Source organism: Myodes glareolus, chromosome 15 (assembly GCF_982192425.1).
Source record: "Myodes glareolus chromosome 15, mMyoGla1.1, whole genome shotgun sequence".
Taxonomy (NCBI): Eukaryota; Metazoa; Chordata; class Mammalia; order Rodentia; family Cricetidae; genus Myodes; species Myodes glareolus.
The window spans coordinates 27681376-27753286 of NC_142040.1; the positions used below are offsets into that span (position 1 = coordinate 27681376).

The 71911-nt window shown below is 44.5% G+C and overlaps 1 protein-coding gene across 3 annotated transcripts; it reads left to right on the forward strand.

The window, feature by feature from the left end:
• The first annotated feature begins 7926 nt into the window (after nucleotides 1-7926).
• On the forward strand, nucleotides 7927-42909 carry Naip (baculoviral IAP repeat-containing protein 1e). Of its 3 annotated transcripts, none has more exons than XM_087896827.1 (15): nucleotides 7927-8052; nucleotides 9393-9960; nucleotides 10558-10657; nucleotides 13916-13997; nucleotides 14604-14655; nucleotides 18631-18750; nucleotides 19928-20027; nucleotides 23154-23235; nucleotides 24288-24345; nucleotides 24824-26932; nucleotides 30571-30738; nucleotides 32648-32800; nucleotides 33096-33182; nucleotides 37154-37318; nucleotides 40919-42909. In XM_087896827.1, exons 1-15 carry the CDS (start codon nucleotides 8038-8040, stop codon nucleotides 41281-41283), a joined length of 4224 nt encoding a protein of 1407 aa, XP_087752953.1. In that variant the 5' UTR covers nucleotides 7927-8037; the 3' UTR covers nucleotides 41284-42909. The 3 variants fall into 3 exon arrangements, with proteins under 3 accessions (XP_087752953.1, XP_087752955.1, XP_087752954.1); XM_087896828.1 differs by having other exon boundaries at nucleotides 7942-8115; XM_087896829.1 differs by lacking the exon at nucleotides 24824-26932.
• The last annotated feature ends 29002 nt before the right edge of the window (nucleotides 42910-71911 follow it).

Genomic DNA, 71911 nt, shown 5'->3' on the forward strand with positions numbered 1-71911 from the left:
TCTTTAACAAATGGTGCTGGCATAACTGGATGTCAACCTGTAGAAGAATGAAAATAGATCCGTATCTATCACCATGCACAAAACTCAAGTCCAAATGGATTAAAGACCTCAACATTAATCTGACCACTTTGAACCTGATAGAAGAGAAAGTGGAAAGTAGTCTACAAGACATAGGCACAGTAGACCACTTCCTTGGTAGAACCCCAGTAGCACAGACAATAAGAGAAACAATGAATAAATGGGACCTCCTGAAACTGAGAAGCTTCTGTAAAGCAAAGGACACTGTCAATAAGACAAAAAGGCTACCTTCCAACTGGGAGAAGATCTTCACCAACCCCTCATCAGACAAAGGTCTGATCTCCAAAATATACAAAGAACTCAAGAAACTAGATACTAAAACTCTAATTAACCCAATTAAAAAATGGGGTACTGATCTGAACAGAGAATTCTCAACAGAAGAACTTCGAATGGCCAAAAGACACTTAAGGTCATGCTCAACATCCTTAGCGATCAGGGAAATGCAAATCAAAACAACTTTGAGATACCATCTTACACCTGTCAGATTAGCTAAAGTCAAAAACACCAATGATAGCCCATGCTGGAGAGGATGTGGAGTGAGGGGAACACTCATCCATTGTTGGTGGGAATGCAAACTTGTGCAGCCACTGTGGAAATCAGTGTGGTGGTTTCTCAGGAAACTGGGAGTCAACCTCCCTCAGGACCCAGCAATTCCACTCTTGGAAATATACCCAAGAGATGCCCTAACATACTACAAAAGCATTTGTTCTACTATGTTCATAGCAGCACTATTTGTAATAGCCAGAACCTGGAAACAACCTAGGTGCCCCTCAATAGAAGAATGGCTAAAGAAGGTATGGAACATATACACATTAGAGTTTTACTCAGTGGTAAAAAACAATGACATCTTGAATTTTGCATGCAAATGGATGGAAATAGAAAATGCTTTACTGAGTGAGATAACCCAGACACAAAAAGAACATGGTATGTACTCACTCATAAGTGGATTCTAGCCATAATTAAAGGTCTTTGAGCCTATTATTCGTGATCCTAGAGAAGCTAAATAAGAAGGTGAACCTGAAGAAAATCATATAGTTATCCTCCTGGATATTGGAAGTAGACAAGATTGCCAGGCAAACTTTGGTGCACGGCGGGTGGGGGGTGGAAGTAAGGGGAGATCGTTAGAGAGAAGGGAGAAGGGGAGGATGGCGGAAAGCTTGGGGGAATGGGATGGGGGGAGGGAGGAAAGATGGATATGGGAGCAGGGAAGTATATATCTCAACTAAGGGAGCCATTTTAGGGTGTGCAAGAGACTTGATTCTAGAGGGGTTCCCAGGTCCAAGGAGAGGTCCCCAGATTGTTCCCTGGGCAGCAGAGGAGAGGGTGCCTGAACTGGCCTTGGCCCATAACCATACTGATGAATATTTTGCATATCACCACAGAACCTTCATCTGGCGATGGTTGGAGATAGAAAGAGAGACCCACACTGGAACACAGGACTTAACTCCGTAGGTCCAAATGAGAAGCAGAAGGAGGGAGAATGTGAGCAAGGAAGTCAGGATCAGAGGGAACCTTCATCTGACAATAGATGGAAATTGAGACAGAGACCCACATTGGAGCACTGGACTGAGCCCCCAAGGCCCAAATGAGGAGCAGTAGGAGGGAGAACATGAACAAGGAAGTCAGAACTGCGATGGGTGCGTTCACCCACTGATACAAGGGGACTGATCTAATGAGAGCTCACCAAGGCCAGCTGGACTGGGACTGAACGTGCATGTGATCAAACCGGATTCTCTGGATGTGGCTGACATGGAGGCTGTCTGAGAAGCCGTTGATGATGGCACTGGGACTTGTTTCGTCTGCATGTACTGGCTTTTTGGAATCCTAGTCTGTTTGGATGCTCACCTTCCTAGACCTGGAGGGAGGGGGGAGGAACTTGAACGTCCCATAGGGCAGGAAAACCTGACTGCTCTTAGGACTGGAGAGGGAGGAGGAGAGGGAGTGGGGAGAGTGGGAGGGTATTGAGAGGAGGGGAGGAAGTGGAAATTTTTATAAATTAATAATAATAATTAAAAAAGTTTTCTAAATAAATCAAGAGATTTAAAAAAAGAAATAAATTTTAGACATATTAAAAGTTTATGATTACAATGATAGAATGAAAGATGGGGGAAAGAAGTAGGAAATTATTGAAAAGGATAGCTATTAGACCCTTTAATGTTTTACCTGAAGTAAATCTTAAATCACTTGTTTTCCTTTTGCATCATGGTATTACCTGAACATCCTTGAGACATTGCTGCAGTCAGTGATAAACCTGGTATGTTAAAGTCTGTTTCGTGAGTTTCTTTGGAGTTTGGGGCTGCAAACTCATTATTGTTTCTTACCGCATGGGCTTTTGACAGTCCTTGTACCTGTGGCTCTATGTAATAACAGCTGAGTGGTTAAGTGAAAATTTAGAATGACATTAGAGATATGGAGAAGTTGGTAAAGCATATGGAAGAAAGAGGAAGAGGGAGAGTGTATGGAGTTTTGGCACAGGAAGGTTGAGTAAGGATGAGACTGTTATGTTTCTGGAACTAGAGAAAGAATGGCTGGTCTTGGTGCCCTCTGGATCTTAAGGGAACAGGGCCCTGTTTGAGTTGCCATATACACGGACAGGACAGATTGGGTGATCTATCACCTCGGCCATTCAGGAGGCCGTGCTCAGCATGTGACAGTGATTTTGGGCTTTGTCATTCCTCACATGGTACACCTTGAAAGCCAGCTCTAAGACTTCTGTCAAGGGGTCTTTCTCCAAAGTCTAAGATTAGCCCTAATGTCAGAGCAGCACTGAATAAAAAAAAAGAGTCATGAATAACTGCCTTCTTGGATTCTGGATCTAAGTTAGTATACTATAACAGAGCTTTTGTGAGGCGTTCCAAAAATGCAGAAGGATTTTCCTTCATATCTTGAATGAACTCTAGGAGCTTAGTATAGTTTACTGGCTTGAGGGCAGCCTTACAGAGACCTGCCAGGAGGCAAGTCAAAAACTGGTCCCTAGCTAAAATCCTACCCGGAGATTTATAATCCCATGAGGCTCTTGCTCTGGGACTGCCTCTTCCCCCGGAGGGTGGGTTGCAAGAGTTTGGTAAATCTCATCTGCGTGTAGTCTGGCCTGCTCCCAAACTCACCTGTGCTGTTCAAAAAGTAGGTTGTTAGATAAGATCATATAGATATCATGATAGGTGAGATTATGAGACTGGGTAATATATTAGAATGGTTTTATGAAAGTGGTAGAATTAGATGTATAGGATCCCAGTTTTTGTTTTTTTATGGGAGAGTTCTAAGAGTGAGAAAGAAACGTGTACTGTGATCAAACCATCTATGCCAGCCACCTCTCAAGATGGAAGAACTGTATTGGGCTTGGCTTGGTTAGGGTTGGGTTCCATCGCAAAATTCGGGTGTTTAAGAGGTGGGGCAAAGGTGGGTGCCATTGTTGGGTGACTGCTGCGGCCAGGCACCTGATAGGAAGAAGGATTCAGCTGCTGGAGCAGCTAGTGGGGGTCGGGGAGAGACCTGAAGAGCAAGCAGAGGAGGTAGCAAGGCAGCGGGAAGTAAAGGAGCAGAAGTATCTGCCTGTTGAGGTCGCGAAGATGTGGATTCCTTAGTGGGGTTTGGAACAGTAGCTAAAGGAACTGGCATATGAACAGGAGTAGGAGCTAAAGAGACAGGGGTAGAAGCTGGGGCTCAAAGAGCAGTGATAGGGGCTAAAGGGACAGGAGCAGGAACTGGGGTTGAAGGAGCAGCTGCCGGAGCTAAAGGGACAGGAGTAGGATCTGGAAGGATGGGGGTAGCTGCCTGCTGAGGTTGAAAAGGCGGGGGTTCATTAGCTGGGTACAGAGTGGAAATGGAGGGTTCTTCAGGTGCAGATGGCATAGCCAGGAACATTTGAGCAGGCAAACAACTTGCAAGGACAGAGGGTTTAGGTTTAGAGCCTAAATAGTAAAAGGCTTGGATGTAAGGAACTTTCTTGTGTTTGCCTGTATGCTGACAGTAGTTAGAAAGATCCCATAAAATATAGGGATCAAGGGTGTTGTTAGGTGGCCACTTTAGATTGCCATCTAAAGTGTAACAAGGCCATTTTTTTGAAAAAAGGTGGACAAGTGTGGGAATCTGTAGGTAGGCAATTAAAGCCTGGGGTTTCAGGGATTCTAAAAGGCATCCCAGGGGGGATGCTGGATTGATGGGTTTAGATGGCTTGATACCCATAGCTGAAACCATGAAAACCCATGAATGGCAACACCACAAGACACAGTGAGACATCTCTCAACTGTGGGCAGGGTGTGAATCAGCATGTGACCATCTCAAGAGCTGTGGGAAGGCATCCCCTGGCTACGAGTGGGATGGTAGGGCCTGGCTGAATGTGGTCAGGGAGACTCGGGACCCAGAGACCCAGAGGCCGCTCCAAGTGGCCTTTTATGGTGAGGGGGAAAAAAGCAAAGAAAAGAACAGGAAAAAAAAGAGAAAGAAGAATCTGAAGGACCCTGGGACCCCAGTAATTGATGGATTGGCCCCGGGCCATTCTAAACACAATTTCAGCTAAAGGAAGCAATGCAGAGATGAATGTCAGCAAAGGGCCCAACCATAGCCTTAAAGATGTGGTTGGGGCCATTTTCCCTGTTTCTAGAAATACAGAAGATTGCTGGAGCTCAAAGGCCAATTCCTCAGGTTCAAAGAAATGTTTAAGCTGACCAGAATGGAGAAACTCAACAATTGAAGCTGGTGTTGTGGGGAGAAATCGTGATCAGGCATATGGAACTCGTGGTTGTTGTGAAGAAAATCCATGGTTCTGAATCCTGACCCCGGGAGAGGGCTCAGGGCAGGACAGTCACCAAAGTCTCATGGTACCAATGAAATTCCAAGGGCATGAGTGAGAAGAAAACACGTAACACAAAACAAACCTGCTTAAGAGTTTATTAGATGGGGTGCATACCGGCCTGAGGAATTGGTGTGCAAAAAGAGAAAGAAGATGGAGTGTCCAGCTTTTAAAAGCAGCCTAGCCCCTGCGCCCAGGGAGTTGGTGTGACTACGTATACACAGATGACAGGCTCATGCATGCTGCAAGGGTTTAGCTGAGTCATACATGGATGGAACCACACATGCACAAGCATGGGTCATGCGGGGCACTGTAATATTCAGGCATCTCCGTGCTGGAGGGCCTGTCTGTATGTACTTGCCTTCAGACACGGAAGTGCATCCTTATTTGTGGCTGAATAAGGAGACTACATATGTGTTGCCAGGACTCACGCAAATGCTTACCTAGCCCCAGGGCACTGTGACTACACATGTGTTGCCAGTCTCCAGGCAAATGCCTAGCCAACCCCAGGGTCCTGTGACAGTGTATGTGTTGACAGTGCACAGGCAAACGCCTAGCCAGCTCCAGGGTCCTGTGGCTGTCCTTGTGTTGTCAGTCTTCAGGCAAATGCTTAGCCAACCAGAGGGTCCTATAGCTGTGCAGGTGTTGTAAGTGTTCAGGCAAATGCCTAGCCAGCTTCAGGGTCCAGTGGTTATATATGTGTTGTCAGTGTTCAGGCAAAAGCCTAACCAGCCCCCAGGGTCCTTGGCTGTGCATGTGTTGTCAGTGTTCAAGCAAATGCCTAGCCAGCTCCGGGTTCTGTGACTGTGCAGGTGTTGTCATTCTTCAGGCAAATGCCTAGCCAGCCCCAGGGTCCTAAAGCTGTGCATGTGTTGTCAGTTCTCAGGCAAGGGCCTAACCAGCCCCAGGGTCCTCTGGCTGTGCGTGTGTTGTCAGTATCAGGCAAATGTCTAGCCAGCCTCAGGGTCCAGTGGTTGTACATGTGTTTTGAGTGTCCAGGCAAATGCCTAGCCAGCCCTAGGGTCCTTGAGCTGTGCATGTGTTGTCAGTGATCTGGCAAATGCTTAGCCAGCCCTTGGGTCTTTTGGATGGGCATGTGTTGTCAGTGTCCAGGAAAATGCCTAGCCAGCCCCAGGGTCCTATAGCTGTGCATGTGTTGTCAATGTTCAGGCAAATGCCTAGCCAGCCCCAGGGTCCTTTGGCTCTGAATGTGCTGTCAGTGTTCAGGCAAATGCCTAGCCAGCCCCAGGGTCTATGGCTGTGCATGCGTTGTCAGTTCTCAGGCAAGTGCCTAGCCAGCCCCAGGGTCTTCTGGCTGTGCATGTGTTGTCAGTGTCAGACAAATGACAAGGCAGCCCCAGGGTCCCATAGCTGTGCATGTGTTGTCAGTGTTCAGGCAAAGGCCTAGCCAGCCCCAGGGTCCTAGACCTGTGCATGTGTTGTCAGTGTTCAGGCAAATGCCTAGCCAGCTCCAGGGTCCTATGGCTATTTATGTGTTCTCAGTGCTCAGGCAAATGCCTAGCCAGCAGCAGGGTCCTGTGGCTGTGCATGTGTTGTCAGGTACTTAGGCAAATGCCTAGCTATTCCCAGGGTCCTGTAGCTCGGAATGTGTTGTCAGTGTAATGCAAATGCGTAACCAGCCCCAGGGTCCTATAGCTGTGCATGTGTTGTCAATGTTCAGGCAAATGCCTAGCCAGCCCCAGGGTCCTTTGGCTCTGAATGTGCTGTCAGTGTTCAGGCAAATGCCTAGCCAGCCAAGGGTCCTATGTCTGTGAATGGGTTGTCAGTGTTCAGGCAAATGCCTAGCCAGCCCCACGGTCCTATGACTGTGAATGTGCTGTCAGAGTTCAGGCAAATGCCTAGCCAGCCCCAGGGTCCTGTGGCTGTGCATGTGTTGTCAGTGTTCAGGCAAATGCCTAGCCAGCCAAAGGGTCTTATGTCTGTGTATGTGTTGTCAGTGTTCATGTAAATGCCTCTCCAGATCCAGGGTCCTGTGGCTCTGCATGTGTTTTGAGTCTTCAGGCAAATGCCTAGCCAGGCCTAGGGTCCTTTAGCTGTGCATATGTTGTCAGTGTTCAGGCAAATGCCTAGCCAGCCCCAGGGTCCCGTGGCTGGGCTTGTGTTGTCAGTATTCGGGCAAATGCCTAGCCAGCCCTAGTGTCCTTTAGCCTACCCAGCCCTATGGTCCTCTAGCTGTGTATATGTTGTCAGTTCTCAGGCAAATGGCTAGCCAGCCTCAGGGTCCTGTGGCTATGCATGTGTTTTCAGTTCTCATGCAAATGCCTTATCAGCTCCAGGGTCCTGTATCTGCACATGTGTTGTCAGTACTCAGTCAAATCCCTTACTAGCCCAGGACCCTAAGGCTGTAGGTACTATGTAGTCTATGCTCATGCACTACATGACTTCAGAAGTCTCTTTCTGCTTGCAGCAAGGCCTCTTTAAAAGCAGGCTGTGCGCACTCCCTGCTCTCACTACACCACTTGCTTTTCCCATGCAAGCCTCCCATGGACCCATCTTTTCACCCCCTACCAACAAAACACCACGTGCGTTTGTTATACACTGTGGTTCATTCTCACAGATTCTAAACTGCATCACCCACCCTCACTGCTTTTGATGATGATATACAGGGAACTGTGAGAGAAAGAAACCCTTTCCTCCCCAAGTTGCTTTTCTCATGGTCTTTCATCAGAGCAATAGTAGCTCTCATTAAGACAGGTACATACACACACACACGCACACACAGACACACATGCAGACACACACACAGACAGACAGACAGACAGACACACACACATATACACGCACCGAGATTTATAAGTATTTTTCAGGAGAGAAAGAAGATGAGCAGGAGGAGAGTGTGGAGGAGGTATCCACACACAGATGTTAGGGGAGGACGCTGTGTCTGGTGATGCTGTGGTCTGAATGTGAAAAGTCTTAGAGCAGCTCGTGTGTTTGAGCATTTGGCTTCCTGCTGGGCTGCTATTTGGTAAGATTTTGGAACCTTTAAGAGGCGGAGCCTGGTGGAGGAAGTGGATCACTAGGAACAGGCCTTGAGACTTTATAGCCTGGTACCACTTCCCATTCATTTTCTCTGCTTCCTTGCTGTTGATATCCGTGTTCGGCTGGCTTCCTGCTTCTAACACCAAGTCTCCTCTGCCACGGTGGAAATGTATCTTCAAACTGTAAGCCAGAATAAACCATATTTTCTGTGAGCTTCTTTATCACGGAGTTTTATCCCAGCAACAGTAAGTACAGGTTGTGCCAGTGAAAATGAAAGCAGCTAAGCAAAGCCGTGGGCTGCCAAGTCTTGGCCAGTTCCTTCTGAAGAGACCAACAGGATGCTAGAGTTGGGCAATTGTGTCTATAGATAAGAACGTGACCTTTGTCTCATGACCGCTAAGGAGACTGTAAGGGGGTAGAGTGCTATCCAGAGATAACAGTAAAAATCCCTAGCCATAGAGCCGAGTGTGCTGAAGACTGCCAGAACTCCAGAGGCACCATTGCCAGGGTGGGTCTCACACAGTCGTGTGAAGAGCTCTTTAGGGTGTATTGGGTGTTGTCAAATGTGTGACAGCTGCAAGACGGAAACCTCTGCTAGGTGTCAGACAAAACAGCATGCTTCTTTGAAAGACCCATCTTAGTTAGGAACACACATGCCTGCTGAAACAGCCATTGCTGCCCTCAGAATTGGATTGTGGGCAGTATGTGGGGGGTTTTCTTGGTATTAACTGATGTGGGAGGGCTTGGTGCCAGCCCTGGGCATGTGGTCCCATGTCCTATAATAAAATAATCCAATCCCAGCAGAGACAGGCAGATCTCTGATTCAAGGCCAGTTTGGTCTAAAATGCAAGTTTTAGGGCATCCAGGGCTTCACAGAGAAACTCTGTCTAGGAAAACAAACAAGTAAATAAATAAACAAATATAATAATAAAAAAGGGTAAAGAAAGGAAGACATTAAGCTAAGAAAGCTATGGAAAGTAAAATTGTAAGCAGCATTCTTTTGCAATCCCTGCTTCAGGTTTTGCCTCCAGTTTTCTGCCATTAGTTCCTTCCCTGGCTTTCCTGATGATGAACCATGCTGTGGGATATTTGTTTACATACTATGAAGATGCGGCATTGTGATTGGCCTCAAAAAGAGCTGAATGGCCAATAGCTAGGCAGGAAAGAATAGTTGGGACTTCTGGGGAGAGAGAGGAACGTGGGATGACTCTAGGCCCTGTAGAGAGGCCAGTGAGACCTGGGGAGGGTTGGACGTAGAGAATGAATGAGAAGTCAATAGCCACGTGGCAGAACATATATGAATAGAAAGAGTAATTTAAGTTATAAGAGCGAGTTGGGAACAAGCCTAAGTCAAAGGTCAAGCTTTCCTGATTAATAATAAGTCTCTGTGTCATTATTGGGAGCTGGCGGTCCAACAAGAAAGTTCAAGTACAGAACCACAGCTATAAGCTGGTCAAGGTGCTCAGCACAACAAAATAAAGCTACCCGGAACACCAATCATCTGCTTTCCTTTTCCTTGTAGAAAATGGCCGCTCACCGGGAGGCCTCTGAGGAGCAAGTTTCCCAGCTTGATTATGATTTTCTCCCTGAGCTCTCTGTTCTTCTCGGTGTGGATGCGGTTCAGCTCGCAAAGAGTCAAGAGGAAGAAGAGCATAAATTACGAATGAAAATGAAGAAAGGTTTTAACCCACAGATGCGCAGTGAAGCCAAACGATTAAAGACCTTCGTGACCTATGACACCTTCAGATCATGGACGCCACAGGAGATGGCAGCCGCTGGGTTTTACCATACTGGGGTGAAACATGGGGTTCAGTGCTTCTGCTGTAGCTTAATCCTCTTTGGTACCAGCCTAAGGAAAACTCCCATAGAAAACCACAAGAGATTGCGTCCAGAATGTGCATTCCTTTTGGGCAAAGATGTTGGGAACATTGGCAAGTATGACATAAGGGTGAGGAGTCCAGAGAAGCTGAGGGGCGGCAAAGCAAGGTACCGAGAAGAGGAGACCAGACTGGAGTCCTTTGAGAACTGGCCGTTCTATGCCCATGGGACATCGCCACGTGTACTCTCAGCAGCTGGCTTCGTCTTTACGGGTAAATGGATTCCATTGTGTGAGGTGTTTCTGTGGAGTTTAAAATTTAGGTTTCATTGTGAGCAATATTTTCTTACTCAGACTCAGTGGTGAACTATAGACATAAAGATTGTTTTATAAACTTTCAACTTTAACAGATTTGCTTCTGCTTTAATATATATTCAGTGAAGTATTATTAGTTTGCCATATATGTGTATATATACATATACACATGCATACATATATGTGTGTATGCTTAAATTAAAGTGTTACTTTTCTTTTAATATAGACTTTCAGAGTACAAGCAGTGGGCTGAGGATAGAGCTTAGTGCTCAGACACTTGCATAGCACACACAGGCCCTGGGATGTGTGTTTGGAGGAAGGCCATGATGGGGGATGGAGGTCCAGAGCTCAGAAGAAGTCACTTAAGGCGGTGTATATGGAGGAAGGCCATGCTGGGGGACGGAGGTCCAGAGCTCAGAAGGGGTCATTTAAGGCAGTGAGGCTGTAGACAGGGATCCAGCCAGAGAGGTCATGGAAGAACAGGCATGCTGGGGTCTGTTCCAAGGTCACACTTGGTGCCATTGCTGGCCAGTCAGAACACGTCACTGCATTGTAGGTAAAAGGGACACCGTGCAATGTTTCTCCTGTGCTGGATGCTTGGGAAACTGGGAAGAAGGAGACGATCCTTGGAAGGAGCATGCCAAGTGGTTCCCCAAGTAAGCAGACAAATCCTTTATTCGTAAAAATTTTCAGTTTTGAACTATCCACAGGGCAGGAAACCTTGACTGCTCTTAGGGATGGAGAGGGAAGAGGAGAGGGAGTGGGGGGAGTGGGAGGGTGTTGGGAGGAGGGGCAAAAATGGAAACTTTTATATTTTAATTAAAAAAAATTTTTTTTCAGTTTAAAAAAAAGTTTTAAAGGATTTATTCCCTTTTATATTTTATGTATATACCCATATCTATGTGTGTATACATACCCACATATATGTTTGTACATATATACTTATACGTGTATATGTGTCTGTGTGTATATGTGCCTTGTGCCCTTGGGGGCCAGAAGAGGGCACAGAGCTCCTGGAAATGGAGTTAGAGATGATTGTGAGCAGTCACGTGGGTTCTGGGATCCCAAATCAGGTCCTCTGGCAGAGCAGCAATTGCTCTTAATCGCTGAGTCATCTCTCCAACCCGGCTTTTAGCCAGTTTCAGGTTTTTTGTTTGTTTGTTTTAAATTTTATTTTATATTCATTGGTGTATTTCCTGCTTGTGTGTCTGTGTGGGGTTGCCAGGTACCCTGGAACTGGAGTTACAGACAGGTGTGAGCTGCCATGTGGGTGCTGGGAATTGAACCTGGGATCATTGGAAGAGCAACCAGGGCTCTTAACCACTGAGACATTTCCCCAGTTCCAGTTTCAGCTTTTTAAAGACAAAATAAAACTGGAGACAAAGGTGTTACGTTGTTGGAGCTTTCTTCTGAGCTTTATATCTTTCTTATCCAAATTAGGGTAACTCGAGAATTTTTCAAACAAAAACACTCTGTCATACCGTGAAAAGTTTGAATCACTTGAATTTAAACAGTCCCCTCCCTTTCATTAACATCTTGTGTAGATTTTGTGTGTGTGTGTGAAGAATGTAGTGTGTGTTTGTATATATGGTATATGTGTATGCACATGCATGGACATAGGAACCACAGGTTGACTTAGGGTATTTTCCCTCTCGCTCTCCACCATATCTTTTTTTCAGCTTTAATCATTTTATTTTATTGATACATGAACACAGTACTCTTTCCTATATGACCCTCCCTACACACACACACACAAACATGTGCACACCCACGCACACACACATTCGAGTGCACACACACAGGCATACTTGCACACGCTCATGCACTTACACACACACACACCCTCCAGACGTCTCTTCCTTCCTTTAATTTTCAAACAGTGCCTCTTAGTCTTTGTAACACTGCACTCCTTCAATACCATTCCTCATGTTGTGATGACCCCTAACCACAAAATTGTTTCATTGCTACTTCATCTGTAATGTTGCTACTGTTATGAATTACAGTGTAAAAATTTGTGTTTTACAATGATCTTAGGTGACCCCGGTGAAAGGGTCCTTTGAGCCCTTTGTGGCATAGATTTTATGGCGACCACTGCCACTTGTCGCAGTCCCGCAGTTTGACTTGGGGGGTCACAATTCTCTAGCACCCTTTCACTTTCATTTTTAATGACTTCCCCTGTTTGTTGTGGGAGTTCCCTCTTCCTTTGGGAAATATGTGTGGGCTGTGGTGAGAGATGAAAATGTTGACAATGGCAGTCTCTTGAAACAAAATAATTCTTTAGAAAAAAATCCCCCACCACTGTGGAAGTCTGTAGTGTGATAACTCTGCCTACTGCGCACATAGGACCCCTCACTGCCATCCCCCCACCCCACCCTGCCCTGCATTACACACAGAATGAACAGTTAAAGGTTTACTAACTGGGTATCTGGTCCCAGGGAGGAAACAGTGGACCCAGATCCAGAGCCCGAGGCCATTTAGGACAAGAGTTTAGTTAAGAAGTATAGAATAGTACCATGATTAAAGGCTTACTGGATGTATGGCAAGATCTCGGATGCCCCATGGAGAGAAGATTCTGTTGAGAAGTCAGACTGGCTTGATCGCCTTCTGCTGTATATAGAAACATACATTGAAGAAATGAGAATGGTGTAGTATAATGGAAAAAGAGTAAGATATCAGGACCTTCCCTTTGGCAGCATATGAGGGAACAGGCCCATATCGTAAGACTAAGGTCTTGCGATGAGGAAACAGCTCAATGCTTGTTGTGCTAATGGTACAATACTGTATCATTCCCCTTGAAGGATGAAACTCGCTCTTAGGGGTTTGTCTCGCAGGACTCAGTGTCTGACACCCTCTGACTACAAGGGCTGAGACCATGCGGGAAAGTGTAAGAGAGCCCCTGGCAGGGTGACTGAACCTTGGGGAACAGTAGACATTTAGATTCTTGTTAAACGTACTGCGTTTGCTTCAAGAAAAATGCTGTAATGACCACTTTCATCCTGGAATCATTAAGTCTGCTTTCAATATTGCTTGTGATAAACATCATGCAATTATACACATACTTAGCCTGTTTTCAGCAATGGCCGGCCATCCCGATTCACCCTCAGATCATGACCGTCTCCTTCTCTCTCTGACTCCAAACCCTGTTGGACCTGGACTTGGGTATTCTAGAACCAACGGTTCTAGAAAGGATATTTCGTGAACACAGTAAAGGGTGACCTCTTCTACAGTTCATCCACCCCTAGACCCTGTGGAGCAGGAACGAATGGGAACCTTTCTGGAGAAGCAGTCAGTGCTACGGTTGGCCAACCAGAGGCATCTGGTCCCCAAGATCAGATTCCCCACAAATCTAAGGCTCTGAATTTGTTATTCTTCCTCTCTACTTTTGACACTAGGAAAGAGAACTTGGGGCCTGAAGTTGTGGGGGTGGGGAATGAAAAATACGATTAAAACACATTCTCTATGTCTTCGGTAGGGTTTTCTATTGCTGTCAAGAGACACCATGACTACAATAACTCATATATTTCATTGGTGACTGACAGTTTCAGAGGTTTAGTCCATTGTTATTGTGGTGCAACATGGCGTGCAGGCGGACATGGTGCTAGAGAATGAACTGAGAGTTCTTACATCTTGACCCACAGACAACAGGGAGTGGTTTGGACTGGGCATAGCTTAAACATAGGAGACCTCAAAACCTGCTCCCACAGTGACACACTTTCTCTAACAATGTCACACCTCCTAATAGTGCCACTCCCTATGAGCTTATGGGGACAATTACATTCAAACTATCACAATATAAAATAAAAAAATTAAATAAAAATGCTCAAAAATCATCAGTACATTAAAAATATGCATTGTGATACCAGACATATCTCTCACAGTATTGTGAAAGTGATCAGTTATATTTTTCATTATAGATGTGAATTTCTTCAAAAGAAGAAATCCTCAGAGGAAATTGCCCAGTATAGTCAAAGCTACAAGGGATTTGTTCATGTAACAGTAAGTTACAACAACCAACTTTTTCAAATCCTTTTATTACTTAATATCTGAATCATAAGGGTGATGCTTCTCTATCTTTTTTCCTGGCTTCTTCCATCTCTCTGCATCTCAGCCACAGAGTGGGTAGGGTGGGGAGCGCATTGTCCTGCTAAGTTGGAAGCATTTCATTTGTTTTTCCAGGGCTGGCTCTGGGCTGGCTCTGACGCCAACCTTAAACATGAACTGAAAATCAAGAAGAAGGGGGCTTTCTCAGGAAACAAAAACCAAAAACCTGGTGCAGATTCCCTAGATATTATGTTGTCAATTGGAAAACCTTCTCTGAGTCTTAATTCTGCATTAAGACAATTTGTCTGCGGTTTATAACCCAGCTCTGGTTTTGAGCTGGGTGCTGTGTGACTCCGTGGTTTCCATTTGGCTACAGGTAAACACTCACTGTTGTTTTGCACCGAATAAAAAAAATTTCCCCAAATAATAGAAATCTAGCCAAAAATAAAGACCTGTCTCACTCACAACTCTGCTGGTCTAATAGAATTTCATCTTCAGTTACTGCTCAGACATAGATGTATATTTTATAAATGATTTAATAACCTCAAGTTTTTCCCTCAGGGAGAACATTTTGTGAATTCCTGGGTCAGAAGAGAATTACCGGTGGCGTCAGGTAAAACCTCAGGCTCTTTCCGAAGGTTTTGCTTGATTCTTTCTGCATTTACAAGCGATCCCCTCCACCCTCCCAGGTTTTGAGTCACCTTTATTCTTTTAGGATCTTTGCAGATTCATAAGAACTATTAGGCTTGAAGCTTTACAAAGTTTTCAAAAGTAACATGTTAATTTATGTATCTTAATGACTGTTTACTTTTTTATAAAATGTTCCATATGATTTTTTAAAAGATGCATAGAAATATTTTTACATTTAAAGGAGTATTTATAAAATAGAGGATAGGACTATAAAGCATCATATTAGACTTTTCTTGTTAATTCTAAACAGTGGGAGGAGAAAGACCATGGACCCAAACCATTATGGTTAAATTACAACAAGCAATGAAGTAAAGCAAGCTTTTTTTTCCTTTGTGTATACAAACTGTTCCCCCCTACCCCAAGGCAAGGTTCAATAGGTCAGTACTGGCTATGAAGAAGACAAGGTTTTTATAGCTCAGGAGGAGGGGGTTTCCAAATGGAAGATTTGGTGGGCAAAATGCCGCTGGGTCGGGGGCTACAGGAGCAAAATATAAGTATAACATTTGGTAGTCATAGCAACAGGTGGTAATGACAACAGGTGGTAATAATTTTTTTACAACAGGTTGTAATAATTTTTTGAAACAAAGACATGGTTGTTTCCTGGAACAGATATTCCCAATCCTTGCAAAACAGAGGTTTAATCATAAGCAGGAACAAACCTAGTTTGTCTTTACTATAGAATGGCTTTTAAGCCTAAGATGGAGGCAGTCTGGTTCATCATCCTGTCACTTGTAAAGCTGACGAAAATTCTGTCACTTGTAAAGCTGGTGAGTTCTAAAAATATTATAGAGATATTACCATTTTTTGTTTCCTTCCTTCCTTTCCTTCCTTCTCTTCCCCTCCCTCCCTTCCTCCCTCCCTCCTTTCTTTCTTTCTTTCATCAGAGTTTCTCTGTGTAGCTCTGTAGACCAGGCTGGCCTTGAACTAAGAAATCTGCCTGCCTCTTCCTCCTGAGTGCTAGGATTAAAGTTGTGGATCACCACTGCCTGGCTAACATTTCGGTTTTTAATTGGGCTGAAGGGCTCTAGGTGTCTGTTTAGCATGTGTGTTGGGGGGGCAGGGGCATGTAGGTACTACCATGTGGTTATGGAGGTCAGAGGACTACTTTTGTGGAGTTGGTTTTCTTCTTCCACTGTGAAGATTCCTGAGACGGAACTTAGATTTTCAGGCTTAGTGACAAGGGTCTTTACCCTCAGAGAATATTTGCTGGCCTGGGTGGACAAAATTTTTAGTATTTATTCTCCATGTAAAAGCCCTCATCTTAAAGGGAGAGATAGTTTCTTCTGAACCATGGCCGAGGAACACAGATTTAGGTTACCTCAGATTCCATGTTCCACCCTGGAAGCAGTTTCACAGGGTTTTCATAGTTTTACAGAACAAAGAGAGTCATAAATCAAGGCGATTTTAAAATGCATTGGTGGGGACCCAGACGGATGAGTATAATGAGAAGGGTGGAGGCAGCTAGTTTATAGATCCAAGATGCTATCTGATGATATTCTTTGCTCTTGGGTTAATGGAAGCTAGTGTTCTGCTAAGTTAATAGCTTCTAAGAGGTTTCATTTATTTTCACGAGGTGTTAGTTCAAATCCAGAGTGGGGCAAGATATGGCTGTTCCAGAAAAAGGCTAAAACTAGCCTAAGATAAATTAGCCTCTGAACCAACAAAATTCCAAACTCTCCACATTGCTGAAATTCTAGGTGATCTATCCATCTCTGCGGACAGACTCTTTCTGGGAGGTTTCTTGTTTCTTTGTTCATAGCCAGACACAGCTTCTTTTCCTTCACACTATGAACCTAATAAATATGGTAGCATCATCTCCTTAACCGACACTCCCTGGAAAACAAGGATAATTTCTGGATAAAATGTTTTGATAGCATTTTGCAGGGACTCATGTTTCCCACACTGGATTCAACCTCAGAAGTGACCTTGAACCTCTGGTCTTTCTGCTTCCGTTCCTCAAGAGCTAGGATTCACATATGCAACGTCACACTAAGGTTAGAAGGTTCTCAAGATGGAGCCCAGGACTTTGTGCACGCCAGGCAAATGCTCTATCAGCAGAGCTACACCCTAAATCCCTGAAAACATACTGAAATGGCTCAGTATATTGTTAATAAATTAAGGAAGATTCACATTACAGTGAGGTGACAGCTCTGGGGATAACTCAGTGGTGGAATACTTACCTAGCATGGCGGGGTTCTTGGCTTCTCTTCCTAGCACCTCAAGATAAAAGAGTTGGAGTTTAGTTCAGTGGTAGAACATCTCTCTACAGGTGTGCCAAGACCTGAGTTCAGCCATCAGGGTGGGACATGGAGCATAGGGAACCCTGGACAGGGTGGTGACAGCAATGGCCCAGGAAGAACCCTAAGGTCAACTGAATGTTGTGCCCATACCTAGAGTCCCAGCACTTGAGAGACAGAGACAGGAATGCAAGGTAGCCTAGAATGTGATGCTGAGTTCCAGGTCACCCTGAACTACATGAGATTCTGTCTCAAAAACAAAGCAAAGATAAAATGCAAAATGTACCCTCGAGTTAGTGCCAGGTGTGATGGTCCATGAGTGTGATCCATTACTCAGAAGTTTGAGGCAGAAAGATTGCAAGGTAAGGCCAACCTAGATTGCATAGCAAAATGCTGTCTCAAAAAATAAACCAAACCAAAACTTCCTTTTTGCTAGAACCACTATCTTCCAATAATTTTCTAAAAATGACAAACAGAAAGAAAAAAACAAAGAAGTGTTTAGTGTTTGATTTCAGGTCTATCGAAAGCATGTGGTTGTTTTTTTGGCCACAGTAATGAGACTCTACAAAAAGGCAATCTTATAGAGTTAATCAAGAGGATGTGTACAGTGTTACCCAGCATGCTTTTAGGACTGCTATAAGTAAGGAAGTTGGGGCAAGATTCTTGCCCAGAGAATTAATGCGCATATTGAGCATATTAAAAACTGTGAGATTGGACTGGGGATATCGTTATCTATAAAGTGTTTGCCTACATGCACATGCACCCACACACATGCATACATGTACCTGCACACATATGAATACACACAAACACAGAACTATAAGTTCTGCAACAACTTCCTGAAACAGGTAAAGGAAAATGATCAGATAAAGGGAGATGGCAGAGAGAAACCATAGTGCTGACCTGCTCCTCCCAGAGAAGCACACAAGTTCTAAGGAGAGTGTCAGTGGCCCGAGCTATTCCCTGTGAAATCACACCCAAAAGGAAGCCACAAGTGAAACGAAAGCTCTCTAAACTGTAAACATATTTTTCTTAATTAAATTGAAGTATGATGCACTCTCCCCCAAAGAAATATGTGAAGAAGCAGGAGCAACAACAAAATTCTAATCTTAGGACTGAGTGTGAACACAGGCAAATTGTCACCTTGAGAAGCCTATCAGAACCAAGGTGAGGGCAACTTTCTTTCCAAGTCCATACAGTAAGGAGAAGACATGTAACGGTCCAGAGGCCAGGATGAGGCAGAAAGTCTAGTGTAGACCTGCAGTGTGGTTGTCTCAAAGAGCAAGCCTTCACAATGACCATTTTCAGGAGCCCCAGGGGAAATTACCTTTCTCAGATCCTGATACTGACTCTGGAAACAAGAGTCTCCTCTCGCTTTTGTTCTCTCCTGATGCTAGATGACCAAGAGACCGTCTTAAGTTCCATTTTGGCACATGGGTCACACGCAGACAGGAATAGAATGGACAGAATGCCCCAGCCTTCACCACTCTGCTCCAGCAGTTCTGACGCTCGCTCTTGGATCTTTTCTTCCTTGTGCTTTCCTAGCCTCCCCCCTTTATTCTGACGCAAGCGCAGCACATCAGGTCATTCCAGCTACACACACCGCTAACCTGAACTTTGCGATCAGTCCAGTTGTGCTCACCTGCATCTGTTTTCCCAAGCTTACAGCAATGACAGTGTCTTCGCTAATGAAGAGCTAAGGCTGGACACTTTTAAGGACTGGCCCCACGAATCACCTGTGGCTGTTGAAGCTCTGGTCAGAGCAGGCCTTTTCTACACAGGTGAGTCAGTACTTTGTGTCCATCAGATGCTCTGGTCCAGGTGAGTTAGTACTTTGTGTCCATCAGATGCTCTGGTCCAGTTGAGTCAGTATTTTGTGTCCGTTAGATGCTCTGGTCCAGGTCTTGCATTTTCCTCCACTCAGCAGCTTCCACTCTCCTTCCTTCCTCCCAGATCCCTTGGCTGCCCCATAAGACCTTCAGTTTCCCACAGCTCCCTTGGTGCTCAGCCTCCGAACCTGAAGCCTGAGTTCTGGGCTGACAGTGAGCACATAAGTCAAGCCCCTCTTACCCATCTCCCCAGCCCCTACTTTCCCTTTGACCAGAACTGAAATGACCTTCAAAAGTTGCTGAGAAATCTGAATTATTTCCCTCAGGAAGCAATATGTCCCATTAAAGAGTTGGGGTTCCAGGGGCTGGGGAGATGGCTCCCTTTTGGCCCCCTTTTCTCTTTGTTCACCTTCTTTCTCTTCAGCTCCTCACTCTGGACAATTTGCAAGCTCCAGGCCCTCGTAGCTTTGGCCAGACAGACAGGGAAGCCGTTCTCTCCTTGAGCTACACACTGCCTCCATGTCCAAGAGTGGAAGATGCTGGATCTTTCATTTCCAGTTTGATCCCTTGGCTCAGGCAAAATAGAATCCTTTCCACAGAATACAGTCTTAGGAACAGCACACTTCTATCTCCAGTGGAGCATGCCTGGCAGTAGGAAGAGTTGAGACAAGTTATTCTTCATGATCTCGCTTACATACTGGCTTCTAGGCTTGCTCCTGAATTTCCCATGTGATCTTCTATTTCCTTTCTGATTTTTTTCATTAAGCAATTCCTTATTGGTTGCCTACATCTGTGAATGTCCAGCATGCCATCTGTGCCCAAATCAGACAGAAATCGCTGCTCTCACGGAGCTTCTGTTACCGATTCTGATGGCAAATCTTTCAGGATGATGGGTTTGGGAGAGGGTGTTCATCATAGCACAGAGTGCACAGGAGCATTCAGTGACTGTTGTGGACCACCACATTGGAGGACCACAGTCCCGTGTGAACTATCGCCCCCTGTGCTTGACTTTGCCACACAATCCAACTGAGATGTAATTGGGATTTCACTAGTGAAACCTGGAGTTACTACCTGCTTGTGAGTTGACAGGTGTATGTGCTGGTGAACTGACCATATTCCCTTATTCTAGGCAGAAGCGACACTGTCCGGTGTTTTTCCTGTGAAGGATGTATGTGGAAATGGGAGGAAGGTGACGACCCATTAGAAGAGCACACCAAGTTTTTTCCCAAGTGAGCGAGATAAATTTTCTTGACTTTGAACTCCCGCCCTGTCCATGTTTTGCCTGTAGATAGTCTCTGGACCCTCCTCTGGTTCCCACAGTGTAAGATGCATCCTCTGTCTTCACCCCTTTCCTCCCATGACACTCCCTGTGTAGCAATCCTCAAAGCATAATTAGATCATGGCTTTGACTGGGTCAGTATTACACACTCTTAAAGACAGGATCTCTCTGTGTGCCCAGATTCTCTGTGTGGCTAAATAGCTTAAGCTGAGCTTGAATTCATGGACCACCTGCCCTAGCCACCAAGGGTTGGGTCTAGAGCTGTCCACAGTTATGCTAACAATTTCAAGCCTTTATGATTTCTTTAACTGCCAGCTACTCTTCCTCTTCCTCTTTATTTCGTCTTCTTCTAGAATCTTTTAGTGTCTTCTGCCTCTGTTGTTTAAAATTTCACAAGAGAATTATTTCTTTTCCATGGTTTTCCTTGGCCAGTGCTGAGGATTGAATCCATGGGCTGGGCATTGTGAACAAGCCTTTTCCCGTTGAGTGGTACTCTCAAACTTCCCTTCTGTGAATTTCCAATTCATTTTAATTAATTTCTGCTCATTAAATTCTCTAGAAATGTTCAATTGCAAGAAAATATTTTTGTTTTTATTAAATAATTGATAATAAAATATCAGAAATAAATATCAATATGGGTAGAATGAGCAGTGAATATTTTTTTCTGGACAGTGTTGCACACCTGTAATCCCAGCTCTTGGGAACCTGAGGCAAGAGGATTTTGATTTTTTTAAGTTATAGAAAGTTTTGTTTTTATATGTTGTATTTATGTGGATAGTGCTATGACTGCATATATGTGATATATGTATTTAATAAGATTGAGTTTGACTTTTAAATTTTTTATTTAGCTTTATTTTATGTGCATTGGTATGAAGGTATCAGATTCCCCCGGAACTAGAGTTATGGATAGTTGTGAGCTGCCATGTGGCTGCTGGGAATTGAACCCAAGTCCTCTGGAAGAGCAGCCATCTCTTCAGTTTAAGTTTTAAATGAATCTATTTTAAAAATACAGCAGCTATAAGCAAGAAAGAAAAGCACAGTTGAAGATATCGTTTGATCCAGCCTTCCTCTGAAGGCTTGAGAAGCTGCATCTGCATTGAAATGTTTTGAGTCTTGTTTGGTTGCAAAGCTCTATCCTTTGTGTGTCCAATGTTTATCAAAATTAACTAAGTTGTTTTGGCTTTGGAAGAGTTTCAGCCCAATTTGTCTACCTTTAAAATAATATAAAGTTATAAATAATTTTCTGATCTTGAGACAGAATGGTGACAAAATGGCAAATTTTACAAGTGTTCTCTACATTTTTATCACATGTATTTACATGTGTGGAGGGGCATGCTGTCATAGAGCACATGTGGACATGTCATCAGAGCGGGTTATCTCCTGCACACGGCAGACCCTGGAACTTGGAAGCTAGAAGCTATTTTACTCACTAAGCCACGTTGCAAGTCCCCAGATATTCTTTCAAACATGTTTTTATGACATATATGAATCATTTATACTGAGTTTCTTTATGGTGTTTATACATGTCCACAGCTGGTGCTGTTCCCCACCATTGCCATTCCGCTGCACTCTCATGCCCATCTTGTTCCCTTCCTCTTAGAATCTCGTGTCTGAAAACAGCCATGAACTTAGGCTGAAATATATAAGCACTGGCGGTGGTTGCGCACGCCTTTAATCCCAGCGCTCACAAGGCAGAGACAGGCAGGTCTTTGTGAGTTCGATAGCCTAGTATAGTGCAAGTTCTAGGACAGGCTCCAAAGTCACACAGAGAAACCCTGTCTCAACCCCTCCCCCCGAAAAAGAATATTTGCATCTAATTTTGATGTTAGATGATCATCTACACAAGGCACTCACAGGATCAAGACAGTCCAAGTCCCAGCCCTAGCTGAGGGGCGACTTGAATGCCCAGCTTGGTAAGAAGGAGACACATGGGGAGGCAGTCACTGTGGTCTCAATCAAGCTTCTGAGCCTGGGTGAGGTGGGGGCAAGAGAGGACAAAGAAGAGACCCTTGGTGGGTTTCTCCCTTTTCCTGTCCCCTGTCCCCTGGAGGCCAGATGGGGGACTGTGCCGTTGTCTGTGCTGTGGTGTCGGCATGCCTGTTTGTGATCCTCAAATAAATGGAAGCACAGTGCATGGTTCTTCTGTGGTTGATTTGCTTAGCTCCACGTTGCTTCTCAGACTGAATGAAAACTGTGGACGCATAATCAATTCACTTGTTCTGACTGCCACAATATATAGTTTAATAAATATAAAGTAATATCTATGCAGTTGACTCAACATTAGGGCTGCTTTTAGAGTGCTGTATACTCACATAACACCATGAATATTCTTGTACACATTTCCCAGTGGTCATGGGTGTGTGTCTAAGATAGAAAAGACAATGTGGAACCCCATTCACAAACTTCATACATATTCAATATTACTCAATTACACAAATTTTCCAAAGCAGTTGGTCCATTGCTGTTCTTTTTTGTTTTTCTACTGCCTTTTTGCTTTTGTTGTTGTTGCAGGAATCTATATTTTACTCTTTTAAATTTTTATTTATTTTTACTGTGTGTATGTGTGTGTGTGTGTGTGTTTGTGTGTGTGTGTATGTGTGCTGTAGATGTCCTTGTGTGTGATCACAAAGCCAGAGCAGGACATCAGACACCCTCTCTTGTCACTCTCTACCTTGTTCCCTTGAGACAGAGTCTCTCACTGAACACACAACTAGGCAAGCTGCCAGCAGAGCCTCCTGTGTCTGCCCTACAGAGTCCGAGTTCTTATTTTTGAGTCTGTAAAGTCATTTTAGCTGTTTGTAGGAGCTGGCACTCGCTGTGTGCTGGTCCTGCTGCATTCTCAGGGTGCTCTTACATTGCTTTACAAACCACATGTGCTGAGCTGTTAAAAGCCACAGTGGGAATGTCTCATATCATCCAACACCAAAAGAATCACTGAAAATGTTAGCTTTCTACTTCACTCTTGGTTCTGTGTGTGTGTGTGTGTGTGTGTGTGTGTGTACATGTGTGTATTAAAACCCAATACAAACGCTTACTTGCATGAAACTATTTTATGATTTTTATCTCCTCTGCTTAGCTGTGTCTTTCTCCAAAACCTGAAGTCCTCTGCAGAAGTGAGTCCAGCCCTTCAGAGCCACTGTGCACTTCCGGAAGCCATGGTAATGGACACTGCCGGTTCTCTGCCTCAGCAGTGGATTATCCCGTGATTGAACACTGTTTTGAACAGCAATTGCCCATTGTCAGTATAGAATTAAATAAATTCTACAAGTAGGTACTAGGCAACTACCAGCTGATAGCTGTAGATGGGGCTTCCTGGTGAATACTGAGCCTGTCTTTCATAAGAAATCTACACTTCAGATTCTTTTAGATGTAAACATGATTAACATACAGACTAAATAGGTCCCATCTGTCTTCTTCTCTAGGAGGCAGTAGGTTTGACTTCCTACTTGAAATTTGGATTGCAAAGGCATGTGTCATTTTCCTTGGTTGGGTTTTTGCTTGAGACAGGTTCTCACTTTGTAGCCCAGGCTTATCTTAAATTTATTGTGTAGACAAAGCTGACCTTAAAATGCTAGGGTTACAAGTGTGTATAACTGTGCCCACCTATCTTTTTTTTTTTTGATGTTGTTTCCTGTAGCAAGTCCAAGGCCTTGTACATGCTAGGCAAGCCCTCTAGGACTGAGACACATCCCTGCCCATGGATGTGCTTTGTGAACACATTGTAGAATTGTAAAGCCTGAAAACCTATTTTTCTGGACTGTAAGCTGAGTGTCTACTCAATAGGAGTACACACTGCCTCACGCTGATGTGTGATGGGTGTGCTATGGCCCTCATCTCACAAAGCAAAAATAAAGCTGGACCTCACGCTTCATGTTTGTCCCCTGGAAACTGAGGCAAGGAGATTACTGTGAATTCAAGGTAAGCCTAGATTATAGTATAAAAACCATCTCAAAAGACAAAAGCAAAAAAAAACAAAACAAAAAAACAAAAAGAGAAGAAAAAGGAAGTGAAAATCAAAAAGATAAGCAACTTTGGGTTCACATGCTATGTGCATTGTATTTGTGACCTTAAAGGTGACATTGCAAGGGCTGGAGACGTGGCTCAGTTGGTGGGATTCATGGGATGCTTATAAGGTGTTGGGTCCTTGATGATAATGTAATGCCCCAGTATTATGCAAATTTTGATTTAATAAAGGATTTCTCGCTCAAAGGACAGCACAGGTGAAAGCAATCATGAGGACCCAGCGGCAGTTCACTCCACCATGGCCGGTGAGCACTTGAAAGCAACATGGGACTGTGTGTGTTTGTACCTAGGGATTGGGAAGGAAAGGGTATTTGTGATTGTCCAGGGAGCTGCTAGGGAGGAGAGCACAGACACGGAGAGTACTGTGAAGGAGAGAGTGTCAGCACTCCTGCGACATCTTGAGATTAAGGACTAATGACAGCAGTCCTTGTGTCAGGTCCCAACCAGGCAGGGTTAAAGGCCTCATGCTGCAAGCCGGTTTCCTGAGAACTTCAATGGGAACTTGGAATGGCAGTATATCTAATTCCTGTCAGATGAGGAGCCTTAGATATACTAGCCACACATTCTGATGCTAGAGATAGATCTGAGAGGATATTGGAGTAAGGGTGGGAGTCATGGGAAGTGGAGGACAGTTCTAATCCACCTTAGCAGACAAGCAAAACAATCAAGTAAGGATTGACAGATGTGAAGGTGTACTTGCTTGTGCCTCCCTCCTATCCACAGACTTAGCTCAGAGGGAAGCCCAGTGGCTTCAAGAGGCAAAGAGTCTGAGTGAGCGGCTGAGAGGAGCCTACACCAAAGCCACTTTCCGCCACATGGATTTGCCAGAGGTGTGTTCCAGCCTAGGCACTGACCACTTGCTTGGGTGTGATCTGTCCATCGTCTCAAAGCACATCAGCAGGCCAGTGCAAGAGGCCATGATGCTTCCTGAGGTCTTCACCAACCTCAGCTCTGTCATGTGTGTGGAGGGCGAGACCGGCAGTGGGAAGACAGCCTTCCTAAAGAAAACAGCTTTCCTCTGGGCATCAGGATGCTGTCCCCTGCTGAACAGGTTCCAGCTGGTCTTCTACATCTCCCTGAGGTCTACAAGACCAGACCAGGGGCTGGCCGACATCATCAGTGCCCAACTTCTTGAGACAGGAGGACGCATTAGTGAAGTGTGCCTGAGCAGCAGCATCCAGCAGCTAAGGCACCAGGTGCTGTTCCTGTTGGATGACTACCGTGGGATGGACTCACTGCCCCGAGCCATACAAACACTGATTACAAAAAACTGCTTGTCACGAACCTGCCTATTGATCGCTGTCCATACAAACAGGGTCAGGGCCATCCGCCCATACCTAGATACAATCCTAGAGATCAAAGAGTTTCCCTTCTACAATACTGTCTCTATACTACGGAAGTTCTTCTCATATGATTTAACCCGTGTGGAAGAGTTTATAGTTTACTTTGGAAATAATGAAGATTTTCAGGGAATTCACAAAACCCCCCTCTTTGTGGCAGCAGTCTGCACTGACTGGTTTCAAAATCCTTCTGACCAGACCTTTGACGATGTGGCAGTTTTCAAGTCCTATATGAAATACCTTTCCTTACAGCACAAGGCTACGCCTGAGCCTCTCAGGGCCACTGTGTCCTCGTGTGGTCAGCTGGCCTTGAGAGGGCTTTTCTCATCTTGCTTTGAGTTCAGTAGTGAGGACCTCACAGAAGCAGGAGTCGATGAAGATGAAGATCTGACCACCTGCCTGATGAGCAAATTCACCGCCCAGAGACTGAGCCCCGTCTATCGGTTCTTAAGTCCTTTGTTCCAAGAATTTCTTGCTGCCATGAGGCTGACTGAACTCCTGAGTTCAGAAAGAAAAGAAGACCAAGATCTGGGACTTGATTATTTGAAACAGATTAACTCACCCATGAAGGCTATAAACTCCTATAACATATTTTTGAACTATGTCTCCAGCCACTCTTCATCAAAGGCAGCGCCCATGGTTGTGTCTCACTTGCTTCAGTTGGTGGATGATAGAGAATCTCTGGAGAACATGTCTGAAGATGAGCATTACATGAAGCTCCATCCAGAAACTTCACTGTGGGTGCAGTTTGTTAGGGGATTGTGGCAGGTATCTCCTGAAGCTTTTTCTTCATTCGTCTCAGAACATCTGCTGAGCGTTGCTCTAAACTTCGCTTATGAAAGCAACACGGTCGCTGCATGTTCTCCATTTATTTTACAATTCCTTCGAGGGAGAATACTGTCTCTGAAAGCCCTGAATTTCCAGTACTTTGAGGACCACCCAGAGAGCCTGCTACTGTTGAGAAGTGTAAAAGTCTCCATAAATGGGGATAAAACATCATCTCATATAGATTATTCATTCAAGACATATTTTGAAAAAATGCAGCCCCCAACTATTGATCAGGACTACACATCTGGCTTTCAGCATATAAGCGAATGGAAGAAAACTTTCACTGAGTATGAGGAAGCCATAAAAAACTTCAGAGATAGCCGACCCAGGGCCCTACCAGACCTCAGTGAAGGGTACTGGAAACTGTCACCCAAGCAGTACAAGATCCCTAGGCTGGAAGTTGCAGTGACCACCATGGGTCCCGCAGACCAAGCACTGCTCCGAGTCCTAATGGAAGTCTTCTCAGCATCACAGAATATCGAACTCCATTTGGACCACAGCAGTGGCTTTCTTGAAAGCATCCGCCCTGCTCTGGAGCTGCATAAGTCCTCTGTCACCACGTGCTCCATGTGTGGACTGGAGCTCAGCGCAGCAGAACAGCAGCTGCTTCTTACACTGCCTGCCCTGCAGACTCTTGAGGTCTCAGGGACAAACCAGTTACCAGGTAACCCTGAGTGCCACATAACCATTCTGGTTGACACCATGTTTTCTCGTTCTGAGTTTTAGATGAATGAAACTTCTCAGGCACAAGGTCATAAATGTGTCTTGAGGAAAGAAATGTAAACACTTTCACTGTTCGGGGCAGTGTATAAATCAGTGAAAGGCCCTGAATCATAGGATGAGTTTGAAGTCACTCAGACAAAACTAGGAAAACGTTACCATCAGCATTTCTTCTGTTAAGGTTGTTAATAAGGGAGTTTGGATTGCTTGTTATCGGTAAATGATGGCCTGTGTGGAAGTTGACGATGGAGAATCGTCTACACCCTGGCTGCCTGAAGGAGGAGGGGGTTTAGTTTCTCCAGAATATCAATGTAAAAGTGGGAAATAATCCCCATTGATTTGTGTCTTGAACTCTCAGTTTTATTTGATAATTTTCAGTGTAAGCTCCACCTACGTTTCATTAAATTTATTTCTAGGTTTTGATATTACTGTAAGTACTTAACATTTTGATTTTATAATCATTCATAGTAAAGCTTTTGTACTCATTGGCTTGTTATATGATTAGACATGCTTTGCTTTTATGTATGTTAAAAAGAATTTTTTGAGATGATGTCTTCTGTAGCCCAGATTGGCCTTAACTTCATAGAGACAATTAATCAGTCTGTCTCTCCCTTCCCAGCAAGATTACAGGGTTATAGGAATATGCCACTGCATCCCGCCCCTGAAAAAGCATCCAAATGTAATGATAAATGTCAACTCACTGCTTCTAAAACTCTTGATTGACTTTTAAGTAAACCGGGTGGAGATGAAGCTCAGTTGGTTGACTGCTTGTTCAGCACAAATAGCTGACTCTGATCCATAGCATTTTGTAAACTGGGCAAGGTGGTCCGTGTTTGTGAGGCCAGTGCTTGCTAGGTAGATGTAGGAGGTCGAAAGGTCTGTGGTGCCCAGGCCAGAGAGAGAATGACCAGAAGCTTTCTCAAAAGAGAGAGAGAGAGAGAGAGAGAGAGAGAGAGAGAGAGAGAGATTTATTTTTAACGTACTTTTATTATACTAAAATACAAACAACACAATAACATTTCAGCCGTCTTAAATGTGTAATTCAATGGCATAAATATTATTCGTCTTGCTGAGCAACCATCACCACACTCTTGCTCAGGTCTTTTTCCTTCTCCCACAAAGCAACTTGGTCCCATTAAACAGTCACTCTTCCCTTCCACCAGCCTCTGTAACATCTGCTTCCCTATCGGTCTCAATAAATTTATCTATTTAGATATGTCATATAAGTGCAATCGTATAATAATTGCTCCCCCCTCCAGTTCCTGTCCTCTCTTATGGTGTTTTCTAAGTTCACGATGGCGTAGCCTACATGTATCAGACCTTGCTTTCTTTCTTCTTGATGAATAATCTTCCTTTGTGGGTATTTTTACAATATTGTGTGTGCCAAATTTTGTTTGTCCGTTCTTCTCTTCATGGACACTGAGTTGTTTTTAATGCTGCAGTGGTAATTTGTGTTACTAGTGTCTGATTGATCCCTGTTGTATTGGTTTTCATATGATCTTGGGAGTAGAATTGTTGCTTTATATGGTAATTACGTTTTCGAGACAGGGTCTCCTTTTATGGCCATAATGGCCTGGAACTCACAGGAATCCTTCATCTGCAGCCTCCCAGCCTCTGGTGTTACTTCTGTCAGCCATCGCCTCTTCTTCATGTTTAACAGTTGAGGAACTTTCCAGCTGTGCTCCCTGGAGTCTACCCCATTTACCTTCCCACCTGCCTTGTGCAAATCTCCGCTTTCTCCACGTCTTCCACCCCACTTTTTCCTTTTGCTTTGCTTTTCTTAGACAAATTTCAGTGAGTCAGTGTTCTGTCCTGCAGATGAGATTTACATCCCCCTAGTTACTGAATGAGACTCTTCATATGACTGTGGACCTCATCGAGAGAAGACTGCACTTAGATTCTTGTCCATTTACACATATTATCGGGGCTGGAGAGATGGTCCAGCAGTTAAGAGCATTGATTGCGTTTTTGGAGGACCTGTCCAATTCCCAGCATTCCTTTGGCAGCTCACAGCTACTTTTAACCGTAGTTTCAGGGGACCCGACAACTTCACAAGGACATACATGCCGGCCAAAGTCCAGTGTTCATAAAATAAAAATAAAGATAAGAAAATATTGCAGGTGATGGTGGCACATGCTTTTAATCCCAGCACTCAGAGGCAGAGGCAGGTGACTCTCTGTGATTGAGCTGTTACACAGAGAAGCCCTGTTTCATAAAACCAAAGAACAAAGCAAAACAAAAACATGAAAATAAAATAAATAATTGCCAAGGCATCGAGGTTCATACCTGCACTCTCAGGAATCCAGAGGGTGAGTGGAGGGCACTGTCCTGATTCTGAGACTAGCCTGGGCTGTATAGTGAATCTGGGCCAGCCTGGGCTACAGAGAAAATCTAAGTCAAACAAACAAATAAAAACCAGAATCACTGTTTTTCTGTTGTTCTTTGTCTATTTTGGATATTAAACCCTTCTGTTACAGGAGAGGTATCTCACTTGGAGAGCATTTGCCTACCAGGTGCAAGGTCCTAGGTTCCATCCACAGCATAACAAAAATAAATCAATCCAAACTCTTATCAGACATGGTTTATGAAGAAATTTTTTTCCCATTCAGTAGATTGTCATTTCATCTCTTTGTAATGTCCTCTGATGCATGAACAACTGTTAATTTTATAAGGTCTGTATTAGTCTAGAGGAACAGGACTTATAGAATGAATCTCTATATAAGCACAAAGGGGATCGATTAGAATGTCTGACAGGCTGTGGTCCAGCTAGTCTAACAATGACCATCTACCAATAGAAAGACAAGAATCCAGTAGTTGTTGAGTCTGTGAGGCTGCGTGTCTCAGCTGGTCTTCAACATGCCAGAATCCTAAAGAAGTGGTCCTAATACCGGTAAATGACTGGATTGCTAGCAAGCAGGCAAAGAGAAAGAGCTTCCTTCTTCTGTGTCTTTTATAGGCTACCAGGAGAAGGTGTGGCCCAGATTAATGGTGGATTCCCACTTCAAAATCTATATTAGAAGCAGATCTTTCCTCTTTACATGACAGAATTTGGAAAAAAATCCCTCACAGGTGTGCCCAGTCCATTTAGGTTTTAACTAATTTTAGCTGCAGTCAGTTAGCAACCAAGAATAGACATCCCCAGTGTGATTCCTTTGCTGCTTCTTTTTGTAGGATATCTAAGGAACCATCATGAAATCTAAGGTTGTGGATATTACCTGTTTTCTTCTAAGAGTTTTGCAGTTTTAGCTCTCAGATGTGTCACTAATCCAGTCTGTCACCTTGCTATGATTAGAAGCCAGAGTCCAGCTGTGTTCTTTTCATGGGGAAAACCAGCTGTCCCCACACTGCTGTTGGCTGGGGAGCTCTCTTATTTATTCTGTGAGTCTAGAGAGCAGCAAGGGGCTTCCCCTATACTCTATGATCAGTAGATGCTGCAGATGTTAGGACCTTTGAAGATGTGCTTCCTAAACAGATGTTAGGATCTCTGAGAAGTTTTCTTATAAAATGATCTAGACATCGTAGCACTCTTGAGAACTCCCACTTGGGACTCTTGAGTGATGGGAACTGTGTGCTGCTTTCCAGATCAACTCTTCGCTAACTTGGACAAATTCTTGAGCCTGAAGGAACTGTCAGTAAGACTAGATGGCATTCCAGATGTGCTTTCCGTCATCCCTGGAGATTTCCCAAACCTCTACCACATGGAGAAGTTATCCATCGAAACTTTTGCAGAGTCTGACATCTCCAAACTGGGTAAGGATGGTGCCTGGATCTCCCAGGTCGTGGGTCAGCTGGAAAAGCCACTTGGCTGATAATTGTTAGAATCATTAAATCATCAGTAGTTAAAACTGTGGGTCACACAGCATGACCCGTGTCCTGGGGAAGGTGCAGGAACAGCGCTCTTCCTCAGGAAGAGGGCAGACATTCATTTGTAACCCTGAGTTCTTGACAGGACTGTGACTGCCCTGAGCTCTTCACAAATGCTAACCCACTCTTCATCCCCCTGTGTGAGAGAAAGCCCTGTCGCTGTTGACGCTGTGCGTCTGGGGAAATGAAGGCACAGAGAACGATGTTAAGTGACTGGCTCAAGTTTACTCAGCTAAGCTAGTGTGTGTTCAGGCCATTGTTTTGTAGCCACAGCCATTTAGCCATGCTAAACCTGATGCTTTTCTGTGTCCTCACTCAGGGAGGCATAACCTTCCCTTCTCTTCTTCCTCCATCTTTACTGAGCCCCGTGTCCCTGACACTTGGGCTTTTTTTCCTCTTCTGCTGAAGCCCCGCTCCCGACCTGGGACTGTGCAGTTACTTTCAGATGTGTCCCGACCTCCTCTGCTGAGCAGAACAGATTAACTCAAACAGCACGATTTTCCCCACTTCCTCTTCTTTATCTTCCTCTCCAAATTTATCTGTAGAGTCCTTTGATTTTGGTTTTAAGTTGTTGGTATATTACCACTTACACATTTACCTGCAGAGAGAGAAGAAAATCCTATTGGTAGCTATCTGAACCCTTTCCCCACTTCTCCCTAGCCGAACCTCATGGTTGATGGACAGCTATGCAGCCCTGTTTCTGAAATACATCAGTTAGTAAAAGCTTTAAAGTATGATAAGCCACTTGATTTGGGGAACACTGAGGACTAAGAAAATATAAATCTGGAACTTACATGCAATAGATCACCGAGGGGTGTCACACCCGTAACCCTAGCATGTGAGAAGCTAAAGGCGAGACTTACCCCAAATTCAAAATCTTTGAGCTACACTATAAGACTCTGCCTCAAAAAACAAAAATAAACCAACAAAATAGTTTGAGGGGTGCATTAGCAAGTACATACACAAATAAATACATATAATAAAATTATTTTTAAAGAAAAATTAAACTTGAAAAATTTAAGTTTCAGAATTATCGTTTTATGTTACTTTGTATAGAATTCTTATTACATAGATGCAGTATACAAATACAGGGACATGAGAGTTAAAAGCTGAAGGTGGATTTACCAAGTCGTTGGTTTTTTGTCTTAATTTTTTTTGGTGCTATAATTATATAATTTCTGCTCATCCTTTCTCCAGCCCCTCCCATGTCTTCCTAGTCAGTCTCAGATTCATGACTACTGTGTGTGTGTGTGTGTGTGTGTGTGTGTGAGTGTGTGTGTATGTGTATGTGTGTGTGAGTGTGTGTGTGTGTGTATGTGTGTGTGTGTGTGTATGAGAGAGGGGGGCACTATTTCCAGGTCTGATCTACTTTGATTCCTTCAAGCACTGTGTCAGAAGTGTGGTGTTCTCAGCACTAGGGTCTGACCTTCAGGCTCTGGGAGTAAACCAAGAACAACAATGGGTGTTTGATTGGCTGGGGAATCTCTTGGAACCTCTGACCAAAAACTTGGAAGAAGTTTTCTGTGTTTGGTATTGAGGTTAATGTTAGTCTATGGTAAGCCCTTATTTGAATTTTGAGAGGAGAAAACTGACCCAGAGAGGGCCAGGAACTTGCCCAGGTCATCTGCTCGCTAGTCAGCTGCTGAAGATGAGCACACGCCCACCGTGGCCTGAGCGCTGGATCACTGCATCGCTGCCTGTTTAATTGGTGTGGCTGGGATTATGGATTGAGAAACCAGTTTTGATAGGAATTTGTAACCTTCTCTAATTTCTGAAAATCCTTCATCTTTTCCAGTTAAATTGATTCAGAACTCTCCAAATCTTCATGTTTTCCAACTAGAATGTGATTTCTTTTCAACTTGTGAGTCTCTCATGGCTGCACTTGCTTCCTGCAAGAAACTCAGAGAGATTGAGTTTACTGGACGATGCTTTGAAACCATGCCATTTGGTAAGAACGATACAGTGTTGACTTCAGATGCTCATGTGTACAAAGTCGTTACATACTCTAGAATTCAAATGCAACTGATGTCAGAGAAACTGTCACAGCACTGACTTCAGTGAGGTTTTCCCAGCAGTGAAGTGATCTGTGTCTGCAATGTAAACATTCCCTGTGCTTAGTCATAGTAATTCAATAGGAATATCCTATCACCTTCATCACTTTTGAGATACTCTTATTTCAACAGTTTTCCTCCATGTCACAGGAAACGTATCTGAACTAACTCAAATTATTTTCCCTTTCCTAGTCACTATTTTGCCAAATTTTGTTTCTCTGAAGATATTGAATCTTAAACGCCAACAACTTCCAGATAAAGAAGCATCAGAAAAGTTTGGTAAGTTTATAAAACAGTGTTTCTTTATTCTTTACCTCTTTCTCTTCCCCTCCCCCTCCTTTGCAGCCTCTTCCCCTTCTCCTTCCCCTCTCCATTTCTCCAATCAGCCCACAACAAAGCAAGCTGTGAATGGCTGTCCCTTGACTATTGGTTAGGGATACTGTTGCTGTGATAAACACCAGGAGCAAAAGCAGCTTGGGGGAGAAAGGGTTTGGTTCAGCTCACAACTCTCCAGGTCACACGCCATCACTGAGGGAAGTCAGGACAGAAACTGGAGGCAGGAAGTGAAGCCAAGGGCTGCTTCTGCCTGGCTTTTTCCTCATGGCTGGCTCACCCTGCTTCTTATAGCACCATGACCACCTGATCAAGGGTGGCACTACACACAGTGAGCTGGTCCCTCCCACATCAATCATCAATCAAGAAAATGCACCCCAGGCTGGCCCACAAGACAATCTGGTGGAGGCGTTTTTATCATGTGGGGCTCATCTTCCAAACTGACTCTAGCTTGTGTCGAGCTGACATCAAACAGCCAAGGACAACATCCTTAGTGACTGGTTCCAGGACTGGTGCCGCTGTCAACATTAGAAGAAGCTTAGCCAATGATATAAGTCCATGCTATAAGATGGTGTTGTGTTTACATATGACCCTGCATCACCCACATACTCCACATCATCTCTAGACTGTCTGTGATGCCCAGTACAATATAAGTGCTATATAAACAATATTGTGTGGCTCAAGGAATATGACAAGTGGGAAATGTCTGTATATATTCAGCATGGACATAATTTTAAAAATATTTCAAGTCTGGTAAAATGGCTCAGAGCATTAACAAAAGCTTGAAGCCAAGCCTGAAGCCCTGAGGGCTTTGTCCTTTTATCCCTAGGACATGGATATTGGAAGGAGAGAACTCACTTAGGCATGTAGTCTTCTGACCTCCACCCATAGTCTGTGAAATACAACACACATGAACACACCCACACACATGCATACACCCCCATACAACTAATTAAATGTAATAAAAAATTCAATCTGTGATTAGTGGAATCTGCCGATACAGAGGGTCAGCTGTACCAGCCGTGCTGGTCCTTAGAAGGACACCATAGTGATGCTCAGTATCACCCCAGATGCCATCACTGTGAGTCCCACACATCCTCACACTTGATCCCTTTAAATGCAATGTTCTCAGATTCACTGTCTTCTTAGGAGAGAATTCGGCCATGATAGCATTGTGCCAATTCATCTGTCCCTCATTCACTGCAGATATGCTGTGTCCTTTTTGTTTCAATGGTTTTTGGAAAATAGATTAAAAACTCCTATTTAAGGTTATGAAAACATTATAGTATGACTCAGAATTAACAACATGATACTAAGTATAAGAAGAGTTTAAGTACTTTGACTAAAGAACTGGTAGTGGAAATAATGGACTGTCATGGGAAACACTCCAAGAGGCTAAATAAAGGACAGAAGAGAATGCAGATACAGGACACAGAGCTGGGCCTACACAATGTCTCTCAGACAGAAAGGGAGTCTGAGGTTCTTCTTGCTACTTTCTCTTCTGTTTCTGTAGAGACAACATGTGTGTGTGTGTGTGTGTGTGTGTGTGTCTGCATGCTCAAACTCACATGTCCCTGCACCTGTGTTTTGTTTGTGGGGACGTTGGATGGGTAAGTCGGTGTGCTCAAGTAGCAGGGACAGGATCAGGCACCAGGACGACTAGCGTGTATCACACAGTATTGTGCAATCAGACATGGAGTATAATGAGAGCCAGGTCTCCTCACTACTGAAGAAAGAATTTACAAGCACTGCAAGGGAGGGTGGGGCAGACAGACGACTCAGCTGGTACATGTGTCATGTGAAGTCCACGGACCAAAGTTAGATCCCTGGGGCTCACGTGGTGGAAGGAGAGAAGCAGCTCCTGTAAGTTGTCCTTTGACCCCACAGTGCTCTGTGACACGTGGGTGCCCATCCACCAAACGCAAACCTGACATAAGTAAATGAATATAAACAGAAAAGGGACGGGGAGGATGAGCACCCCAGGGAAAGGCCACACCCCAGGGTGCACCAGACCAGTCAGGAGGCAAGTGTACAGATTCCTGTGCCCAGTCTGAGAGCTGCCCCCATCTCATTCCCTCCTTTTTAAAGTTAATTATTAAATTTTAAAACATTTGTTCTTGTTTTGTGTGCACGAATATTGCATTGTGGATGTCTGTGCACCATATATGTGCCTGGTGGCCGCAGAAGGCAGAAGAGGGTTTTAGATCCACCGAAACCTGATGGCTGTCAGCCTCCATGTGGGTGCTGGGCATTAACTGTTCCTGAGACCTCTGCAAAGCAATAGGTGGTGTTACCAGCTGAGCCATCTCCTCTGTCCCATATATTCTCCCTTTGAAATAAATTAGTGTGTACAAGTGTGACAAAGCAAACTAAAGAAGCTTTGCTTACAAGGCTCTGCCCATGCATCAGATTGGGAAGCAAAATAAATGTCAGAAAGAGAAAGAAAGGCAAATCAGAAACCTTGGCGTGGACTCACAGTGTTTTGTCTGCATTATTGTGTGTGCTTGTGTGGATCCATGCTGTGACATGTGCATGACAATCAGAGAACAACATGTGGGAATCATCTTCTCTTCCCACCATGTAGACTCCTGGAATTAAACTCAGGTTGTCAGGCAGCCTGCAAATGCCTGTACCCACTGACCTGTTCCACCTGCTCGGACCCGTACACACGGAGAATTCTAAATACGCTTGCAGCCATCTGTATCTTCTGTTGGATGCACACGTGTTCCTCAGCGCTGTCAATTGAGAGACCGGAAAGCATGGTTGTACTAATGAACACACGTGCTCCAATGTTCATTCTTTTTAAAGCTTTGGAACAGTTTTCTGAACATAGACCACGTACGATTTCTTTCAGTGGGGAGATATCTTAAGTAACACACTCAAGCATGATCATCTAGAAGCTGAGAGAGTTAGCAAATGCCTGTGATCCCAGCACTGGGAGGATGAGGCAGGAGAATGACAAGGAGTTCTAGCCATTCTGGACTACAGCCTGAGATTCTGTCTCAAGACTGCCAAGATACCCCAATCAACTGGCCCCATTTCATGTTACTATTTCATGTGCATACTAATATAACCACTGGCAGGTGATACACATTGAGATTGAAATTTTAGATCCTTCTTACTAGTTTGAACAGATGTGACAAGAACAAGACCCATAGCTGACTTTTCATGGCTGGCTAGATTGTGGTACTGCCAATGCATCTTGCTTTGCTTTCAGATGATCAAGGAGGCAAAACAAGGCTCATTTTGTGTGTATGTGTGTGTGTGTGTGTGTGTGTGTCTACTGCCATGACATCCAGCATGCTAGACAAACCTGAGTCAACTGCCTAAATCTCTGGACTTGATTTCTAAATGTTACCTTTTCTAAAGGAACCAAGGATTGTGAAGAAATATTTTATTCCATAACTGGGATGGAAAAAAATCAAAGATTAATCTGGAATATTACTTCATGCCAGAAAGTCTTCTAATCAGTTTCTGTGAGGTCACAGAAGTAGAGACTCAGTGATCATGTTATCCACAGAGTATTCACTAAGGAGAATTGGATGAGGGATGGAAGACTGTCAGAGTAGTGGACCATGCGTTAGTGAGGGGGGTGGATGTCCTCAGAGTGACGGCAGGAGGCAGATGGCAGGGGAGGGGGCTGAAGACACTGTGCAGCTAGGAGAGTGACCTGCAGTGGAGGCTGCAATTAAGAAGAGAGAGCAGAAGAGAGACAGCCTGGACTGTGCTGAGAGACAGGTTAGGGAGGATGGAGGAGCCAGCTGTAGGGAGCGGCAGGGACAGCTGTGTGCTGACCCCTTCTCCTTTCCTTGAGAGGAAGTGACCAGGAGGGCAGGGCTCCTAGACTGCAGATGTCCAGGTCATAGCTGCTCGTGATGGGACAGCTGCTGAGGATGGCTGTGTGGTGTCTCCCACAGCCCAGGCTCTGGGTTCTCTCAGGGACCTGGAGGAACTGCTCCTTCCCACTGGGGACGGGATCCAGCAAGTGGCCAGACTGATTGTCCAGCAGTGTCTGCAGCTTCAGCATCTCCGAGTTCTTGTCTTTCACCACACCTTGGATGACGACAGTGTGATGGAAATCGGTGAGTTTCCCTCCGGGAAAGGGTTCCCCTGTGTGGAAGCAGCGGCACCATTCTTCTCTGCCTCACAGCCCCACCTATCCCTTTCCTGCCTAGTTATTGGCCATTCAGTTCGTTATTAAACCAATCAGGTGTTTTAAGCAGGCAAAGTAACACATCTTCAGAGTTAAACAAATAAAACATAAAAGATTGCAACACATCTTTGCATCATTAAGCAAATATTCCACAGAATAAATGAATGTAACACATCTTAAATTAATATCCCACAACACCAGAGTATGTTTATTTCACTGTGTGTCATTATTCTATTATTCAACCATGTCTGCACTCTGTGTATCCATTCAGTGGACACTTGAGTTGTTCCTAGCATTGGTTTCTGTGGATGCTTCTAAGAACATTGTCATACAATGTATGTGTTTAGTCATTTCTAGGGGTGGAATTTCTGAGTTACCTCACACAGATTGATTAAAACCACATTGTTGGCTAGATGTGTCACATCCTATAATTCAGCACTTGGGAAGCTCAAGAGTTCAAGGATTTTCTAGTTTAAGGCTGAGTTCCATGAGACGGTGAGCACAAATAAATAAGCCAAGGAGCCAACCTGTCCATGGTGCTGTATCCGTTTTCTCCCTCCCCAGAGGTTGCTTCACATTCTGGCTGCAGTAGACACTTACAGTTAGACACTGATGATTCTCGTGGGTAAGAAAACCCAAAGCTTTATTTGAGGAGTATCTTCCAGATTGGCCAGCACCTGAAAGAAAAAGACAGAAGAGAGGAAAAAGAAATTGTCACTCCTTTCTGAGATGGGTTTCAGAAATTCAGGCAGTCCCCGCCAAACCTAATGGAGGCTTAGCTGGTAGGCAATGCTCTAGGGGCTGGGAATTCTGGGAAGAAGAGCGCATTATCTTAAGCTGACCCTATCCTCCTAGGGGTGGTCTCCTAGCCAGGTCTCTTACCAGCCCCACATGATTAACCCTCAAAGGAGGAGGTTATGACATGGTTCCACCTGATGTAGGTTCCATTCTTCATGCCATAATTAATCCCAGAGGGTGTGTTTAAATCTCCAGCTATGGGACTGGAGATGTAGCTAGCTTAGCAGGACTCAGTTAGATTGTGTGAGGTCCTGAGTTCAATCCCAACTACCACAAAAAGTCAATCAATCAGTCAGTCAGTCAATCAGTCATACTCTGCCACTTTATCTACCTTCCTTATAGTTCTAGTTTCTCTTTAAATTTTCAAGTTGGCAGAATAGTCCTTGTAGAGTGGTCAGTCTCCTACTTTGTGGTATCCCAGTGCTCTGTACTTGTGGTGGACCTCCTGCCTTACCTTCAGTTCCTGTATATTAATGTGGGTCTAGTATCCTTTTATGTCTTTTACTTTTCCCCTTCCTAGGCCTCACCATTTAAGGTATTTCTCTTGTACAGTTAGCTGGTTAGGTTTTAACAGTCAAATCTATGCAGGAAGAAGTAGTGTATGAGTTCAGTCCCAGCACTGGAGAGGAAGGCGGATCTCTGTGTATCAGGGCAGCCTGGTCTACACAGCGTGTTCTAGGCTACTCAGGGAAGCATAGTGAGACCCTGTCTCAAAACAAAACAAAATAATTTAGCCTGGAAGTGATTATGTCTGGAATCCCAGTACTGGGGAGGTTGAGGAAAGAGTTCAAGGTCAGCCTGGGCTGCAAGAGACCCTGTGTCCAAAATAGCAACAATAACTAGGCGGATGTGTGTGTGCACACATGTGTGCACGTGTACGTGTGTGCATGTGCACGTGTGTGTGTAGGACTTCTGACCTTTTCACAACAGTTACATTTTCTCTCCTGAAGATCTGCACAGCATTGAGTTCTCTAACTTTCTCTTGTTCAGTGTAAATTGTGATGAACTTTCACTCCTTTCCTGAATGTTAGGTTAAACTTTTCTAGCAATTGAGTCTCACATAGATTTGGGAATCTTAATCCCTGGTCCTCTCAAACTCAAGAGCAGATCCCTTTTCCTCTGGGAACCCAGCACTGGTTGCCTGACACACGTGGGAGGAACACAGTAAATATCTGTTAACCAAATATGAAACACTTACTTTTGGAGCTGGGCATATGGCCCAGCAGTTAAGAGCACCGGCTGCTCTGGTGGAGGACTTGGGTTTGAGTCTCAGCACCCATGCAGCTGCTGCTCACAGCCACCTGTAACTCCAGCTCCAGGGATCTGTCACCCTCGTCTGACCTCTGTGGACAACAGGCGTGTTCGTGGTGCCCTTAATATAGGGTGCAGGCAAAGCACCCATAAACATCAAATAAGATTTTTTTGTTTTTGTTTTTGCGAGACAGTTTTCTCTGTGTAACCCTGGCTAGCCAGGAACTTGCCTTGTAGACCAGGCTGGCCTTGAACTCAGAGTTTCACGTGCCTCTGCCTCCTGAGTGCTAGGATTAAAGGTGTGTGCCACCATATCCTGGCCTTGAAATAGAAATTTTTAAAGATGCATACCTTACTAAGACTTTGGAAAACATTTGTTTATTTATTTACTGAGGCAGAGACAGATAGACAGAGAGAGACAGAGACAGGGAGAGAGAGAGAGAGAGAGAGAGAGAGAGAGAGAGAGAGAGAGAGAGAGAGAGAGAGAATGTGCTGTGGCAGGTATATAGAAGTCAGATTTCTTGGTTCTCTGCTACAGTGTGGAGTCCACGGATCAAACTCAGGTCATCAGTTTGCCCAGAAGGTACTTTACCTGCTGGACGGCTGACAGGTCACTCCTGGACAGTGTTTAAATTCCCAGCTAGGAGACAGAACTTACACACCATAGAATCAGATAGGTGTGCAGTGCAATATGGAGAATAAAGGAAACCGGGGACAACAGGTCATGAATGGGGTGGCCCAAGCTTTCCTCTAGTCCTTCTGGAATAGTCTTCATTCAGGGAGTGGGGAATAGCTTCTGACTACCACAGAGGATCCCTATTCAGGACACAGTGGAAACACTTTCTCAGGTCCTCTGTCTTTAAATCAAGCTTCTACTTGATTCTGGGTGAAATCTTCCCTAACTTTCCCATATTGGGGGGAAGTGGGTAGCACTTTTAGCTGGACTAGATCTTCACTCCAGAGGCTCAGATTCATGGTAACTGAGAACTCACCATGTGTCTGGCTCTATTTCCTTCAGAGCCCGTGCTCTCAGTGACCAGAGAGTCCTTCCTGGGCACTGGTGGAAGGCACAGAAGTAGCCAGTGAGAGGACAGCTTTTAGGACTGTCACCTTCCCTTCTCTGCAGAAAGGAGACGCTGTTGGCACAGTTTCTCAGTCCCCTATGCTGTAGCCTGTTCCATAGCCGTGCCCTGCCCTGACATATGTCCTCTGTGAGACCAGAAGAGAAGTCCGCATTGCCCTGGCAGCCAAAGCTCTGTGCTCAGCTTCCCGAGTTCTGCTTCCTCCAAACTGCTTGTAATTTGACCAGGTGGTTCCTTGTCAACCAAACAGGTCTTTAGTGCTTTCTAAGGACAGTCTCTAAGACATCATGTTCAGAATGTCCCACTTTTGTCATCATGGGTGTGGGAGTGGTACCTATAACGTGTCACCATTATTGAAGTCCTTAGGATTATGTTTTCATGAATGTTTTGTTTTCCAGCCAAGGGAGCAACCAGTGGAGGTTTCCAGAAACTTGAGAACTTAGATCTTTCAATGAATCACAAGATCACAGAGGAAGGGTACAGAAATTTCTTTCAAACCCTGGACAACCTACCAAACTTGCAGGTACTGAACATTTGCAGGAGTATCCCAGAATGCATCCAAGTTCAGGCCGCCACTGTCAAGGCTCTGAGTCAGTGTGTGTCCCGACTGCCCAGCCTCACCAGGCTGGAGATGCTCAGTTGGCTCCTGGATGAAGAGGACCTGAGGGTGATCAATGCTGTGAAGGAAAGGCACCCTCAGTCCAAACGCTTGACTGTCCTCTGGAAATGGATAGTGCCCTTCTCTCCTGTCATCCAGAAATAGAAGACCTTTACAGAGATGCTCTTCGGTGTTCAGAGAGGTTCTGTACAGTCACCAGCCTCAGTGTAGCCATGCTTGCTCAAACCATCTCCTATCCATGGCCAATGTGAGGAAGACATTGGGCTTAGAGAGAAGTGCTGTTGTTCCAGAGGCTTTGGAGGGTTTTACATGTATTGTAATGGCCTTAAGTTTTTCTTTCTTTTTCCTTTCTGTCGTTTTGAGACAGGGTTTAACTAAGTAGCTTTCAATGGCCTGGACTGAGGTGATGTCCATGGATCCTGCTACCACTGAGGGCTCTTCAGATACCCAGGATCTGACCAGCCACCTGGACATGTTGGTATCAGAAGGCCATGTTGCCATCAGGGCCGTACTGATCTGGGTGGCCTGTGCTACCACCGGGTCCATGGTGGTGTCTGGCTCAAGATGCTGCCAAGGGCCATGTCTGGGTCCATGGTCCTGCTATAGTTGGGGTCTGTGATGATATCCATTGCCCAAAGGAACCACACCTGCGGAAATCTGAGGGCTGCACTGAACTAGCCCCACCCTCCACCGACCCTGGGATGGATGGTCCCGCATGTAGCTGGGCACTGCAGCAGGAGAGATGGCCCCTCCTCTCAGCACAGGCATGCATCTCACCTGGGCAGTATACTAGAGCAGAACAGATTGTTGGGGATGCAGGTGAGCTGACGCTGAGGGCATGAGAGCAGGAGAGCCAACCCAACCCCGTCCCTGACTGTCATGTGTTGGCATGTGTGAGTGAAAGATGACCTTACCCCTCTGCCTTTTGCTCCCTGCGAGAGAGCTGACCCCAGGGTCCCAAGAGTGGGAGAACTAGCCCTGCCCCTCCCCAGATACAGCACACAGGAGAGCTGATCACACCCCCATGCCCCTTGCAGAAGTCAGAGCGAGTCACCTGGGCAAAACAGTAGAACTGGCCCTGGTGGTGTCCCTGTGAGTGGGTCGGGTCTGGGAACCTAAGGGCAGTAGAACGGGCAGCACCCGTTCCTGCAGGATGCATTGGGTGAGCTAGCTAAGGCAATGCTGGAGAGCTCACCTGGGTAGTGGAGATGAGGTAAAGTTGGCAGAGTAATCACCCCTGCTACCAGACTAAGAACCAGGGATATGAGTTAGCCCACCCCAACATCCACTGTTCTATGAGTTGTTGGAGCATGTGAAGGGGACAGACCTACATATCCAAAACTACAGGATCCCCGCAACACAGAACAACAGGATGTCCAAGAAGAGCCCCAGGGAGAACCCATTATTGACAGTGTAGCAAAAGCCAGAGACCTCAAACCAGACCAATGATTCAGAGCAAGGAACTCTTAAAAGTGAAGATGAATTGACTGAAAATCACTGGGCCACACCACAGCTTCCATGACAAGATTCTTCTCCCTTTTTTTTTTTTTTTTTTTTTGGTTTTTGGGGAAGGTTGCATGGGGAGAGGGCAGAAGCGAGGGCATTGGAAGATAAGTAGGATCAGGATGCATATTGTGTAACCCACAGAGAATAAACGGAAGTTGAGGAAAACACTTGAAAAAAAAAAGATTTTAAATAAACCAGTAAATCCAACCAACCAAACAATGAAGCAACAAATAAATAAATAAATAAACAAACAAACAAATAAAATGTACAATCAATGCAATGTCGGCAGGGTTTACAATCCCAACACCTATATTAACATTAAAAGCTCACCTAAAGGAAAAACAAAACAAAACAAACAAACAAAAACGGAAGTCCAGAAGACCAATTTTCTTGGAAGAGTTTTTCACCTGTAAATGATTTTCATTTGAATCCTCCCCTCCAAGCTTTAGCTCCCCCATACCACCATAGCAGTTCTTTCCACATCACCAGCGACCTCCATGTTGGTACAGTCAGTGTTTGGGTTGCAGCCTTCATCCTGCCTGTCCTGTCACCAGCATTTGAGCTAAGGATGTGTCCCGCCCAATCTGTGAAGCCCACGCTCCGATTCAGGTGCGCCCTTCCCAAACTGAGCTCACGAGAATGGATAAATATCCTAGGGGTTGAACAGACACACACAGAGAGACCAGGCTCATTCACCAAAGGAGTAAATGGCAGCTTTATTAAGCACAAGGCGGGTATATATACTAGGAGGCAGAAGGACAAGAGCCCCCTTCCATCCGGAACAGGGAAAGAGGGTGCCAGGTGCCCGGCGCCACCAGCCAGAGAGCAGCTGCGGTGTCAGATGTATAGGGCGCCATGGTGGAAACCTTGCCATAACAAAAGAGGGCCAAGCTCTCTCTAAGCAAATCCAAGCCAGTGCAGTGAGCAGAGAAGCCAGGAAGTCAGAGGAAAATCGGCCCTGCATAGCACCTCGAGCAAAGGGGAAAAATCCCGGGTACCAACAGGGATGGGCTCCTCACTGGTCTCTAGGAAACACCTGCTTCATCTGCCCTTAGGGCATCTCTCCTGGTTTACCCTCAGAGAGCTCCACTCAGCCCTCTGCTGTTTCTCCTCTAACCACTGGGGTCTGAGTTCCCCTGACTGTGTAAGTGCACTTCCTGGAAGACCTCATCCAGCTGAATGGCTTTACATTCTCAGTCTGTACCTCCCCATTTCCAACTCTAAACAAGACACAGGCCCCAAACACTGTTCCTATCCTGTTGAGTCTACAGAGTTGCACAAAGATGGGGGACAGACCACCAAAGTCTATGAAACCAGAAGCAAACTCTATTCCAGTAAAAAATAAAAAAATAAAAAAATAAAAATAAAAAAAATCTCCATAGGGCACAAAAGGCTTATCAGCTAGCTGAGACCACAGCCAGAGATGAACTTGTAAGGCTATGGCAAAGGACAGTTTCTGAACTTCCCCTTCTTATAGCAAGAAGCAACAAGCATTAGACATAAACAAAGGAATTTTTACAATCTCGAGGTAAAACTCAGATACAAATTGCATTTTCTTACAATTTTCATTTACAGAGATTTTCAGCTAAACTAGTGTTTGTGATTAGTCCATTGTTTTTTCCTGGTGCTCCCTGATGGTGTTTATCAAAGCTCTGCACTTCCCCTGGTACTGCCAGCTTCACATACCAGGAAAGGCTATGGAAAAATGCACAACAAAAGAGTCAGGTAGAACCCATCATTTAAAAGTTAACTCAGTGCACATCCATTGCTGGTCATGAGTGGTGAGATGGAGGGTTATCTAAAAGTTGACCCCAGTTTGCAGAGGCCATTTCAGTCTTGCAGACAGAGCTATCAGTTGAAAAGCACAGTAACCCACTGTTAATAGTTAATCCTTAAGCTGCTGAGAAAGCTGCTGACAGCCTGCTCCCATTCCCCTGTTCTTTATTCATTCTTATTTCTGGAATCTACATTTCTATATTCTTATTCTCAGACTCTCCAATCCAGCTCTTCCCAATGGGCGTTTCCATTTTCACATCCACTGGAGCTGGAGAAAACCTTGACTGCCCACATATTTGAAGAAAAAAAAAGGATTTTTCCTCCTTTTGCAGCTCTCAACTGCTCATAGCTCTTCAGTAAGGAATGGGGCCTGGAGAAAACTTCATTTACCCATGAGAGAATTTTGACTGGGTTGATCGTGTGTCCATCTTGTGCAGTTAACCACAGCTGGTGTGAGTCATGGGTGCAATGGTCACGTCAGGCCCAGCAATTTTCACTCCACAGCTCTCCTCCCCGTCATTTCTGTCACCTTCTTTCTGCCTCCTCTCCACATCCTTCCTGAGCCTTGGTAGCACAGGGGAAGGCACTGGGAAGGACGTCCCATTCAGGGCTCAGTACTCAGTCTCTTACTGGGATGACTGATCTGACTGTCTTACACCATAAGATCAAAAATTTGGCAGTTGTTCAGTCTCCAAGGCTGGGTGTCTCAGCAGCCCCAGTCTGGCCCTGGAGACCTGGAGGGTCCTGGAGAGCTGCTGCTCTTCAGGCTACATTTTAATCATGAAGAACTTGGCTCTCATACCAGTGAAGGAATGCCACGGTGGCAACAGGATAGATGAACTTGCCAGAGAGAGTGAGGACCCAAACGAAAGGCAGCTTCCTTCTTCCATGTTCTTTTATCTTGGGCTGCCAACAGAGAGTACTGCCCCCCTTACAATGAGTCTTTCTGCTTCCCATAACCTGATCAAGAAAATCCTTCACAGAATAGCCCAGAGCTTGCATTTTGTTTAATTCCAGATGTAGTCAAGTTGAGATCCAAGATAATCCATCCCGCTGTGGTTTGAGTGTTCCACAAAGGGTCCTGTTGAAATGAAAACCTGATGCAAGATTTGAGGAGTGGGAACTTTCTTGTGTTTTGAGGTGGGATCTATGTGAGGTGATTAGAATAAATTCATTAAAAGCCCATTGGATCCTGGTGGCTTCCTAGGATAAATCAGAAACAGTCCAAGTGTACAGACACATGATCAGTAAAATCATTTTAGAAAATTAAAAAGAAAACAAGGAGGAGAGTGTGGGAGGAGGTTTCCACACACAGACATTAGGGGAGGACGCTGTGTCTGGTGATGCTGTGGTCTGAATGTGAAAAGTCTCCTATGAGCAGCTCGTGTGTTTGAGCATTTGGTTCCCTGCTAGGTTGTTATTTCATATGATTTTGGAACCTTTCAGAGGCAGAGCCTGGTGGAAGAAGTGGGTCACTAAGGACAGGCCTTGAGAGTGGTACTATAGCCTGGTGCTACTTCCCCTTTGTTGTCTCTGCTTCCTTGCACTGCTTCCAGCTCCTGACACCAAGTCTCCTGTGCCACGGTGGAAATGTATCTTCAAACTGTAAGCCACAACAAACCGCAACTTCTGTGAGCTTCTTTTGTCTCGGTGTTTTATGCCAGCAACTGAAAGAGTAAGCCGAGGTTGTGCTAGTGAGAATGAAAGCAGCTAAGCAGAGCCACGGGCTGCCAAGTCTTAGCCAGTTTCTTCTAAAGGGAAGGAGCAGGATGCTAGAGTTGGGCAATTGAGTTGGGCAATTGAGTTGGGCAATTGAGTTGGGTAAGAACGTGACCTCTGTCCCGTAATCACTAAGGAGACTATAAGGGGGTGGGATGCTCTCCAGAGATAACAGTAAAAATCATTAGTCACAGAGTCGAGTGTGCTGAGGACTGATGGAACTCCAGAGGGACCACTGCAGTACATTTCACACGCTAGAGACAAGGTTCTTTTTCTCTTAAGAATAGTCAAATGTAGCATTGACCGCACTAGGGAAACCCCTCCTAGATATTGTCCTGTGAGAGAGTATGTGGTCTGAAAAGATTTAACTTGACCAGGTGTAGCGGCACGTGCTTGTCATCTGACCACTCATTAGACAGAATGATGTCTGCTTTGAGGCTAACATGGGCTGTAGAGCAAAACTCTGTATCCCAAACAAATGTGGTAAAAAGTCTAATTCCAAATTGAATGGTGTAGATAAAACATTTCATGAAGGAGCCAAGACTAACTCTACCCAAATGTGGGTTTGATATTCTTTTGAGAAGACTAAAATGTATAGATTAGTCATGTGCTTATACAAAAGTGTTCATAATCTTGTCTTTAAAACTTTTTGTTAACTTCATATCTGAGTACTGTATTTATAGCACTTCCTCCCTCCCCCTCTCATCCTACCAAACTCCTCAAATTCATGACCCTTTCTTTAATTCTTTCTTTCTCGCGCTCTCTCTCTCTCTCTTCCCCCCCCTCTCTCTCTCTCACACACACACACATACACATACACAAACACACCCTCTCAAGTCCATTTAGTGTTGATATCATGTGTTTATGGTTAGGGCTGTCCACTTGGAATCGGATCACCTATCAGAGGCTTGTCCACCAATGAAGAGCAATTCTCCCGCTCTCAGCAGCTACTCATCACCTGTCTTCTTATAGAAGTGGGGCCTGGTCCTGCTGCATTCTCAGAGTTCTCTTACATTGCTTTACGAACCACATGTGCTAAACTGTTAAAAGCCACAGTTGGAATGTCTCATATCTTGCAACACCAAAAGAATCACTGAAAATATTCGCTTTCTACTTCACTCTTGGTTCTGTCTCTCTCTCTCTCTCTCTCTCTCTCTCTCTCTCTCTCTCTGTGTGTGTGTGTGTGTGTGTGTGTGTGTATGTACATGTGTAAAACATGCATGAAACTATTTTATGATTTTTTCTTTTTTCTTTTTATTTATTTATTTATAAAAATTTCCACTTCTGCCCGTCCTCCCAATACCCTCCAACTCCCCCACTCCCTCTCCTCCTCCCTCTCCAGTCCTAAGAGCAGTCAGGGTTTCCTGCCCTGTGGGAAGTTCAAGTTCCTCCCCCCTCCCTCCAGGTCTAGGAAGGTGAGCATCCAAACAGACTAGGATCCCAAAAAGCCAGTACATGCAGACGAAACAAGTCCCAGTGCCATTATCAATGGCTTCTCAGTCAGCCCTCATGTCAGCCACATTCAGACAATCCAGTTTGATCACATGCTCGTTCAGTCCCAGTCCAACTGGACTTGGTGAACTCTCATTAGATCAGTCCCCTTGTATCAGTGGGTGCACGCACCCCTCGTGGTTCTGACTTCCTTGTTCATGTTCTCCCTCCTTCCGCTCCTCATTTGGACCTTGGGGGCTCAGTCCAGTGCTCCAAAGTGGGTCTCTGTCTCTATCTCCATCCATCATCAGATGAAGGTTCCCTCTGATCCTGACTTCCTTGCTCATGTTCTCCCTCCTTCTGCTTCTCATTTGGACCTAGGGAGTTAAGTCCAGTGTTCCAGTGTGGGTCTCTGTCTCTATCTCCATCCATCGCCAGATGAAGGTTCTATGGTGATAAGCAAAATATTCATCAGTATGGTTATGGGCCAAGGAGAGTTCAGGTACCCTCTCCTCTGTCCAGAGAAAACTCTGGGGATCTCTCTTTGGACCTGGGATCCCATTTATAATCAAGTCTCTTGTAAACCCTAAAATGACTCCCTTAGTTGAGATATATTCTTCCCTGATCCCATATCCATCCTTCTTCCCTCCCCCACATCCCAGTCCCCCTAGCTTTCCCCATTCCTCCCTTACTCCCTTCTCTCTAACCCTCTCCCCTTCCAACAACCCTCCCACCCCCCCCATGCACCCGAGGTTACCTGGGACTCTTGTCTACTTCCAATCTCCAGGAGGATAACTACATGATTTTCTTCAGGTTCACCTTCTTATTTAGCTTCTCTATGATCACGAATAATAGGCTCAAAGACCTTTAATTATGGCTAGAATCCACTTATGAGTGAATACATACCATATTCCTCTTTTTGGGTCTGGCTTACCTCACTCAGTAAAACGTTTTCTATTTCCATCCATTTGCATGCAAAATTCAAGATGTCATTGCTTTTTTACCGCTGAGTAAAACTCTAATGTGTATATATTCCACACCTTCTTTAACCATTCTTCTATTGAGGGGCACCTTCGTTGTTTCCAGGTTCTGGCTATTACAAATAGTGCTGCTATGAACATAGTTGAACAAATGCTTTTGTGGTATGATAGGGCATCTCTTGGGTATATTCCCAAGAGTGGAATTGCTGGGTCTTGAGAAAGGTTGACTACCATTTTCCTGAGAAACTGCCACACTGATTTCCACAGTGGCTGCACAAGTTTGCATTCCCACCAACAATGAATGAGAGTTCCCCTCTCTCCACATCCTCTCAAGCATAGGCTATCATTGGTGTTTTTGACTTTAGCTAATCTGACCGGTGTAAAATGGTATCTCATAGTTGTTTTGATTTGCATTTCCCTGATCACTACGGAGGTTGAGCATGACCTTAAGTGTCTTTTGGCCATTCGAAGTTCTTCTGTTGAGAATTCTCTGTTCAGATCAGCACTCCATTTTTTAATTGGGTTAATTAGAGTTTTAGTATCTAGTTTCTTGAGTTCTTTGTATATTTTGGAGATCAGGCCTTTATCTGATGAGGGGTTGGTGAAGATCTTCTCCCAGTCAGAAGGTAGCCTTTTTGTCTTATTGACAGTATCCTTTGCTTTACAGAAGCTTATCAATTTTAGGAGGTCCCATTTATTCATTGATTCTCTTATTGTCTGTGCTACTGGGGTTCTACCAAGGAAGTGGTCTCCTGTGCCTATGTCTTGTAGACTACTTCCCACTTTCTCTTCTATCTGGTTCAAAGTGATCAGATTAATGTTGAGGTCTTTAATCCATTTGGACTTGATTTTTGTGCATGGTGATAGATATGGATTTACTTTCATTCTTCTACAGGTTGACAACCAGTTATGCCAGCACCATTTGTTAAAGATGCTTTCCTTCTTCCATTGCATACCTTTAGCCCCCTTGTCGAAAATCAAGTGTTCATGGGTTTGTGGGTTAATATCTGGGTCTTCTATTTGATTCCATAGGTCGACTTCTCTGTTCTTATGCCAGTACCAAGCTGGTTTCAATACTGTAGCTGTGTAATAGAGTTTGAAGTCAGGGATGGTTATACCTCCAGAAGTTTCTTTATTGTATAAGATTGTTTTGGCTATCCTGGGTTTTTTGTTTTTCCATATAAAATTAATTATTATTCTCTCAAGGTCTGTGAAGAAGTTTGATGGGATTTTGATGGGGATTGCATTGAATCTATAGATTGTTCTTGGTAGAATTGCCATTTTTACTATGTTGATCCTCCCAATCCAAGAGCAAGGGAGATCTTTCCATTTTCTAGTATCCTCCTCAATTTCTTTCTTCAAAGACTTAAAGTTCTTGTCAAATAGGTCTTTCACTTCCTTGGTCAGAGTTATCCCAAGATATTTTATGCTATTTGTGGCTATCGTGAAAGGTGAAGTTTCTCTGATTTCCCTCCCTGCTTCTTTATCCTTTGTTCTTTGGTAGGGTTTTTGGGGTCGCTTATGTACACTATCATATCATCTGCAAATAATGAGAGTTTAACTTCTTCCTTTCCAATTCGAATCCCCTTGATCCCCTTATGTTGTCTTATTGCTATTGCTAGAACTTCTAGCACTATATTGAAGAGGTATGGGGAGAGTGGACAGCCTTGTCTTGTTCCTGATTTCAATGGAATGGCTTTGAGTTTCTCTCCGTTCAGTTTGATGTTAGCTGTCGGCTTGCTGTAAATAGCTTTTATTACATTTAGGTATGATCCTTGTATCCCCAATCTCTCCAACACCTTTATCATAAAGGGATGTTGGATTTTGTCAAATGCTTTTTCAGCATCCAATGAAGTGATCATATGATTTTTTTCCTTTCAGTTTATTTATATGATGGATTACATTGATAGATTTGCGTATGTTGAACCAGCCCTGCATCTCTGGAATGAAGCCTACTTGGTCATAATGGATAATTTTTCTAATGTGTTCTTGGAATCGGTTTGCCAGGATTTTGTTGAGAATTTTTGTGTCAATGTTCATGAGTGAGATTGGCCTGTAATTCTCTTTCTTGGTTGTGTCTTTGTGTGGTTTTGGTACTGTAGCTTCATAAAAAGAGTTTGGCAATGACTCTCCTGTTTCTATATTGTAAAATACATTAAGGAGTATAGGTATTAGCTCTTCTTGGAAGTTGTGGTAGAATTCTGCATTGAAACCATCTGGTCCTGGGCTTTTTTTGGTCGGGAGGTTTTTGATAACAGCTTCTAATTCTTCACGACTACCAGGTCTATTTAGATTGTTCACCTGGTCTTGATTTAACTTTGGTAAATGGTATTTATCTAAAAACCAATCCATTTCTTGTACATTTTCCAACTTTGTGGCATATAAACTTTCGTAGTAAGATCTAATGATTCTCTGAATTTCCTCTGCGTCTGTTGTTATATACCCCTTTTCATTTCTGATCTTATTAATTTGCATGTTCTCTCTCTGCCATTTGATTAGTTTGGCTAGGTGTTTGTCAATCTTGTTGATTTTCTCCAAGAACCAGCTTTTTGTTTCATTGATTCTTTGGATTGTTTTCTGTGTTTCTATTTTGTTGATTTCAGCTCTCAGTTTGATTATTTCCAGTCTTCTACTCCTCCTTGGAGAGTCTGCTTCTTTTTTTTCCAGAGCTTTCAGGTGTGCTGTTAAGTCTCCAATATGTGGTTTCTCCGTTTTCTTTAATTGTGTGCTTATTGCTATGAATTTTCCTCTTAGTACTGCTTTCATTGTGTCCCATAGGTTTGAGTATGTTGTGTCTTTATTTTCATTAAATTCAAGGAAGACTTTAATTTCTCTCTTTATTTCTTTTGGCCCAGGGATGATTCAGTAGTTGACTGTTCAACTTCCATGTGTTTGTAGGCTTTCTGGTGTTCAAATTGTTATTGAATTCTAACTTTATTCCATGGTGATCCGACAAGACACAGGTGGTTACTAATATTTTTTTGTATCTGTGGAAGTTTGCTTTATTACCGAGTATGTGATCAATTTTCAAGAAGGTTCCATGAGCTGCAGAGAAGAAGGTATATTCTTTCCTATTTGGGTAGAATATTCTATTGATATCTGTTAAGTCCATTTGAATCATTACCTCTAGTAATTCTCTTATTTCTCTGTTGAGTTTCTGTTTGGTTGACCTGTCCATTGATGAGAGAGTTGTGTTGAAGTCTCCTACTATTAGTGTGTGTGGTTTGATGACTGCCTTGAGTTCTAAAAGTTTTGCTTTTACATAAGTGGGTGCTTTTATATTAGGTGCATAGATATTCAGGATTGAGACTTCCTCCTGATGAATTGTTACTGTTATGAGTATGAAATGTCCATCTCCATCTTTTCTGATTGATTTTAGTTTGAAGTCAGTTTTGATAGATATTAGAATGGCCACACCCGCTTGTTTCTTAGGTCCGTTTGCTTGGAAAACCTTTTCCCAACCCTTTAATCTGAGTAGATGTCTATCTTTGTGGTTGAGGTATATTTCTTGCAAACAGCAGAATGTTGGATCCTGTTTTCGTATCCAATCTCTTAGTCTGTGCCTTTTTATAGGTGAGTTGAGTCCATTCATATTAAGTGATATTAATGACCAGTGGTTGTTGATTCCGGTTATTATTTTGTGTATGTGTGTGTGTAGTAGAGTTTGTGTGTTTCTCTTCTTTGAGTTGTGGTTGTGAAGGGTCGCTAGATGTCTGGGTTATTGTAGACAGTGATGGCAATGTTGGATTCCTTGGGTTGTGATTTTCCTTCTAATACTTTCTGTAAGGCTGGATTTGTGGCTACGAATTGTTTAAATTTATTTTTATCCTGGAATATTTTTTTTTCTCCGTTGATAGTGAACGATAGCTTGGTTGGGTATTGTAGTCTGGGTTTGCATCCATGGTCTCTTAGTTTCTGCAGTACCTCTATCCAGGATCTTCTGGCTTTCATGGTTTCCATAGAGAAGTCCGGTGTAAGCCTGATAGGTTTACCTTTATAAGTTACTTGACCTTTTTCCTTTGCAGCTCTTAATATTCTTTCTTTAATCTGTATGTTTTGTGTTTTCATTATTATATGGCGAGGGGATGTTTCTTTGTCATCCAGTCTATTCGGTGTTCTGTATGCTTCTTGAACCTTCATAGGAATATCGTTCTTTAGATTGGGAAAGTTTTCTTTTATAATTTTGTTGAATATATTTTCTGGGCCTTTGATCTGCCGTTCTTCTCATTCTTCAATTCCTATTATTCTTAGATTTGGTTTTTTTATTGTGTCCCAGATTTCTTGAATATTTTGGGAAGAGAATTTGTTGGATTTGCCATTTTCTTTGACCAGAGCTTTTTTTTTTCTCTATGGCATCTTCAGAATCTGAGATTCGTTATCTATCTCTTGTATTCTGTTGGTTATACTTGATTCTGTAGTCTCCGTTCGTTTACCTAGGTTTTCCATATCCAGCTGGTTCTCGGTTTGTGTTTTCTTCATTGCCTCCATTTCAGTTTTCAATTCTTGAACTGTTTCCTTTACCTGTTTGATTGTTTTTTCTTGGTTTCTCAGGGTATCATTCATAAATTTACTTAATTCTTCAAACTTTTTGTTATACTCCTCATCCAATTCTTTAAGGGAGTTATTCATATCCTGTTTAAGGGACTCTATTGCTTTCATAATGGCACTTTTTCCCACTTCTTCTGGATTAAGGTGTTCAAGTCCTTCTATTGTAGGGTCGTTGGGATCTGGTGTTTTCATGTTGTTTTTCAGATTGTTGGAGGAGTTCTTGCCTTGGCGTCTGCCCATCTCTTCCTTCAAATACTCTCTACTGGATCCTCTGGTACCGGGTCAGGTTCCCTTGTTGGGCAGGGACTTTACTGACAGAATGCCCACCTGTCCTCAGGCAGGCTTTTAAGACACAGGAACTGCCTCCTGCCGGGATGTGCCTACAGCCCAGGCCCAGCATGCAAGGCAGCTGAGCTGCGGAAATTTTATGGCCTCAGGGGGAAGAGAGAAATATAGGAATTTGTACCTGGATGGAAGCTGGGATGGTAGGCGGGAGCTTAGCAGGGTGGAGCCAGCACTGCAGGGTGACCTTGGAGTCTATGGGGTCGGGGAAAGTCCGAGCTCCTCCTCGCCGGGTCCCTGACGCGGGCCAGAAGCAAACTCACCCTTCCGATGGCCCTCTGCTAGAAGTCAGGGCCCCTTGCTGGTCAGGAATGTCGATGAGCTGACACCGACTAAAACATTTTTTTTGAGAGAGGGTTTCTCTGTAGCTTTGGAGCATGTCCTAAAACTAACTCTTATAGACCAGGCTGGCCTCAAACTCACAGAGATTCATTTGCCTCTGCTTCCCGAGTGCTGGGATTAAAGGTGTGCACCACCACTGCCCGGCCTATTAAAACATTTTAAATGCCATATTCTTAAGGTCTCTGAAAGATTTGAAGAATACCTATCTAACTGAAATATGTCTCTATACATCTAAAAAAATGAACCTAGCACAGAGGATACACCACAAAAAAACCTGATCAACAATTATAAACAATATTTGGGAATATGTCCTAGGTTCATCTCAGTCAGCAGTTGGGCAAAGCAATTTTTGAGGGGTGTTCTTGGCAATCTTTCAGGGGGTCTTGGTGTATGAAATCATATTCGCCTGGAAGGAATCCACAGGGTCTCATCTTCTGTGAAAACAAAAGAAGAACCTGTTTTCCCAAGCAACATGTGCTTAGATCCAAATTATGAAGTCAAGATACCTTTACAACATACATGCTGGTTTAGCTTAGCAGCCCATACAATGAAATGTCTCTCTGTACATAGCTCCTTCACAATCAAAACACTCAAAGAAAACACAATAATATACATATTCCAGACTCTCTGTGAATTTTCCATCCTTACGTGGCTTATTTTTCTTTATTCTCTTTATTCTATGATTATCTGTACTCTGTATCTTTAAAGACTTTACCCCCCTTTTTTAAAGCATTAACTTTTTTTTATGACTCTCTATATTCTTTTTTTCAAGTCTACATACATTTATCCAACACTAAAAATGACCCATTTAGAGGTCTTTTATGTCTCAATCTGTTCTATTGTGAATTTGTAATTTCTTACGGATCAGAAGCATTTCTTAAAATGCTAAGCAGCTTGGTCTTAGTGGCCCTGGGTGCTGGCGCTACCTCTCTCAGGCTTTAAATATGGTGGAAGTAGTTCATCTCAGGTCTAGGATTGCCAGGTGGGAGCCATCCTCAACACCTAAACTCTGGATAGCACCATGCAGAATAAACCCTTTTTTTCTGAGTAAAAGCTAAATCCACCATGAAGCACCCTGCATGGCCTGGAAATATCTCTGCATATGGTGGTAGGAATCTGGCATGCTCTCCTGCTTGTGCATGCCTAGTAGAACTGATTCGGCTGCTGGTAGGCAGGAAGCACTGAGCCGTCAGCATGGTCTCAGCAACTTTCCTCCTGACCCCAAGTGGGCACACAAACACCTGGGCCCACAAATGCCATTGAGATGTTCTATAGCTGAAGTTCACGCTGGTGGCATGACCCAGGAATCTGTGTTTTAAAACCACACAGCTTTTTTTCTGCTAAAAATTCATTTTGGCTGAATGAGGAAAATCTCTCCCAAAGGAGCTGTAGCATGCTGCCAGCAAACAGTAAGAAGCTGTGTTAAACTCTGTATTTTTGTGTCCATAATTACTTTTCCAACACTCTCAGGTTTTAAGTGGATTTAGCTGGCCACATGGGTGCCAACTGTTATATGGAGAAGGTTGCTTGTTCATCCTGGCCACCTGGCTGGCTTAGCCATGAAGTAACCACACAGAAACTGTATTAATTAAATCACCGCTTGGCCCATTAGCTCTAACTTCTTATTGGATAACTCTTACATCTTAGTTTAACCCATTTCTATTAATCTGTATGTTGCCACGTGGCAGTGGCTTACTGGGAAGATTCAGCATGTCTGTCTCTGGTGGCTCCATGGTGTCTCTCTGAGTCGGCTTTCTTCCTCCCAGAATTCAGTTCTGTCTTCTTCACCTATTTAAGTTCTGCCCTATCAGGCCAAGGCAGTTTCTTTATTCATTACCCAATACAAGCAACACACAGAGGGGACTCCCTGAAAACTATACCCACATTCCCAAAAAATGGACTATAGATATTTTCCTTTTAGAATGTTGGTTATAAGTTGTTATGGATAATTGTCAGGAGAAAAGCTAAACAAAGGATATTAGATTCAGAGTTCTTGTTATTTTAAAAAAAAGAGAAGGAAGTGCTATGGGACAATGGTCTGTATCCTGTCAATTATATTTAAATAAACGCTGATTGGCCAGGAGCCAGGCAGGCAGTATAGGTGGGGAAACCAGGCAGGAAGTAGAAGCTGGGCAATGAGAACAGGAGAATTCTAGGAAGAGGATGCAATCTGTAGTTGTGACCCAGTAATAGAAGTAAGATGTGACTACCTTGCTGAATAAGGTATTGAGCCATGTGGCTAACATAGACAAGAATAATGGGCTAATATAAGTTATAAGAGTTAATAAGACATCTTAGCTACTAGGCCAATCAGTTTATAACTAATGCAGAACTCTGTGTGATTTCTTTGGGACTTAATGACTGTGGGAACCAGGCAGGACAGAAAGCTCAGACAACAGCTGATAGACTTCTTCATGTTCAATGACATCGTTAAGTGTTGTCTTCAGCAATAGAGCCTTCTATTAGGTTGTGGAGAATAACTAAGAGTTTTGACAATAGTCTGTGGTGTTGTGGGACTTTCTATGGGACCCCTTTGTCCAAGGAATCAACAGTTGAAACCCATTCCTGGCCCTGATTTTACTTGTTGGCAGATGATATCTAGTTGGGGCATTGTAGCCCCCATTATATGGTGACTTCATTTAAAATTCTTTCATATATGTATATATTATAGCAAGTATCTTAGCCACTGTTCTATTGCTGTGATGAGATACCATGATCAAAGCAACTCTTAAAAAACAAAACATTTAATCGGGGGCTTGCCTATAATTTTAGAAGTTTTATCCATTATCATCACAACAGGGAGCATGCTGGCAGGCAGGCAGGCATGGTACTGGAGAGGTAGTTGAGAGCTACATCCTGATCCTTAGAGAGAGAGAGAGAGAGAGAGAGAGAGAGAGAGAGAGAGAGAGAGAGAGAGAGAGAGACGAGAGGTAGAGACAGAGTCATATAGACACATAGATTGGACCTGGCATGGGATTCTGGAACCTCAAACCCCTCCCCCAGTGATATAGTTTCTCCAAAAGGCCATACCTCCTAATCCTTCTCAAATAGAGTCACTCTCTGTTGACAACACATTCAAATATATGAGCCTATAGGAATCATTCTTATTGAAATCATCACAGAAAGCTTCTATAGTAGTAGGTTCCCACAAGGCCTTTGGAGTTGATTCTCCCTCCTCATATTCCCTCCTTCACCCTGCATTCTCATTTCCTTCCCCATTTAATCCTCTTATTCTTCCCCTATTTATCTCTTTATAACACTGTATTCTATTTTCCCTCCCTTGGAAGAATTCCACCTCCCTCCTAGTCCCTGACTAGCCACCTAACCTCTGTGATTATTTGGATTGAAGCACAGATATCTAAAGTTTAAAAAATAATATCCACATATAAGGGAATGCATGTAATATTTACCGTTTTGAGTCTGAATTGCCTCACAATGGTTTCTAGTCCCATTCATTTACCTGCACATTTCAAATTTGTGAGAAACAGTATCACGTTGCCTCGGTTCTCACCAAGCTCACTGTGTTAGTCAAAGATAATCTTGAACTTTTGATCCTTTTGCTTCTACCTCCTGAGAGTTGGAATTGCAGGCGTGTGCCTCCTTTCCTGGTTTGGGGGATGGAATTTAGATGTTTGTTCATGTTAGTCAGCCCACCAACTGAGCTATATCCCTCGGGCTTTGTTATTCTTTTCTCACCAGTGCAGGGAATGAAGCCTGGGGTTCCCACATGCCAGACAACTATTTGATTATAGAACTTCATCTCCAGACCCGATTTTTTCCTATTCTGTTTGAAATATCCTAGTTATTAAGCCAAGAATCATTACAATCTGGGGAGAGCAGATGATCTGAGAAATAAACAAAGAGGCAAATGGCTACAGTCTTGGAGAAAACAGTTCCTGAAACCTGAACATAGCAAGATTGTAGCAGAGGGTCACAAACGTTGTACCAGCTTGAAAGAGTTGGGTTGAGGAGATGGCTTAGTCTGCAAAATGCTTGCTACACAAGCATGAGGACCTGACTTTGGATTCCAGAACCCACATAAAAGGCAGGGCAGGGTAGCATGCCAATGATTTGGCACTGGGGAGGTGAGAAGGGCTGAACTGTGGAGCTTGTTGGTCAACAAGTTCAGGTGAAACGGTGACCTCCAGGTTTAGTGAGATACCTTGTCTTGTAAAATGGATGAAAAGTGGTTAAAGACCAGGGGTTCAAGAGAAACCTGAGGTCTATATCAAGTTTACGTCCTCTAATGGCTCATTTTTGTTTTTAGCTTCACCACACCTGGAATAAATTAAAACCCAAGCTGCTGGATGTGCCTAAGAGAGATTTTCTTGATTGATTCATGTGAGGTAGATGGACCCACCCTAAATTCAGATCATTTGAGATCAGAAGACTCACCCTAAATCAGGGTCACACCTTCTCGTAGCAGCCCACATAAAAGGACATGGAAGAGGATCCTTTTCCTTTTGCCTTCCTGCCCTAATGCTCATTGGCAAGTTAACCTAGCCAGCCGCAGAGTCTTATGGTTACCTATGTGTTGTCAGGTCTTGGGCAAATTCCTAGTAAGCCCAGGGGTCCTACGGATACACCTGTGTTGTCAGGAATCAGGCAAATACCTAGAGAGCCCCAGGGTACTATGGCTACAATGTGTTGTCAGTACTCAGGCAAATGCTTAGCCAGCCCCAGGGTTTTATGACTACACATGTGTTGTCAGGACTCATGTAAATACCTAGCCAGTCCCAGGGTCCTTTGGTTACACATGGGTGGTCAGGACTAAGGAAAATGCTTAACTAGCCCCAAGGTCCTATACCTACTTATATGTTGTCAGGACTCAGGCAAATGCCTACCCAGCCCCAGGGTCCTAAGTCTAGCTATGTGTTGTCGGGATTCAGACAAAATTCTAGCAAGCCCCAGGGTCCTATGACTACACATATATTTTCAGTACTCAGGCAAATTCCTAGCCAGTCAAAGTTCCTATATCTACATATGTGTTGTCAGCACTCAGGCAAATGTTTAGCCAGCCCCAGGGTACTAAGGCAACCTATGTGTTATCAAATCAGGCAACCACCTAGCCAGCCCCTGGATCCTATGACTACACAGGTGTTTTCAGTACTCAGGCAAATGCCTAGCCAGCCCCAGGGTACTATATCTACATATGTTTTGTCCGAACTCAGACAAATATTTAGCCAGCCCCAGGGTTCTATGGCTACCTATGTGTTGTCAGGAATCAGGCAACAGTCTAGCCACCCAACAGGACCTATGACTACCTATGTATTGTCAGGAATCAGACAAATGCCTAAACATCCCCAGAGTCCTATGGCTAAACATGTGTTTCCAGGACTCAGGCAAATGCCTAGCCAGACCCAGGGTCATGTGGTTACATATGTTTTGTCAGAACTCAGGCAAATGCCTAGAAGCCCCAGGGTTCTAAGGCTACCTATGTGTTGTCAGTACTCAGGCAAATTCCTAGCCAGCGCCAGGGTCCTATGGCTACCTATGTGTTGTCAATAATCAGGCAAATGCTTAGCCGGTCACAGGGTTCTATGGATACCTATGTGTTTTCAGGACTCGGGCAAATGCCTAGTCAACCCAGTGTCCGATATCTACGTATGTTTTATTAGAACTTAGGCAAATATTTAGCCAGCCCCAGCATCCTAGGGCTACCTATGTGTTATCAGGAATCAGGCAAGTGCCTAGCCAGCCCCCACATCCTATGGCTACCTATGTGTTGTCAGGAATCAGGCAAATGCCTAGCCAGCCCCAGGGTCCTATTGAAAGACCTCTGGAGCTGAGAGACTCTCGCTCAAGTCTTGGGATAACACGACTCCCAGGAACTCGCGAGAGACCATCCTTGCTGTAATCACAAGAGGTTTATTGACAGGACAGGGGCCAGGGCACTGGGGCAGAAACTCATTTCTCATGTAGGGGTAGAGAGTTCAACTCCGAGTAGCTGGGGAAAGGGGTATTTAAGGGAAGAAACCACAACCCAGTAATCCAAAGGGGGTAGGTTGGCCATCATTGGAAAATTCAGAAAATACCAGTGATCATCACAAGGGAGTAACGCCCTGTTTCTCAAGATTATTCTCAAGATTACAATCTAACTTTATCATCAGCTAGTGCTGGAAACAGAGTCACCGAACCAGCTAACCTAGATTTGTGGCTCTATTATTTCTGCTAGATTATTGGCTCTATTTTTCCTGTTAGAGGGGTCTGGATTTATTGAGGTCTTTCACTATATCTATGTATGTGTTGTCAGATCTCAGATAAATATTTAGCCAGCCCCAGGGTCCTGTAGCTACACATGTGTTGTCAGGACTCAGGCAAATACCTTGACATCCTCAGGGTCATATGGCTACACATGTGTTGTCAGGGCTCAGGAAAATGCCTAGCCATATCCAGGATCCTATGGCAACACATGTGTTATCAGGACTCAGGTGAAAGCTTAGACAGCCTCAGGGTTCTTTAGCTAAACATGTGTTGTCAGTACTCAGGCAAATGCCTAGCCAGGCCCAGGGTTCTTGGCTAACTATGCATTATCAGGCAGCAGGCAAATGCCTAGCCAGCCCCAGGCACCTATGGCTCTGCATGTGTTGTCAGGACTCAGGCAAATGCCTAGCCAACCCCAGGGTCCTTGACTAACTATGCATTATCAGGAAGCAGGCAAATGCTTAGCCAGCCCCAGGGACCTGTGGCTCTGCATGTATTTTCAGGACTCAGGCAAATACCTAGCCAGCCCCAGGGTCCCATGACTGCACAGGTGTTGTCAGTACTCAGGCAAATGCTTAGCCAGTCCCAGGATGCTATGACTACATATGTGTTGTCAGGAATCAGGAAAATGCCTAGCCAGCCCCAGGGTTCTGTGACTGTACATGTGTTGTCAGTGCTAAGGCTATTGCTTAGTCAGCCACAGGGTCCTGTGACTGTGCATGCTTTGTCAGGACTCAGGCAAATGCCTAGCCAGCCTTCGGGCCCTCTTGCTACATGAAATTACATGTGCATTAGTGAGAAGGACACATGAAACACGAAACAAACCCACATAGGAGTGTATAAGAGGGGGTGTGTACAGTCTTGCGGAATCAGTGTGCTTAGAGAGAGAGAGAAAGATGAAACATCCAGCTTTTAAAACATGCTAGCGCAGGTGAACAGGGGCTTGAGCGACTACATCATATGCAGAATGACAGGCTCTCGCATGAGCATAAGGGTTTAGCTGAGTCATACATGGATTGAATCACACATGTGTGCAGGTGTTTCACACGGGGCCTTTTCACATTCAGGTATATCCATGCCTGAGGTCCTGTCTGCATGTGCTTGCCTTTAGAACCTGGAAGTGTGCCTTATTTTTTGGCTAAATAATTACATTACTTTTTTTTGTTGTTGTTTATTACAAAAATTTGGGGGTTTGGGAGTGTTAATGGGCAGGAATAGGGCATCATAAGGTCTCTCGTGACTGCTTCATGCTGAGTTTGTCGGTTCGTTGTTGATTTTGTGGGTGTCGGGGAGTTGAGATGCTTGACCATGTCCTGGGGTAGCTGATTACTGTTGTATTTTTCTGGGCTCTGAGGAACTGGCTGGCTGGAAGCTTGGATCTCACAAAATACTGGAAAGACAGAAAATTATTTCTGGAAAAAGTTTTATATCCCGGTGACTAAGAGAGGAGAGCTCCAAGATGGAAGATAGAGGGGGGGTATCTTTCGAGGGGGGAACAGAATTTCATAGGGGTTCCTGAGACCAGGAATGATAAGGGAAGAATTAAATGATACTTATTTTGGGAAGGTCTGGTCCATTTAGGTAGGTACAATTGACTCCCTGGAGCTTATGAAAAAATGTTTGTAAAGAAATAAATTTTAGATATATTAAAAGTTTATGATTACGATGATAGAATGAGAGACGGAGAAAGAAGTAGGAAATTATTGAAAAGGATAATAATTTGACCCTTTAATGTTTTACCTGAAGCAAATCTTAAAGCACTTGTTTTTCTTTAGCATCATGAAAACACTGCTGTAGTCAGTGATAAACCTGTTACGTTAAAGTCTGTTTCGTGAGACTTTTTTGGAGTTTTGGCCTGTGAACTCATTATTGTTTCTTACCAACTGGGCTGTTGTATCTGTATATACAGAGTTCTTGTATCTCTGGCTCTATGTTTAATGATAGTCTTTGTATAACAGCTGAGTGGTTAAATGAAAATTTAAGAGTGATATTGGAGACATGGAGATATGGAGAAGTTGGTAAAGCATATAGGAGAAAGAGAAAGAGGGAGAGTGTATGGAGTTTTTGGCACAGGAGGGTTGACTAAGGATGAGAATTTTTTTGTTCTGGAACTGGAGAAAGAGTGGATGATCTTGGTGCCCTCTGGAACTTAAGGGAACAGGGCCCTGTTTGAGTTACCATATAAGAGGGAGTAACTTGTGCTGGAAGGGTAAAAGGTTTAAGATGGGACAGGTGAATCCAATGAGGAAGTCCCTTGAGTTTGGCAGCTGTGGGAGTTACAAGAATTACTTTAAAGGGGCCCTGCCATTTAGGGGAACGGGGTGAGGGTCATTGGTCTGGGGAAGAGAATAGTTCCTGATCCTCAATTTTAATAAGCGGCTGGTCTGAATTGGAACATGGTTGAGGTAATGAATAATCGCTAAGATCCCATAATATGAGCAAAGATGGAATAAGAGCAGAGTAAGCAGATGATCAGGAAAGGGAGAGGTTTTAGGTGAGAGGCCAGGGGTTAAAACTGGTTGCCCATACACGACTTCAAAGGGCAAGAAGGAAAGGTGGCTTTTGGGTAGAGTCCTAAGCCTTAGAAGGACCAGAGGCAAAACTTTTACCCAGTCGAAATTATACTCCTGTGATATTTTAACAAGAACATTTTTTAAGGAACATTTTTTTAGTTCGTTCTACCTTCCCAGAAGACTGGGAGTGGTATGGGATATGAAAATGCCAGGGATTAGTACGAGTTTTAGACAAATTTTGAGAAATGTGGAAAGTAAACTCTGGGCCATTATCAGACTGCAGAGAGGTTAGGATTCCAAACTGGGGGATGATTTTTTGAAGAAGAACATCAGAAACTATCTGGACCCTCTTATTAGGGGTAGGAAACACTTCAATCCACACAGACATATTGTCCACCAAAATCGGGAGATATTTAACTCTTCTGACCATAGGCATATGAGTAAAATCCAGCTGCCAGTCAGATCCTGGAAGGGAACCTCTGGCCTGGTGGGTGGGAAAAGGGAAGCTAAAAAGGGAAGCTAAAAAGTCTTTAGATCTGACTTTCGACAGATTTTAAAAGAGGCAGTGATAGCTTTTAAGAACTCTAGTCCTCAGGGGTGGGTTGGTTGTAGGTGAGCCTTAAGGAAAGAAAATAGAACTTTCTTTTAGGATGATAGAGCTGATGTAGGTAGCACAGAATTTGCTGGGTGTCAGGGGTGTCTGCAAGAATGCAGGCTGTACTGTATGAACCCCCTGAGGTGATTGAGGTAGGTTTGGGCTCTGGAATGCTGCTGTTCTAGCTGCTTGGTCAACCCAGTTATTTTCCTTGGAAATAATGGAACTTCGGTCTCAAGAGACTGACAGTGAATAAATCCTATAGCTTTGGGGAGATGGGAGACTTTTAACAGGTCCATAATGTAACCTGAGTTACTTATGGATCCTCCTTTTGTCATAAGAAGCCCACACTCCTTCCAGATAGCAGCGTGGGACAGGAGGTTATGAAACGCATATTTGGAGTCTGTGTAAACAATTAAAGAGTATACCTTTGCCAACTGGAAGGCGCAAGTAAGGGCCAGTAACTCAGCCTGCTGATTAGTGGTATGGGCAGGGAGTGCCTGTGTCTCTACTACCCCAGTATCTGATACTATGGCATAGCCTGCTCTATGGGTCCCATCACATAAAAAGGAGCTGCCATCTGTGTACCAGGTATAAGTGGCCTGGGACAGTTTGCCCTCCTGTATATGTGAGGAGTTGGGTAGTAGATCTTCTAAGGTCTCTATGCAGGAGTGAGATGGGCAATAATTCATGCTAGGTTGAGGTAGGAGATTTGAGATATTAAGGGCAGCATTAGAAAGTGAGTGTGGCCTCTTCTACTAGTGCCACCTGGAGGGAAAGAACTCGGGAAGGGGGTAAGGTTTGTAAGCCTTTGTAAGTTATGAGATGGGACACATAGTGGTGGGAGAAGACAGTGGTAGCCACCCCAAATGTTAGCTTCTTTGACTCATGAACAAGAATCTCAGTAGACTCTAAAGCATGTATGCGGGTGCCTAGTCCTGAGTGGTGAGGTCCATCTTCTTTGACAGACATGCTACAGGTACAAAAGAAGGTCCCAGCTGATGTCCTAGGACCCCAAGTGCACATCCCTCCTTTTCCGTTACATAGAGGGAGAGAGGACAAGTTAAATCTGGGAGATGAAAAGTTGGGGCCTGGATCAGGGCTTGCTGGAGTCTCTGGAAGGGTTTAGTAATGGGATGGAGAAGGGGATCATGTGGAGAACTGTGAGCTGCCTTGTGTAAGGGATGGGCAAAAAGAGAAAAGAAGGGTCCAGAAACACAGGAGGACAGCTATTTCTAGAAATGATAAAACCTCTTCTTTTGTGGAAGGAACTGCAAGGGATTGAATTAGCTTTTTTTCTGTCTAGGTGAATAGCTTTTTGGGTTGGGTAACAGTCAATGCCCAGTAAATAAATGACCTGAGGGTTAGAAAGTTGGGCATTAGAAGGTAAGATTCTATAGTTCCTTTTGGACAGAAAATTTTAAAAAGTGGAGGTATCAGTTTTGTTGATATCCAATGGTGGACTGTGAAGTAAAATATTATCCACATACTGAATGAGTTTAGACTTAGGGAGAGACAGTGAGAGTAGATCAGAAGCCAAAGCCTGAACAAACAGATATGGGCTGTCCCAGAATCCCTGGGGATGGATATTCAGGTGAGCAGTGTGGAGAGGTGAGTGTCAGGGTCAATCCAGGTGAAGGCAAAGATGTTTTGAGATTGAATATGGAGAGGAAGAGAGAGAAAAGCATCCTTGCGGTCTAGAACTGAGAAGTCAGATGTTCCCGGAGGAATAGCTGGAAAGAGTGTGTAAGGTTTAGACACTACAGGATGAGAGGGACTGCTGAGGAGTTAATGAGACAGAGGTCTTAAACAAGGCCAAGGTTCCATTAGGTTTTTTTAACAGCAAGTAGATGGTGGTAAAGGGAGGAGGAGCAAAGTAGTTTGTTCTTACAAGGTCAGAGATAATAGGCTTAAGCCCCTAAGGCTCTGGAGAGAGAGGGTGTACTGAGCATGGGTACTGTACTTAGTAGGATATTTTAATTGGATAACAGTGGGAGAATGGTGTTTATCTCTTCCTGTGTTGTCAGAACTCAGGCAAATGCCTAGTCAGCCCCAGGGACCTATGGCTACCTAAGTTTTTTCAGTACTCAGACAAATGCCTTGCCAGCCCCAGGGTCTTGTGACTACACATGTACTATCAAGACTCAGGCAAATGTTTCGCAATCCCAGGGTGCCATGGCTACTCATGTGTTTTCAGTACTCAGGCAAATTCCAAGGTAGCCCCAGGATTTATGGCTACCTATGTGTTGCCATTAATCAGGCAAATTCTTATCCAGACCCAGGGTCCTTTGGCTACACATGTGTTGTCAGGACTCAAGCAAATACCTAGCCAGCACCAGGGTCCTATGTCTACACATGAGTTGTCAGTTATCGGGCAAATGCCTAGCCAACCCCAGGGTCCTATGGCTACATATGTGTTATCAAGAATCAGGCAAATTCTTAGCTAGCCCTAAGTCCTACAGCTACACATGTGTTGTCAATAATCAGGCAAATACCTAGCTAACCCCAGGGTCCTATGACTACCTATGTATTGTCAGGAATCAGGCAAATGTCTAGACAACCCATGCGTTCTATGTCTACCTAAGTTTTGTCCTAAATCAGACAAATGCCTGGCCAGCCCCAGGGTCCTGTGACTACACAAATATTGTCAGGATTCAAGTAAATGTTTAGCCTGCCCCAGGATCCTATGGCTACACATGTGTTGTCAGGAATCAGGGAAATGCCTGGCCAGCCCCAGGGTCCTATGACTACCTATGAGTTGTCAGGAATCAGGCAAATGCCTACCCAGTCCAAGGGTCCAGTGGCTACACATATGTTGTCAGGAATCAGGGAAATGCGTAGTCATCCCCATGGGCCTATGGCTACAATGTATTGTCAACACTCAGGCAAAAGCCTAGCCAGCCCCAGGGTCCTATGACTACCTATGTTTTGTCTGGAATCAGGCAAATGCCTAGCTAGCCCCAGGGTGCTATGTCTATTCATGTGTTATTAATAGTCAGGCAAATTCCTAGCCAGCCCCAGGGTCCTATGACTTCCTATGTGTTGTCAGGAATTGGGAAAATGCCTAGCTAGCCTGAGGTTCCTGTGACTACACATGTATTGTCAGGACTCAGGCAAAGACTTAGCCAGCCTTGGGCCAAGGGCTACATATATGTTGTCAGGAATCAGGCAAATACCTAGCCAGCCCCAGGATCCTGTAACTACACATGCGTTGTCAGGACTCAAGCAAATGTTTCGCCAACTCCAGGGTCCTATGTCTACCTGTGTGTTGTCAGGACTAAGGCAAATGCTTAGCCAGCCCCAGTATCCTATGGCCACACATGTGTTATAAAAACATCAGGCAAATTCATAGCCAGCCCCAGGGTTCTATGGATACACATATGTTGTCAGGCATCAGGCAAATGCTTTTCCAGCCCTAAGTCCTATGGCTACACATGTGTTGTCAGTACTTATGCAAATTTCTAGCCAGCACAGGGTCTTATGGCTACCTATATGTTTTCAGGACTCGGGCTAATGCCTGGCTAGACTCAGGGTCATGAGGGTACACATGTGTTGTCGGACTCAGGCAAATTCGCAGCCAGCCACAGGGTGCTATGGCTACCTATGTGTTGTCAGTACTCAGGCCAATCCCTAGTTAGCCCCAGAGTTCTATGACTACATATGTGTTTTCAGGATTTGTAAGTGTTGCTGTAATCGATCGGTACGCTAAATAACCAGACCAGCTCAAAACAACAAATATAATTTAATAATTGAAAAATGGGGAAACTCACGCTGCCAGAGTGGAAGGTTCGAAGTCCAAACGGGTCCAGCAAGTCCTGCAGAGAGAGCACGTGCACCTTTCTATCCCCGTTTATCTACCTGGGCTCCAGGCGGCCACACCCTAGCCAGATATGATTGGCTGAGCTTCCCCATCAAGGATTCGAGCAATTACCTAGCCAGGCCCAAGTCCTAGTTACACATGTATTGTCAGGACTCAGACAAATGCTTAGCCAGTCCCAGTGTCTTATGGCCACACATGTGTTGTGAATAATTAGGCAAATACCTAGTCAACCCCAGGGTCCTACAGATACCTATGTATTGTCAGGTATCAGGCAAATGCTTAGCTCACCCCAGGGTCCTATGGCTACATATGTGTTGTCAGATATCAGGCAAATGCTTAGCTAACGCCAGGGTCCTATGGCTACATATGTTTTTTCAACACTCAGGGAAATTCCTAGCCATAGCCAAGGTCCTATGGCTACCTATGTGGTATCAGGAATCAGGCAAATGCCTAGCCAGCCTCAGGGTTCTATATTTTGTCAGGAATCAGGCAAATGCCTAGCCAGCCCGAGGTCCTGTGACTTCACATGTATTGTCAGGACTCAGGCAAAGACTTAGCCAGCCTTTGTGCCAATGGCTAAACATGTGTTGTCAGGACTCAGGCAAATGTCTAGCTAGCCCCAGGGTCCTATGGCTATGCCTGTGTTGTTAGGAATCAGGCAAATTCCTAGCCAGCCCCAGGGTCCTATGGCTACCAATGTTTTGTCAGGAATCAGGCAAATGCCTAACCAGACCCAGGGTCCTATGGCTACCTATATGTTGTCTGGAATCTGGCAAATGCCTAGCCAGCCCTGGGGTCTTATGGCTACCCATATGTTGTCTGCAATCTGGCAAATGCCTAGCCAGCCCTAGGGTCCTATGGCTACCTATATGTTGTCTAGAATCTGGCAAATGCCTAGCCCGCCCAAAGGTCCTATGGCAACCTATATGTTTTTTGTAATCTGGCAAATGACTAGTCAGATCCAGGGTTCTATGTCTACCTATGTTCTGTCAGGAGTCAGGCAAATGCCTAGCAAGTTCCAGGGTCCTATGGCTACCTATGTGTTTTCAGGACTTGGGAAAATACCTAGCCAGCCTCAGGGTCCTATGGCTACACATATGTTGTCAGGACTCAGGCAAATGCCTGACGAGACCCATGATCATGAGGTTACACTTGTGTTGTCAGGAATCAGGCAAATGCCTAGTCATCCACAGGGTCCTATTGCTACCTATGTTCTGTCAGGAATCGGGCAGATGTCTAGCCAGCCTCAGGGTCCTATTGCTACCTATGTGTTGTCACAAATCAGGAAAATGCCAAGCTAGCCCCAGGGTCCAGTGACTACACAAGTATTGTCAGGACTCAGGCAAATATTTAGCCCCAGGATCCTATGGCTACACATGTGTTGTCAATATTCAGGCAAATGCTTAGCCAGCCCCAGGGGCATCTCGAATTAGGTCGGTGTGATAAGTAATCAGGCTAGCTCATGAGTAACAGGAATACTTTAATGGTTTAAGAGGGGCAACTTACACTATAAGAATGGGAGTTCCGAAATCCGATAGGTCCAGCGGGCACCGCAAGGTGAGAGTGCACACCTGCATCCCCAGGTCATATGGGTCTTGTAAGACCTCACATATCGTGTAAGTGAAAAGACCATGGAAACCTTGGATGGTTAGACTGTCTGACATATTGCCCTTTTGAAATTCAAATTAATAAATCTTACCTGTGGTTCAGTCAGCTGGAGTAGGTGCAATAACCGTTGCCTGCCAGTAGGTGGCAGGGTGCACCTGAATCCACGTTCTTGGTTTTAGATAGCTGAATGTAAATGAAATACTGAAAGATGTACTCAATCAAGAAGTTAAAATCACAGACCATGTGCTCTGTGAATGTCTTAGCCACACTAGACAGGTCTCCCGCTCTGACAGCTGCGGAGCTGGGAAAGTACACAGGAATGGCCTTTGCTCTGTGGCGGCGAAACAGGAGGCAAAGGTAGACTCGATGCAGTGAGCCCCAGGAGCAGCGCGCCTGGCAGGAAGCAGGGCAGGAGCGGTGGCAGCGGATCTGGGAAGCAGCCCACAGCTGAGGGAGGGGATCTGGGCTGGATGCAAGTGCACAGGCTGGAGGGGAGCCAAAGTGCGCAATGGCGGGGAGCACAGGGTGGGGGGGGGGCACGCAGAGATGCGACTATCTATGCCCCCAATGAACGGAGCACAGCCCCAACTGGCCAGAGCTGTAAAGGGCTCTAAAAGCCCCATTTTGGGTGCCAGGTATCATGCATTAGGTCGGTATGATAAGTAATCAGGCTAGCTTAAGAGTAACAGGAATACTTTAATGGTAAAAAGGGGAAACTTATACTATAAGAATGGGAGATCCAAAATCAGATAGGTCCAGCGGGCACCGCAAAGAGAGAACGAGCACCTGCATCCCCAGGTTTTTCTACCTGGGCTCTAAGTGGCCACACCCTATCTAGATGTGATTGGTTGAAACTATCAGTTGATAGTTTCCCCCACAGGGTCCTATGGCTACACATGTGTTTTCAATACTCAGGCAAATTCCTAGCTAGACACAGGGTCCTATGGCTACACATGTGTTGTCCATACACAGGCAAATACCTAGCCATTCCCAAGCTCCTATGTTTACAAAGTTTTGTCAAATCTCAGGCAAATGCCTAGTCAGCCCCAGGGTCCTATGGATACCTATGTGTTATCATGAATCAGGCAAATGTTTAGCCAGCCCCAGAATTCTATTGCTGCCTATGTGTTGTCATTACTCAGGCAAATGCTTAGCCAGCCCCAGTGTCCTATTGCCACACATGTGTTGTCACTAATCAGACAAGACTTAGCCAGACCCAGGCTCCTATGGCTACACAAGGGTTGTCAGGACTCAGGCAAATTCCTAGCCAGCCCCAGGTTCCTATGGTTACCTATATGTTATCACAAATCAGGCAAATGCCTAGCCAGCCCCAGGGACCATTAAGTACACATGTATTGTCAGGACTCAGGCAAAGACTTAGCCAGCCTTTGTGCCAATGGCTGCACATGTGTTGTCAGGAATCAGGCAACTACCTCGCCAGCCCCAGGGTCCTATAGCTATACATGTGTTGTCATTAATCAGGCAAAGACTTAGCCAGCCCCGGGATCCTATGGCTACACATGATTTTGAGGACTCAGGCAAATGCACTACACATGTGTTGTCAATACTCAGGAAAATACCTAGCCTTACCCAGAGTCCTCTGGCTACCTATGTTTTGTCAGGACTCGGGAAAATGCCTAGCCAGCCCCAGATTCCTATGACTACCTTTGTGTTGTCTGGAATCTGGTAAGGGTTTAGTGACCCCGAATGTCCTGTGGCTAAACATGTGTTATCAGGAATCAGGCAAATATCTAGCCAGCATCAGAGTCCTACGACTCCACATGTTTTGTCAATACTCAGGCAAATGCTTAACCAGCCCCAGGGTTCTATGGCTACCTCTGTGTTGTCAGTACTCAGGCATATTCCTAGTCAGACCCAGGGTCCTATGGCTATCTATATGTTATCAGAAATCAAGCAAAATCCCAGCCAGCCCCAGGGTCTTATGGCTACCTCTATATTGTCTGGAATCTGGCAAATATTTAGCCAACCCCAGGGTCCTATGGCTACCTATGTTCTGTCAGGAATCAGGCAAATGCCTAGCCAGCCCCAAGGACCTTTAAGTACACATGTCTTGTCAGGACTCAAGCAAAGACTTAGCCAGCCTTTGTGCCAATAGCTACACATGTGTTGTCAGGACTCAGACAAATGCCTAGCCAGCTTCAGGTTTCTATGGCTACACATGTGTTGTCAGGACTCAGGCAAATATTTAGCCAGCCCCAGGATCCTATGGCTACACATTGTTGTCGGGACTTGAGAAAATACCTAGCCAGCCTCAGGGTCTTATGGCTACACATGTGTTGTAAGGAATCAGGCAAAATCCTAGACAGCCCTCTGGTTCTGTGACCACACAGTTTTGTCAGGACTCAGGCAAATGTTTAGCCAGCCCCAGGATTCTATGTCTACCTATGTGTTATAGGAATCAGGCAAATGCCTAGGAAGCCCAAGGGTCCTATGGATAACTATGTGTTGTCAGGTCAGGCAAAAACATAGCCAGCCCCAGGGTCCTATGACTACCCATGCGTTGTAAGGACGCAGGTAAATCCCTTACTAGCCCAGGACCCTAGAGCTGTAGGTCACTATGTAATCTATGCTCATGCACAGCATGACTGTAGAAGTCTCTGTCCTCATGCATCAGGGCCTCTTTAAAAGCAAGCTCTGGTCCTTAGGCAGAAGAGGAGAGGGTGCCTGAACTGGACTTGTCCCATTGCCACACTGATGAATATCTTAAATATCACCATAGAAACTTTGTCCGCCAATAGATGGAGATAGAGACAGAGATCCACATCGGAGCCCAGGACTGAGCTTCCAAGGTCCAGAGGAAGAGCAGAAATTTGGAAAAGATGAGCAAGGAAGTCAGGACTGAGAGGGAATGGTCCACCCACTGAGATGATGCTACTGATCTAATGGGAGCTCAACAAATCCAGCGGGACTGGGACTGAACAAGCATGGGATCAAACCGAACTCTTTGAATGTGGCTGACAATGGGGGCTGACTGAGAAGCCAATGACAATGGCACTGGGATTTGATTCTATTGCATGTACTGGCTTTTTGGGATCCTGGTCTGTATGGATGCACACATTAGTAGGCCTGGAAGGAGTGGGGAGGGCCTTGGACTTCCCAAAGGGAAGTCCCATAGGGACTGGAGGGTGAGGAGGGAGCAGGAGGAAAGTGGGGGGAGGGGAGGAGGTGGAAATTTTGAAAGATATTATTTATAAAGAAAAAAAAAAAAGCAGGCTCTGCCCACTTCTGGCTCTCTCTACACCACTTCCTTCTCACAGGCAGGACTCCCTACCGACTCCTCTTTTCACCCCCTATCAACAACACACCACATGCATTTGTTATACACTGTGGTTCATTCTCACAGACTCTAAACTGCAACACCCACCCT

Coding starts and splice junctions, on each gene's coding strand:
- Naip (XM_087896827.1), top strand. Junction 18,751..19,927: donor AGCAGGCCTTTTCTACACAG/GTGAGTCAGTAC, acceptor CCCTTATTCTAG/GCAGAAGCGACACTGTCCGG. Junction 33,183..37,153: donor AGAAGCATCAGAAAAGTTTG/GTAAGTTTATAA, acceptor TGTCTCCCACAG/CCCAGGCTCTGGGTTCTCTC.